Source organism: Oncorhynchus mykiss, chromosome 17, assembly GCF_057628025.1.
Source record: "Oncorhynchus mykiss isolate SJ-2025 chromosome 17, ASM5762802v1, whole genome shotgun sequence".
Classification (NCBI taxonomy): domain Eukaryota; kingdom Metazoa; phylum Chordata; class Actinopteri; order Salmoniformes; family Salmonidae; genus Oncorhynchus; species Oncorhynchus mykiss.
In genome coordinates this window covers 10,432,786-10,490,703 of record NC_143038.1, presented here as the reverse complement: position 1 = coordinate 10,490,703, position 57,918 = coordinate 10,432,786, and the positions used below count along the sequence as shown (strand labels likewise).

The 57,918-nt window shown below is 43.4% G+C and overlaps 5 protein-coding genes across 5 annotated transcripts; 4 read left to right on the top strand and 1 right to left on the bottom strand.

Moving 5' to 3' along the window:
* Positions 1-9,803: 9,803 nt before the first annotated feature.
* Positions 9,804-25,344, top strand: LOC110493653 (protein disulfide-isomerase). Its single transcript, XM_036949648.2, has 11 exons — positions 9,804-10,360; positions 12,341-12,547; positions 14,409-14,542; positions 14,854-14,991; positions 16,488-16,592; positions 16,875-17,000; positions 17,264-17,464; positions 18,164-18,284; positions 19,099-19,280; positions 20,961-21,077; positions 23,708-25,344. Exons 1-11 carry the CDS (start codon positions 10,222-10,224, stop codon positions 23,774-23,776), a joined length of 1,539 nt encoding a protein of 512 aa, XP_036805543.2. The 5' UTR covers positions 9,804-10,221; the 3' UTR covers positions 23,777-25,344.
* Positions 24,054-28,529, top strand: LOC110493656 (uncharacterized). Its single transcript, XM_021568055.3, has 3 exons — positions 24,054-26,643; positions 26,934-27,084; positions 27,583-28,529. The coding sequence occupies exons 1-3, from the start codon at positions 26,412-26,414 to the stop codon at positions 27,722-27,724; spliced, it is 525 nt and encodes a 174-aa protein (XP_021423730.2). The 5' UTR covers positions 24,054-26,411; the 3' UTR covers positions 27,725-28,529.
* Positions 28,530-29,558: 1,029 nt separating this feature from the next.
* LOC110493657 (anaphase-promoting complex subunit 11) lies at positions 29,559-32,990 on the bottom strand. The gene is made up of 4 exons (XM_021568056.3): positions 32,895-32,990; positions 31,882-31,976; positions 31,556-31,675; positions 29,559-29,899 (listed from the first exon to the last, which is right to left on the bottom strand). Exons 3-4 carry the CDS (start codon positions 31,662-31,664, stop codon positions 29,754-29,756), a joined length of 255 nt encoding a protein of 84 aa, XP_021423731.1. The 5' UTR covers positions 31,665-31,675; positions 31,882-31,976; positions 32,895-32,990; the 3' UTR covers positions 29,559-29,753.
* On the top strand, positions 32,390-35,330 carry LOC110493654 (THO complex subunit 4). Its single transcript, XM_021568052.3, is given in 7 exon segments — positions 32,390-32,792; positions 33,965-34,123; positions 34,240-34,387; positions 34,494-34,563; positions 34,675-34,715; positions 34,718-34,870; positions 35,036-35,330. Coding segments are annotated over 6 exon segments (723 nt in total). The 5' UTR covers positions 32,390-32,558; the 3' UTR covers positions 34,789-34,870; positions 35,036-35,330.
* Positions 35,331-36,265: 935 nt separating this feature from the next.
* Positions 36,266-51,611, top strand: LOC110493655 (rho GDP-dissociation inhibitor 1). Its single transcript, XM_021568054.3, has 6 exons — positions 36,266-36,382; positions 44,540-44,731; positions 45,390-45,473; positions 46,316-46,392; positions 47,332-47,395; positions 48,748-51,611. Exons 2-6 carry the CDS (start codon positions 44,542-44,544, stop codon positions 48,945-48,947), a joined length of 615 nt encoding a protein of 204 aa, XP_021423729.2. The 5' UTR covers positions 36,266-36,382; positions 44,540-44,541; the 3' UTR covers positions 48,948-51,611.
* The last annotated feature ends 6,307 nt before the right edge of the window (positions 51,612-57,918 follow it).

Genomic DNA, 57,918 nt, shown 5'->3' with positions numbered 1-57,918 from the left:
CAAACCCAGCAATGCCGTAATCAATATAATAATATAATGTAGCGCTAAAAATAACATAAGGTAGAACAAAAACACAAAAATAGGAAATAAGAACACAAGAAAGTAAGAAGCTATACAGGGTCAATTCTATATTCATATTCTGTCCATATTGTCTATACACACCAATATACATATACTGTTTATTTATATTCTGGTCTCTGACATTGTTCGTTCTGATATTTCTTCATTTAAGAAAAATGTTTTGTTTTTTTGGTTTATTACTAGGTATTACTGTACCGTTGGAGCTAAAAACACAAGCATTTCGCTGCACCTGCTTTACCATCTGCAAATCTGTGTAGACAACAAATAAACATTGATTTGAAGTATCAAACATTGACAGTATCAAACATTGTGTAAAAGGTTTTATGCTAGCTTACTGTAAATGTAAACAACATAATACTATATTATTTACCTAATTTTATATTGTACTGTATAACATCAAATGTCAGGGTTACTGAATGGAAACACCAATAATGAATTTAAAAAATGTTCATTGTTATTTTCAATTCATGAAATTGACTTATATTAATTCCCTAAACTGACAGTGTTGAGTTGAATTTAATTAATTACAACATTGCTGGCCATAATAACAACCTGGTATGAGTAAGTGTTGTGTGACGTGTTCAGGAAGTACTGTACAAAGTCTGCGATGGTTAGGTCACAGGAGCTAGCTCATCCCACAGGAGCTAGCTCATCCCAAATAAGGAGCCATCAGCATCCATCATAATTATTTTGTCCAATTCAGGGTTATCACTATGCTGACGCTGCACTGAATACGTTGAATAACCAGTTGTCATGGCTATTTCCCAATAGACCTTTCCTCCATACAGAATATTTCTAGATCCTTGATATCCTTTGTCTCCGTGTATGGACTGTGATGAAGTCCAGACGGGCTTGATACTGATGTCTCTGAATGGAGAGAGACCTGGCACTCGGAATAAAAAATGTTCTAGACAAAACTTTTACTTGTATTGTATTTTTTATTATAGAATGGAATGGGGGGGATGAAACCCTGTTATTCTGCATCAGGATCAGGGAATTACTGATAGGGGGACACACTGCACAGGAAGGTATGACCTCTCTGATATGTTTGCCAAAGTAGCCCCATTACCACCAGGCAAAATGCCAACAGGCACATTGTCTGTATTGGCTGGGAATGACAATGAAAGGTGAAAGGTGCACATTGTTATATTATCAGAACACAGCTTCTATGGTATTATGTAAAGGAGGTGTCAAGCTCATTCCATGGCGGGCCAAGTGTCTGCGGGTTTTCGCTCCACCCTTGTACTTGACTGAGGAACTCCCCTCACCTGGTTGTCAAAGTCTTTTAAAAAACTAAAACCCGCAGACACTGCCCTCCGTGGAATGTGTTTGACACCCCAGATGTAAAAGGTTGTCTATTTTACATGGACCTGATACTATGTTTGAAAGTTATCAAAACACTTAGTTTAGAATATCTACATAAATTCAGTAATTGCATTCTCATATTACTCTGTAAGCTACTGACCTATTCAAAGCCTCTTCTGGCATCTCACCATACATCTGCATGTAGTTAGTTATTGAATTCAACCTGAAGGAGGTTTGTTTGTGACTGAGTGGGGGAAAACACCTGCGGGCAAGGTTCTGACAGATGGGTGTGTCTTGGTGGTACCAAGGACACACCCATGAAACACCCACATCAAACCACACCCCCAATCCAACTCATGTTTGGCTTCTGTCATGGCTAGGGATGTTGTTGTAAAATTTATTCTGATCAATTCTAAATAAATGATATTTAATTACCATAAATATTCCGCAGTAGAATGACAAACTAAATACATATGTAGGCAAAAGCAGCCTCTAGGTAGGTAAATGGTGGTTTCTTCCTTGTTTTCTCTCTCTGGTGGTGGCGCGAATGATGAATAACTGTAGAGTGTGCAGAGGTCGGAGGCTTGGTCACTTTGAGCTGGCCAAATCCAACGTAATAAGAACAGCCACAGACATAAAAATATACCAGGGGTTGCTAGAATGGCTGTCCTCAAAACAGTTTATGGACTTAGGGCACATGTACCATGCACTTTAACCCTACTGTCAGAGTGCTATAGAAACAAACTGATACACTGCATGAACCTTATCACACCAGCAAGATCTAGGATCCAAATTCACCGCGTGTGGGCCTCCCGAGTGTCCCAGGCTGTGTCACAGCCAGCCGTGACCAGGAGAACCATGAGGCAGTGCACATTTGGTCCAGGGTAGGGGAGGGTTTGGCCAGCCGGGATTTCCTTTTCCTATCGCGCTCTAGCGACTCCTTGTGGCGGGCCGGGCGCCTGCAAGCTGACTTCGGTCGCTAGCTGTACGGTGTTTCCTCCAACACATTGGTGCGGCTGACTTCCAGGCTAAGCGAGCAGTGTGTCAAGAAGCAGTGCGGCTTAGCAGGGACGTGTTTTGGAGGATGCATGACTCTCACATGGCGCTCTCCCGAGTCCATAGGGGAGTTGCAGTGAAGGGACAAGACTGTAACTACCAATTGGATATCACAAAATTGGGGCGAATTTTTTTTTAAAGTACAACAACAAAAATATAAGAAAATAAAATCCCTGCATGTTTGCCTTGATGTTCATAGTACTCCATGGACCCATAGCCTCGGAAAGTAGTTTGGGGGTGCTATGTCATCACTGTAGATGGCTATATCAGTCTGCTAATATAGGAATATTGAAGGCCCAGTGCACAACTTTTGTGAAAAATTAAATTAAAATGTAAATATATATATTTTTTGTTTCAGGGGGTGCTACAGCACCCTCAGCGCCCCTACTTCCCGCGGCATTGCATGGACCCCTCTTGCCAGTGGAACCCAGAACAGTACAGTATGTGACCACTTGATTAGGGTGCTGTCCTTTCAGTGCCGCAATTCGAAGGGCTCTCATACGCTTTAAATAACCCTCATCGAGATCTGTCTGTTGCCTACTTCTAATATTCTACTCATCACTTATTATTATTATTATTATTGTTATAATTATGATTAGAAATAGATTCACATCTCACAATAGTGCTCATTTAGTAATTTAATTGATTTTATTTAACCTTTATTTAACTAGGCAAGTCAGTTCAGAACAAATTCTTATTTACAATGACGGCCTACCAAAAGGCAAAAGGTCTCCTGTGGGAAATAAAAATAAATACAATATAAATATAGGACAAAACACACATCACAACGAAAGACAGCACTACACAAAGAGAGAGCTAAGACGACAACATAGCAAAGCATCACCACATGACAACAACATGGTAGCAACACAACATGGTACAAATATTGTTGGGCACAGACAACAGCACAAAGGGCAAGACGGTAGAGACAACAATACATAGAGGAAGCCACAACTGTCAGTAAGAGGGTCCATGATTGAGTCTTTGAATGAAGAGATTGAGATAAAACTGTCCAGTTTGAGTGTTTGTTGCAGCTCATTCCAGTCGCTAGCTGCAGCAAACTGAAAAGAGGAGCGAGCGACCCATGGATGTGTGTGCTTTGGGGACATTTAACAGAATGTGACTAGCAGAACGGGTGTTGTATGTGGAGGATGAGGGCTGCAGTAGATATCTCAGATAGGGGGGAGTGAGGCCTAAGAGGGTAAAGTTAGATCAAAGCTGAATCAATGTCTCACAAGATCACATAATGATTCATAAGTATTTGACATAACAGAACTGAATATAATATCATATACTGTAATATAGTAGGCCTATCTGGGGCGGCAGGTAGCCTAGTAGTTAGAGCGTTGGGCCAGTAACCGGAAGGTTTCTGGATCGAATCCCCAAACTGACAAGGTAAAAACCTGAACAAGGCAGTTCTGTTCCTAGGACGTCGTTGTAAATAAGAATTTGTTCCTAACTAACTTTCCTAGTTAAATAAAGGTTAAATAAAAAATATGTTACACCAAAAAATTTCAGTCATTTCTTGTCTGAAGCTAAATAGTCATGTTTTTCCTCATTGTGGCCAAAACTCAACAGCACACACTACTATGCAGGAAAAATGCTTTGACAATAGGCCTACAAGAAAGGCTTATACAATGCTCAAAAAAATTAAGGGAACACTAAAATAACACATCCTAGATCTGAATGAATGAAATATTCGTATTAAATATTTTTTTCTTTACATAGTTGAATGTGTTGACAACAAAATCACACAAAAAATATCAATGGAAATCAAATGTATCAACCCATGGAGGTCTGGATTTGGAGTCACACTCAAAATTAAAGTGGAAAACCACACTACAGGCTGATCCAACTTTGATGTAATGTCCGTAAAACAAGTCAAAATTAGGCGCAGTAGTGTGTGTGGCCTCCACGTACCTGTATGACCTCCCTACAACGCCTGGGCATGCTCCTGATGAGGTGACGGATGGTCTTCTGAGGGATCTCCTCCCAGACCTGGACTAAAGCATCCGCCAACTCCTGGACAGTCTGTGGTGCAACATGGCGTTGGTGGATGGAGCGAGACATGATGTCCCAGATGTGCTCAATTGGATTCAGGTCTGGGGAACGGGCGGGCCAGTCCATAGCATCAATGCCTTCCTCTTGCAGGAACTGCTGACACACTCCAGCCACATGAGGTCTAGCATTGTCTTGCATTAGGAGGAACCCAGGGCCAACCGCACCAGCATATGGTCTCACAAGGGGTCTGAGGATCTCATCTCGGTACCTAATGGCAGTCAGGCTACCTCTGGCGAGCACATGGAGGGCTGTGCGGCCCCCCAAAGAAATGCCACCCCACACCATGACTGACCCACCGTCAAACCGGTCATGCTGGAGGATGTTGCAGGCAGCAGAACGTTCTCCACGGCGTCTCCAGACTGTCACGTCTGTCACATGTGCTCAGTGTGAACCTGCTTTCATCTGTGAAGAGCACAAGGCGCCAGTGGCGAATTTGCCAATCTTGGTGTTCTCTGGCAAATGCCAAACGTCCTGCACGGTGTTGGGCTGTAAGCACAACCCCCACCTGTGGACGTCGGGCCCTCATACCACCCTCATGGAGTCTGTTTCTGACCGTTTGAGCAGACACATGCACATTTGTGGCCTGCTGGAGGTCATTTTGCAGGGCTCTGGCAGTGCTCCTCCTGCTCCTCCTTGCACAAAGGCGGAGGTAGCGGTCCTGCTGCTGGGTTGTTGCCCTCCTACGGCCTCCTCCACGTCTCCTGATGTACTGGCCTGTCTCCTGGTAGCGCCTCCATGCTCTGGACACTATGCTGACAGACACAGCAAACATTCTTGCCACAGCTCGCATTGATGTGCCATCCTGGATGAGCTGCACTACCTGAGCCACTTGTGTGGGTTGTAGACTCTGTCTCATGCTACCACTAGAGTGAAAGCACCGCCAGCATTCAAAAGTGACCAAAACATCAGCCAGGAAGCATAGGAACTGAGAAGTGGTATGTGGTTATCACCTGCAGAACCACTCCTTTATTGGGGGTGTCTTGCTAATTTCCTATAATTTCCAACTGTTGTCTATTCCATTTGCACAACAGCATGTGAAATGTATTGTCAATCAGTGTTGCTTCCTAAGTGGACAGTTTGATTTCACAGAAGTGTGACTGACTTGGAGTTACATTGTGTTGTTTAAGTGTTCCCTTTATTTTTTTGAGCAGTGTAGTTCAACACTATCTGCTTTAATTTGGTCACAAAACAGTAATTCAAGAAGATCTAAATGCATATTCCCATGAAACTGATTGAGATGAAATTATTGGCATGAAGTTTGGACATTTTCAACCAGTAAAACGGGAAGAATTGTTCTTCACGATTGACAGTGATGACCTATTTTGAAATGAGGTACAGTGGGAAGACAAAGTATGTGAACCCTTTAGAATTACCTGGATTTCTGCATAAATTGGTCATAAAATGTTATCTGATCTTCATCTAAGCCACAACAATAGACAAACAGTCTGCTTAAACTAATAACACAATTACTTTTCATGTCTTTATTGAACACACGGTGTAAACATTCACAGTGCAGGGTGGGAAAAGTATGTGAACCCTTGGATTTAATAACCGGTTGACCCTCCTTGGCAGCAATAACCTCAACCAAACGTTTTCTGTAGTTGCGGATCAGACCTGCACAACAGTCAGGAGGAATTTTGGACAATTCCTCTTTACAAAACTGTTTCAGTTCCACAATATTATTGGGATGTCTGGTGTGAACCACTCTCTTGAGGTCATGCCACAGCATCTCAATCGGGTTGAGGTTACTTTTGTAACCCTTTCCAGCTTTATGGAAGACAACAATTCTTAATCTTAGGTCTTCTGAGATATCTTTTGTTCAAGGCATGGTTCACATCAGGCAATGCTTCTTGTGAATAGCCAACTCAAATTTTGTGAGTTTTTTTATGGGGCAGGGCAGCTCAAACCAAAATCTCCAATCTCGTGTCATTGATTTGACTCCTGACTCCAATTAGCTTTTGGATAAGTCAGTAGTCTAGGGGTTCACATACTTTTTCCAACCTACACTGTGAATGTTTAAATGATGTATTCAATAAGACAATAAAAATACAATCATTTGTGTGTTATTAGTTTAAGCACACTGAGTTTGTATGTTGTTGTGACTTAGATGAAGATCAAATTTATGCAGAAATGCAGGTAATTTCAAAGGGTTCACATACTTTTTCTTGCCACTGTGTGCATAACTTGGTGTTTGAGGGTATTAAAAACGGAACATTTTCTTGAGATAATAGGCCTTTGTGGGCGTAGGCAGACATTGCAATTGGAGGATGCATTTTATGCCTATTCTACAATGATATTCAATAGGCCACATCTGCCGATACAGACTTTCAGAAATGATGAGGTCATTAAAAAAAATAGTGCTCTCATTTAGGCTCCCGAGTGGCGTAGTGGTCTAAGGCACTGCATCTCAGTACTAGATGCGTGCGTCACTGCAGACACCCTGGTTCGATTCCGGGCTGTATCGTAACTGGCCGTGATTGGGAGTCCCAAAGGGCGGCGCACAACTGGCCCAGCATCGTCCGGGTTTGGCCGGTGTAGGCAGTCATTGTAAATAAGAATTTGTTCTTAAACTGATTTGACTAGTTAAGGTTACATTGTTTAATTGCACTACACCACTGGTCATGGCCGCCAGGATTTCTTGAGGAGCAAGCCAAAAAACAGGGCCAAATCAGCATGTGCAGTTCCCCTTCAACAAGGGCCCCAGGACCAGTGGAAGAAAAAAATCCCCATAACATCAAAGATCCACCACCATATTTTACAGTAGGTATGAGGTAATCACTGGCGCGTGTAACCAAAGAGCTCTATTTTCTGTCATCAGACCATAGCACCGGCTGGAGTATGCTAAACGGCATTGGCACTTGAATTGGAACTGGTGCTATGGTCAGACAAGTACCTCCTACCTACTGTAAAATATAGTGTGGATCTTTGATATTTTGGAGCTATTTAGCTTCCTCTGGTCCTGGAGCCCTTGTTAAGGTCAACGGCATCATGAACTTTGCCAAGTACCAGGACATTTTAGCCAAAAACCTGGTTGCCTCTGCCAGGAGGCTGAAACTTGGCCGGAAGTGGATCTTCCAACAAGAAAATAATCCCAAGCACGCATCAACATCCACAAATATATGGTAAATTGACCACAAAATAAACATTTTGCAATGGCCATCTAAGTCTCCGGACTTGAACCTCATTGAAATCTTGTGGTTTGAATTGAAGCGCAGATGAAGGATATCAAGGATATGGAAAGATTATGTATGGAGGAATGGCCTAAGGGTGTTTCTACACTTGGTCCCTTTCAGCCATTTTCTGTGTACTCTGTGCAATTTGCATAATGCATAAGGGTTTACCGACAAACCAGTTATCGGCAGTCCTGTGGGCGAAAACAGTTTGATGTGGGAGGTCGAAGGAGAATGGCAATTAATGAGTAAGCTAACAGGCAGGTCACAAACAGACAAATAACAGTGCAGTACAACAGTGGTTTGGCATCTCAGAACGCACAACTCATTGATCCTTGTCACGGATGGGCTATTGCAGCAGACGACCACACCGGGTTCCACTCCTGTCCAGCTAAAAACAAGAAGCGGCTCCAGTGGGCACACGCTCACCAACACCGGACAATTGAGGAGTGGAAAAACGTAGACTGGAACATGACAGCGAGTTCAGTTTACTTGAGTGGCCTGCACAGTTCCCAGACCTTAACCTAATAGAGCATATTTGGGATGAGATGAAATGGGCTGTTCACAGAATTAATGTTCTGCTGTCCAATCTGCAGCAACTGTGTGATGCCATCGCGTCAGCATGGACCAACATCCCTGTGGAACGTTTCCGACACCTTGTAGAATCCCCTGAAATAATTCAGGCTGTTCTAGTGGCAAATGGGGGGTCAGACCCAGTACTAGATGGGTGTACCTAATAAACTGGCGACTATGTTAAATGTGTATAATATTGGAAAGGGGATACCTAGTCAGTTGTACAACTGAATGCATTCAACTGAAATGTGTCTTCCGTATTTAACCCAACCTCTCTGAATCAGAGAGTATTTTCAGTTAGATTTCAGAACCATCTGGACATAAAAGTAGATCTGTATGTGACTTAGTAACCAAAGTGGTAATCTGAAAAAAATATTTCCAATAGGACCAAGGGCAGGAATATTTATTTTAAGTGTACCATTGATAAGAAAGGTCAAGGAACCCACCGCACTTGTCTGTAGACTTGTAGCTCATATAGATAGGAAGGTACTGAAAATTAGACCTCACAGGAAATATTCATGTGAAATCAGTTAGATAAAAAATGTGCAATTCTAATGGAGGTACTATGGAGGAGGGAGGTCAGTGACCTAACATCAAGTGGTTCGATGTATATGTCATATGGATTGGAATCTTTACATGAATTAATAACCACAGCTGTAATATGATAAATATTTATCGAAAATCAAAGGGGAGGAACTTTGGGAAAAAATAGAAGGTGCCAAGGAACCCACCACACGTGTCTAGAGCTATAGCTCATATGGACAGTGAGCAATTGAAATTTAGACCTATCACAAGGAATATTCATGTAAAATTATTTAAAAATCTAATTGTTGTGGGGGAAAAACTAAGTCTGTTTAAGATCTCTAGATCATTTGATACAATTAAGTGTTTCTGTAAACACCAAGTTTGGCTGATTGCAGTTTTAAGACGGCTCTTTAAAGGCGATCCATGCTCAACCTGACATCTGCATTATTAAGGGGATACAGCCTCTGTCGAGTTCAGGGAATTCTTAAAGCCAATTTATGCTTGATCTGAAAAAATGTGGTTGGAGGCTCCATGTGAGACGCAATTCGGAGCCTACAAAGGCAAGCAGAAGCCAAATTGAGCTACAAATTACGCCTCTCAAATGTTTCAACAATGCCAAGGGAGCCAAACAGCTCTGCATTGACATGATTGGTTGACTGTAGGTGGGGGCGGAAGGTCCTGTATAAAAACAAAATCACTTCCTTGAGTACTTCCTTCACAACAGCTCCATGCTGCTCTGCAAAGCGCAAGAAGTATGAATGTCCTGACGTTTGCAGAGGCCGTATCACCGTAAATGCTGCATGGCGAATGCAGCTGACGAATTGACCATATAGCGCCCTTAATATTCCCCCATTTAAGAAATAAAGTCTGTATCTTGCTATATATCACCCTAATTATCATAGGACCTTATGTTGATGAGGTATTGTCGAGCAAACCCCCGAATATCAAAACAATATGCAAACTGAAAACACATTTACTGCAGTCTTGAATAATAAGGTATAATTCGCCATTCCATCTGCCATCTCCTCCCAGAATATTATACTGTTTCAACACCTTTTCTGCATAAAACCTTAAGCCTTCATTCATAGGCATTTTAGTTATTTTTTTCAACAAATCTGAAATATCAGCAAGAATCTGACCGCAAAGAATTTCAATCGATTTCAATACACATCCATTGACAAATTGGATTCACTTCCAGGTACCTTCAGCTGTGGTCCAGTCACAATTCAACACGAGCAGCTTTCAAGCTCATAAATGCGCCTGCGCACTACGGCTGACCCTTCTGGTTCCTGCGCGTAATGCCACGACGTTAGTAGCGGTAGACACAACATACAAGCTACAGTTCTAACTGTAAAACGAGCAAATACATAAATAGACCACTTTCAGTCGTTAGCTCATTCACTTGTAGCACGAACACATTTTCTGTTAGCAACCGCAGTCCACAGCAACTATGTTGAAGTTGTTCCTACTATGCACACTGGCAGTTTTAAGCCGGGCTGATATCGGCGAAGAAGATGATGTTCTGGTGCTGAAGAAAAGTAATTTCGAGGAGGCTTTGAAAGCTCACCCAAACATCCTAGTTGAATTCTGTAAGTAAACTACCTGATCATATAAAGGCTGAGACAACTTAAATTGTTTGCTTGCCTGCTAATTTGTTCACGCATCTATGCTAGCGGAGTTCGCTTGTCGTGTTGTGTTATCAGCTTCACTTCAGCTACCGCAAAGGTGGAATGGCATTCCAACGTCAGCTAGCTAGCTTTCCTGATTGGTTTTCTGGGCAAACGTTAGCTAGTTCGCGACCAATTTCACTAACGTTAGACCTGTGTCATACATTAACTGTTGATTGCACTGCTGGCCATTGTATTTCAAGTAGTAACTTTATATATATTTTGACGGAATCTAAGGCAATGTCATTCCCAGCTAGCTAACGTTAACTAGTTACTGCACATTTGATTACCCTTACTAGTACGGGACTTTGTTGCATTTAGCTAACTATCTAGGCAGTATACCTTGCACAGGCAAATTGAGCATTAAGTGAATCCCGATCTAGCAGTCACAGGACTGAGGTAAAAAACTGAAGTCACATTCGTCTGTGACCTCTTGTTTGTGAAAGTGCCGGTTACTTTACCAGCCTTGGTTGCTTCATAGATCTAGAAGTTTATAAACGTGACTACAGCTTATTGTTTGTTTAGCTTACAAGGGATGGCTTGTGCTTCTGTGTACCCTTGAGAGAATACTTAATGCACGATTTAGAATACTCCAGCTATGTGCAACACTGCCGGCAAAGCATCTCTTGAGTGATGATAACACCATTCAGTCGTGTGAATGCATCAAGCAGACTCCATTAGTTGCAAGAGTGACGTGTATGGTTTGATTCATTCACCACTTGAGTTTCGATTGCTCGATATCGTTTCCTGGTCATGCACACTTTCTACTCCGGGATCAGTTAGAAGCTGTTTTGATTTAGGTTTACTGACATTCACATAAGTTGCTGCAGTGGTTTTGCGACACATTTGTTAAATGCTTATTAACTTGTGAACTTGGTTGTTTCCACTTTTTCTTAAGTACAATGGGTTTCTTTAATAAATAGTTTTGACGTTACCAGCAGGCAGGTTCTGCTACAACTGTCAAACTCTGAGGTATTCGGAACTTTTAGCTGACAAGCCTGCAGACCAATCGGAGGACTCCACGACTCGGACATTCCAATGAGCGACGTGGGGGAGGGCTGAACTCTTTGCTCACGTATCTCACGGACTGGCTGGACCTGAAGGGTTGCATGAGATGCTCAGTTGACGTGTACTTCAAAGTTCAATCATCTGTTCAACTTTAGTTTAACTCTCCTGGCTGATGGAACTTGGGGGTTTTCTCCACTGTAACTAAAACACTGCAATGAAAACGCACCAACTCATTTTTTTATTGAAGTTTTGAAACGATAAATATATTTAGTTAAAATAATTGCTGTAGGACTGTTTTATAATTTGAGGAAGTATCGTTTGGACTTTGAACTTACAACCAAGCTTAATGGACTTGTCAAGATATCACCATAAGCTTGACATCTCAAGGCCCATTAATCACACCATCACAGGCAGTCAATAGGTTAAGTTTGTTCAAACATTCATGGGTTTTTTCATAGGTTTCATGCATTCAGAACCTTTACAAGCCATTCTATGTCCTCCATAAGAAGTCAGAATAGAAATCCACCTCTCTTCTCAGGCAACTTTTTCACTAGTTTAGTTATAGCCCAAGACTAGTCTTTTCAGTGAGCTCATTGAAAACGAACTTTCCCACGCCCTCTAAATAGCTTACTGTATGTAAATGTTTTTCTCACTTAACTGGAAATTCTAAATACGCACGTCTCCCTCCATACAAACATTGTACCAATATTGGTGTTTGTTTAGTAATTAGAAAGCATCCCTTTGGTCCAAACATGTAGCAACACTCAAATGTTAAGGTAGTATATCAACAGTCACTACAGTATTTGCATCTACTTCACCTGTCGGTGTGAATCTCTCAACTCTGAAGCTGTGTGGTCTAATTTTTCTATTTCTACGATTTCTTTCTTGCTCCAGATGCCCCGTGGTGCGGCCACTGCAAGGCCCTGGTCCCGGAGTATGCCAAAGCTGCCAGCATGCTGAAGGCAGAGGGCTCAGAGATCCGCCTGGCCAAGGTGGACGCCACAGAGGAGGCAGACCTGGCCCAGGAGTACGGTGTCCGGGGGTACCCTACCATCAAGTTCTTCAAGGGGGGAGACAAGGAGTCGCCCAAAGAGTACTCTGGTGTGTAGTGGAGAGATGTATGTTACAGCGTGGGCTGGCACGATTGTCGTATAACCGTCAATAACTGTGAACTAAAGAAATACCAATCAGAATCGTCGTACCCTGTTAATTTCAGGAGAAGGGAGGGGGGTGTTGAACTTCATATTTAAGGAGATGCAGTTCACCCAATAGGAGTTCATTTTTACATGAAGTGTTTAAAGTTTCATCATTTTATGAGCAGAATGTCACATGCGAGTTGAGAAGCTTTATTTCCAAAAGTTCCAAGTGGTCAAAACCACCAGTTTTTCAGACTGGGGGGGGGGTTCTCCAAAGCTGTGTTTTCATTAGGTATGTTGTAACTAATTTTCCTATAATGCATTGGTCTATAAGCTACACTTATTTTTTTTACAAAAATGTTAATTATGATAACCGTGTCTTTGCATGAAAATCGTAACCTTAAATTCCATAATCGTCACAGCCCTAGATACAGCATATAATGTGCTTGACATGATCCATAGGCAGAACTGGGCTGTTTCTGTGTACTTGGATAGCCGTTACAAATTTTGCCCCGTTTTTCACTTTCACAAGTCAGTTGGACAAGGATCTACCCTAAATTTCTTTCTGTTTTCAAATATCCAATTATATCAAATAAGATTATCAACTGCCAAATTATTCTGTTGTAAATTATTGTGATCTCAATGACTAAATCTGGAGCAACCTAATTACTCAATGTCTAAGTACCTCAGTGACTGGGACAACTATTACCAACAAAGTGATAAGCTGTGTCATGTTGTCTGGTTATGATCATCTGCCATAGATCATTTGTATGATCAGGTAATTATTTTCTGAAGGATGGCTCAGACACAAAGTACTGCCTTTTCTTATGCTGGTTATGTGATCTTATCAGCTGTGTGTGTGTTAGCCAATGGCACATTCACTGTTCCCCATATAACTATGACTAAATGAAGGGGCCCCTCCCTCCTCCACACATTCTATCCATGCTCTCTCTCCCGCCCATCCCCCCAGCCAGGCAATGTGCAGTTCCTCACGTTTGCTCACTGACTGGCTGTGTTTTCTTTTTTAAAGGGGGGGAGGGAGAGGACAGCCCTAACTTCCAGTACTTGCTCTCTCTGGACTAAAAGCGGAGCACTCAAGGCCACAGGCAGCAGTATCCCTTCTCCAGTTGTCTGTCTGTCTGTCTGTCTGGCCTGGATGCAGCGTCGCTCAGCGGTGTTGCTCCGCTGTTGCGTCATTGGCTCTTTTTGTAATAACATGCAGGTTAATCATGAGTCAGTCCACTTAATTGGGACACGTTGGTTCTTAGAGAGCTTAAGTCTTCTCTGGTGGGGCAAACGAATCGCAGAGGAATGTTGCTACCTTTTTCCTTTGTCTGCCAGTAACAGTGCTGGTGTGACCAAATAAGATAAGAAATACTTTGTTAAATGAGAGATCTTAAACTGTCCTTTGTCCGTCATAAGTAGAATAATGGCAGCAATACTTGGAGCTGTGTTTACTCAAGTACGCCACAGTCGTGGCAGAGTAAATTAGCTTTTCTGCCTGAAGCTTTGTTTGATCTGTCCGTGTCGGCCCGTACCATTAGTCTCTATTCAGCCAGCCCTGGTCATGTGACCTGGGCCCTGTTCCAATATTAAAAATGAATCCTTGCGTCCGCCCTTGCCGTCATCTCTGATCTGTACATGATTAGAAAACATGAAGGTAGGCTTGCCATTCTCTTGTATTGTTTACCATGGCCAACCTTGTCTGCTCAGTGAATACATTACAGTACAACAAACAAAGGGGAAGTAGGGAATCAATCTCATACATTATTCATGTTTGAATGCTGCCATAGTGACTTACTAGAACTGTTGTTCCCTCCCTGCAGCTGGCAGACAGGCTGATGACATCGTCAACTGGCTGAAGAAGCGCACTGGACCAGCAGCCACCACCCTGGGGGAGGTCGCCGAGGTGGAGTCCATGATTGCCGACAACGAGGTAGCAGTCATCGGCTTCTTCAAGGTGAGACGATGACTTCTGACCTGCTACTCTGGCCTAGCTGCGCACGGTTACTGTGCTACTACAAGGTCAACCTCTAGGGATTCTTTGAAGGAAAGTTTAGTGCCAACTAAGTCCCATTTCCCACTAGACAGCTAGTTTCTTACTTTTTCAGTACTGATCAAATGGTTGGCTTATTATCAAAAAAAATACATACAAATCATTTTCACAGTTCAAATGAGTCATCAAGGCATAGATGGGCATGTGTTAATCATTAATGAGTCTTACGGTTCATGTATGACTGCATCTAAGCTAAGCGTCTCTTTGTCCTCCAGGATGTCGAGTCTGAGGGAGCCAAGGCTTTCCTGAATGCTGCAGAGGCCGTCGATGATGTTCCGTTTGGCATCACCTCCAACGACGCCGTCTACTCTAAGTTCGAGGTGTCCAAGGATGGCGTAGTCCTCTTCAAGAAGGTACGGAGCGAATACTTAGATTCAGTTTGACGTAATCACGCAAATTGTTTCATCTCTTTCAAACAAAATTACTACCCTGATCATGGTGTAACCATGATCATTGAGCTAGACACGCCTAGATGATCACTGATGGGTTACTGGCAGCGACTGTATTAGGTCATAGGGTTCCCCTGCTAGTCTCATTGGCTGGTCTCTAAAGTAAAGTGCAGTGCTTTACAGTTCAAAAGAAGGGGAAAGTGATCTTTGATATAGCCCCCCTGAGATTCTTCCTTCATACTCAAGTCTCTGTCTGAGGAATTCACTCATTTCAACAAGCATTTCCCCAGTAATAGCAAGATGAGGGATTCCTCTTCATTGAGATTTTACAGGGAAGGTTAACTGGTCATTAAATTTGGCTCCGACATGTAATGGTCTTACCCTCTCCCCTCCCTCAAATGACAATGATACTTAAAAGGACCAGATGTGGTAATTGGATATCCTTATTTCGAAGCCAAATCTTATCAGATTAAACAGACTTGCCCTGAACTAGGTCACAGTCCACATGGACTTTCCATTAGTTGTTATGCGACATGTTATGGCCGCATTCCTGCCTTTTCATAGAGAATCAGACATTATGTCAAATGCAGTCTTCCTTTCACCTGATAAGTCATCACTGGGTCAACAAGGAAAGAAGCCAGCCGCTAGTGGGGGTTTGGGTTGAGTAGTTGTAAACATGGTCTGAAAGTCTTCCCGGTATGAGGCATATGGCTGAATATCAAACTTGAGAAATAAGGCACTGATGATGTCTATGGGAGGAAATGTGTGTTAGATCTCAAGTTAGGATTTGGCTCCTATTCAGCAGAAGTAAGATTCCCATCTGACATTTAAAAACAGATGTCACCCATAAGCCTTTGGATATTCATGGCTGGACAAGACTAGACCAGACCACACTTGTAAACCTGTTTCCATCTCTCTATCGGCTGAGAATCTTTTTTTATCCTACTTTTATATCATTGCCCTTTAGTGGTCAGGGAGGGCCAGCTTAACGGCAGGCCGTTCGTTACATGTCACAATTCATTAGATTTCTGCCTGTCATTTTAAAGGCTTAACCCTCCACCTCTAATGAGACATGGATGGGATCCCTCCATCTTATCGCCCGGTAAGCCCCCTACTCATCAGTCATCATATTACCCCACTATTGTCTGCTTTCTCTCTCTCTGTGTGTGTGTGTGATTCAACCTTGACACAGACACTCCTGTGGTCTCCCAACTTTTTGTGTACCAGTAAGGGCTGACAGGCACTGTACTGCTATTCTTAACACTCAATAAAACCCCATTTAGCCTGATGTTGACTTCTTCAGCTGGGGTTACCAAAGGGATTTAAATGAGCTTGTTTGGTAAATCTGTGTTGTGGGGAGTTCACAGGCAGAATATAATAAAATAGGACTAAACTGGGAAGTTGGTGACGTATTAACAGGTTTGGCTTCTAACTAATGTTTCCATCTGTCTTCTCTACAGTTCGATGAGGGTCGTAACACCTTTGATGGAGAGCTGAGCAAGGCTGACCTGCTGGCCTTCATCAAGGCCAACCAGCTGCCCCTGGTCATCGAGTTTACCGAACAGGTAATGGCCGTGCTTTTTACCGCTGAAACTGAAACCGATGTGCTCTCAAATATCCACTGACTCACGCACTCAGAAAATACACATTTTTCCAGATGAACGCTCTCTCCTCTGTCACACTAAGCTACAGATTCTATTGACAGCCTCATCCCCACCAAGGCCCTATGACGGCTGTCACGAGAACCTTCAGTGCCGTTCCCACAACTATAATACAAGCGTTTATATCCCGAGCTTTGTTCCCCGTGTCTGACATTCGTGCTTCATGACATTGTGTTTTCTCTGCAGACCGCCCCCAAGATCTTCGGAGGAGAAATCAAGTCTCACATCCTCATGTTCGTGCCCAAGGCTGCCTCCGACTTCGACGAAAAAATGGTCGAGTTCAAGAAGGCATCAGAGGGATTCAAGGGCAAGGTGGGTGGACCAGACTGAAAGTGACGACCTTCATTCATTGTACCCGATCTCCAGTAAAGGCAGTTTGCTCGTTATTCCTGATCTATTTATTATGAGAAAGGGAGAGTTATTTTTCATCCAGTGCCTTTAAAGTAATTTACTGCATGCGCAGCACTGTCGGTATGTACCATTGAGACTGTACTGGAGTGAATATAGAATACCTACCTAGACTAAAAGCTAGATACATACGCCTTGTATTTCATCCTCTTCCTTGCCTCCCCCAGATCCTGTTCATCTTCATCGACAGTGAGGTGGACGACAACCAGCGCATCCTGGAGTTCTTTGGGCTGAAGAAAGAAGAGTGTCCTGCCATCCGCCTCATCACGCTGGAGGACGAGATGACCAAGTACAGGCCCGAGAGCGAGGCCATCACCGCCGACAACATCGTCGCCTTCTGCACACTCTTCACAGAGGGAAAACTCAAGGTGTGGGTTGGCCTAACAATGACTACAGACTTTCCAAGTGTACATGCTCCGTGTGTGTGTTTTTAGGACATAGTGTTACTCAGATTACAGGGTTAGGCTGTTACTGGGGTTTCTAGATCATTGGGGTGCCCTTGACTGCTAAGTACAGTACAGTAGGCCACAGCCCAGCCTAGACGGTGAGAACAGCTGTGCCCTACTGTAGACATTGATGAACCAGTCACTGTTAGGTCACTGCAGTGCAGTCATCATACCTCGATGGCTGGGCGTCAATGGCAGTGGCTTGAAGGTGCAGATGTAGGCTGACATGCTGTGCCAGAAAGTGTTACAAATGACAGATTATAGGGTTATAGATTAATGACAGATTGACAAATGACAGATTATAGGGTTTAGTGCCAGTTTTAGGACTTTTAGGGAGACAACCAATTGTGGGCCTGCATCACAAACCTGAACTAGGAAGTATTGGTTAGACTCCATATTTATTTTAGTGGTTTGAGTGTCTGCGCTGTGCAGGTTTTGCATCATTCCCATTCTATTTCCTCATGACTTGGGAATCATGTTTCTGTACCATTCAGCAGAGGAATGACCCATAATTCTAGTGTTGCTTGGTTTGGAACTAACATAATTCTGCTCATTCTTAGTTTTGCAAAAGTCATGTAATCCATCGTATATCTCTCCTCTTCGTGTCTCCTCCCCCCACAGCCCCACCTCATGAGCCAGGACATCCCTGAAGACTGGGACAAGAACCCTGTCAGAGTCCTGGTCGGCAAGAACTTTGAGGAGGTCGTCTTCGACCCCAAAAAGAACGTCTTCGTTGAGTTTTGTAAGTACTACCCCCTCTCATCAATACCATATGTAAGCCCCAGGGGTCGATGGCCCTGATATATTTTGAGGTGCGCTCTTTTGATTACACCGCCCACGTGGAGGTGGGAAGCTATCCTGAGTCTGAAACAGGAGTCTTTCTCCTAGCCCTGGCGATGCCCCCTGCACCTTTGTGCTAAGCCCCAGCAGATGTACAAGAGACCGGGACCTAAGATCATTCCATCAGCCCTCCACACGAATCGACGTGTAACCCAAGACTGAATAAGGAAACATTGGGATAAATGTAGTCTCGAGAGGAGATTTTTATAGCTCACAACTACTAAACTTTCCTCCACTGTTGTGGTGAGCCAGAGTGAGGAATTTTCCATCCCTGGGCTTTAATGTAAAGTCGCTTACGGTCACTGACGGGGGGGGGGGGGGGGGGGGGGGGGGTCAGGTTCTCATACGACTGTGGAGGGTATTTCCTAGTCGGTTGAGGGGAGCGAGGGCGATTAGCTGGGGGCGCACGTGCTATGCTCTCTCTGCATGTGAAGTGTCCCAGTGTTTGGGTTGCTGGGGCAGGATGGCATTGTAGAGAGGCACAGCTGTCGTAAACCTAACTGCCAACCTCGGCAACTACAGCCCACAGGCTTGAATTAATGGGCCCTTGGCAAGCCATTCCCCTATTCCAGTCACTTTCCATTGTATAAATGGAGGGCAAAGTAACATCATGCAATACAATAACCAGCCTAAGCATTCAGGTGATGATCAATGAGCTTGTATGGGACATGAAAATGTTCTTGTCCCTGACTGCTCCTCTGCTCTCCCCACTGCAGATGCACCCTGGTGCGGCCACTGCAAACAGCTTGACCCCATCTGGACCAAACTGGGCGAGAAGTACCAGGACAGCGCCGATATCGTGGTGGCCAAGATGGACTCCACAGCCAACGAGATGGAGACAGTCAAAGTACACAGCTTCCCCACACTCAAGTTCTTCCCTGCAGGCGACGAGCACAAGGTCAGTCTACTGAAACGAGCTGGAATGTCTGTCAGTGTTAGCAGCCATTTGTAACTGTTGCAGTTGACTCCCAAATGTATATCTTGACATTTTCATTGACATGGGTCAGTTCCTCTGTCCCACACTAGGGGATGGAGTTTGAGGTGAGACGGAGGGGCTCTGCTATATACCCAAATGTGATTATTGCATCACTACAACCCCATTTTGGAATGGCCAAGGTCTAATTCCACTTTTGGATAACATGACAACATATTTTTTTTAATTGGCTCATTTCCCCAACATAGCCAGTGTTAAATTGCCTGGCATTTGAGCACGCGTCTCACACTTGAAAACCAAGCCCTCGCAAGAAATATTGAATCCCCTGTCGGTTAGTAACACGACCCATTCTGGGCTTTGACTCTTTCGGTAAACATCTCAGAAGCATGGCTTTTGGCCACCCACCATCCATCCACCCTACTGAAATATCATCTTTCATTTCACAGCATTATAGGTGGGTGTGCGGTTATTATGGTCAGGTTAAGTAGCTGTCGCACTCACTAGGAGGGTTGATTTAGCAGCGCCAGCCACACATGCAGAAACCCAAGCCTGCTGGCCCTCTGAGTGACCCGGCCATTGTGGTGGTGTTTACCACTTCTACCAAACCCAACCCCTCTTTTTATGGCAGCCCGATAATGCCCTCACCCTCTTGGGATACTCTTGAGACCCTCACCCCAGCTCTTAAAGAGCAGGTTGGCATTTATTGTCATGAGTCTTGTCTTAGAGGCAGAGCTGAGCATTTCCCCTTAGATAGCCAATTGACATTTCAGCTGGCCTATATTAAAAAATATATTTTTAATTTCAGGTTAGGCAATAGGTTTAGCAGTGTGGTTAGGATTTTACCACTTCAGAACAAGATTCAAGATGACTAAATGCACATCTGCTCTTAAAGACCACCCTGGCACTCAACCCCCCCCCCCCCCCCCCCAGAGGCATGCCAACCACCCTGCTGAACTATAGCCCATAGTGGTCAACTACAGAAAGCCTCCTGGAAGAGGTTGGCAGCCTTAATTGGGAGCTTTGTGTTGGGATTCCCCTTGCGAAGAGCCCTGGGGTTTACCCTGACCCTGAGCCATTCCTCCTTGTGACAGAGCCAGAGATGGCTAGGGAAGTAGGCAGCTGCACGAGTAGCCCCAGGCTCCGCCTCTGTTGGCTCGCTATGCTCTGTATTAACGGACTGGCTAAGACTACATGGGTCTGGAGGCAGAGCTCTGCGACTGTCCTCAAGACCGATCTCAAGGGCAGTCCTATAGTAACTGAGAAGGGCCATAAACAACACACCTTTGGCCTTCTCTCATCCATCAATAGTTGTGTATCTCCTCTTGACTGCTCATTGGCACAGATCTGAAGATGTCTGGAGGCATCAAAGGTTTTTGGCTCCAGATTCAAATTAGCACATGTTGTTGAGGGACCCCACAGGCTGATTTGAAAAATTAGACATTTGGATAAGATTTCAGTAGTTATTTGACAAATGGACCACTGGAGTTTCTTGGGGTTTTCTAGCTCCAATTTTGCCCCATTTGATAGTTGGTGGTGCATGCAGTCTGGCTTGGTTAGAGCATTTTCTTCTCATGGAAAAGCAATGGAAATATATCGATTTGAATCGCTATAGAAATTTGATGCATGTGATTTTCTTCCATGCAGGTGGTCGACTACAATGGTGAGAGGACACTGGAGGGCTTCACCAAGTTCCTGGAGAGCGGAGGCAAGGATGGCGGAGCACCGGCTGGAGAGGAAGGGGAGGAGGATGAGGGGATTGATGTAAGTACACCCCTTGGATTGGTATGAAAAACGGTTTGTCTTCATGCTTAAGCAGACACTACAATTATGTTTGCATGACAGATTTGCATTAAACCGCAAGGCATTGCTATACGGTCAAAATGAAATCGTGCAAACTCTTTCAAAGCCCACTCGTTTTACATGCAGTTTTGATCTAAAAACAGCCACCTTTTTCACAATGACTTGTTTTTTACGCGGTCATATGCTGAGTACACACTGAAATGTGAATGTTGCTCAAGGCCGCTTTCAAACGGTCAAAAAATGATGCGTTTGAGTTACAGCCAAACCTTATCCAGTAAGAGTAATGCATTGGTGGACAGGAGAATACAACAATGTTGGAGAAGGTGTAACTTTTGGTGCAACGCATCCTGATCAATTGAATTCTCCCCAGAAACTGGCCCAAGATTTGTGCATGTGCAAGCAAGGTGTCTTTTTTGGGGGGATAGTCAGTATCCTGTAGGTCACCCAGAATAGACCCACAGGACCACCTCTCCTGAAGATTTGGGTCACATGCCTACATACCTTTTTTTAAGTCGATTTAAAAGTCAGGTAGCCTAGTGGTTAGAGTTTTGGGCCAGTAACAAAGGTTGCTAGATCGAATCCCCGAGCTGACAAGGATCTGTTCTGCTCCTGGACAAGGCAGTTAACCCACTGTTCCTAGGCTGTCATTGTAAATAAGAATTTGTTGTTAACTGAGATGCCTAGTTAAATAAAATAAATAGAAGTGAAGCCTACTCTTTGCTTCAGGACAATGCAGAAACCGTTGTAATGGGTATTTGCATGGTTATTTATTTGTCAGTGTTGAAGTCTGGTGTCTTTCCCCATCTCACTTTCCAATCCAACCTGGAGGAAACGGGCTCTAGTGGAGATGTAGGTCAAGCTGACGAAGACTTCCATGAACTCAGTCTTCAAGCACAGCAAGCAGCCAGACAGACACGCTCAATACATGACCCATTAAGGCATAGACAGTCATTAGTCCAGCAGCCCATGTCTGTCATCAATGAAGGAGATGACAAACCTTACCCACTCAAAATCCTGACCTAAGATTGTAATAATTCTGACTAATAGAATTTATACCAGGATATTCCCTAATGCCCAGGTGTATGGGGTAATGCACGAAATGGAGTAAGACATTTTGAGAAATTGAATCATGTCGTCATCCAAGACTTCTTGCACATCTCTCTAATGCTTCTATAAAAAAAAAGCCTGGTGGCTTTTTGAGATGCGGGTGGGGTTTCGCTCCTTCCCTGGCACCGAACTGGGTGCTAAGACCAGGGCCTGTATCCAAAACCCACTGGAGATCCAGCTCAAACTAGTTGAAGGCCCTCATCCCACTACCACACACCCCACCTACCACACTCCCTTCTCAGAAGTCTAATTGCAGACCATTCCCCGACTGCGGTCGCTAATGCCAACTACAGCTGTCGCTGCTGTTTACCAGGCTGTCCCTTGGGACCAGACCTCCTGTCCGAACGTGCAAGTCAATATCCTCAACCCCAACTTCCTCACCCCCACATCCTTCAGTCAAGTGTCCCTCCCCCCGGCAGCTGTGACTGAATGGCCTCTTTGCAAGACCGTCATTTCACATTTCTTTGGTTTGCATACACATATTTAACAGATGTTATAGCGAATGTAGTAAAATGCTTGTTCCTAGCTCCAACAGTGCAGTAAAATCTAACAATACATGCATCTAAAAGGTGAAATAATGTATTTAAGGGATCTATAAATATTAGGACGTGCAATGTCTGAGTCCGAAGTGTTTGATGTTTAGACAACGTGGATAGAATGTGCAGTGCATTCGGAAAGAATTCAGACCCCTTGACTTTTCCACATTTTATGTCACTGCCATATTCTAAAATAGATTACATAATTCCCCCCCTCCCCCCATAATGACAAAGCAAAAAAACAGGTTTCATTAAAAAAATAAACTGAAATCCCATTTATGCAAGTATTCAGACCCTTTACTCAGTTCTTTGTTGAAAAAAAACTAACAATTTAATCCTTTTTAGAATAAGGCTAATGTAACAATCGAGTTAAATGGGTTTGAATACTTTCTGAATGCACTGTGTGTAGATGGATGGATATGTGAAGAATAGTATATGTACAGCACTAGTTAAATAGGATATGCCTTGTCTACAATGCAGTACATACATACGAAGTTAGTAAAACAGTGTGTTATTCATTATTAATGACATACTGTTTGGGTTACCATGCTGTATTTGTTCATGCAGGCTTACAAAAGTGATGAATGGGCATGGAGGGCCTTTCAGTTAAACCTCAGTGCCCCGCACGTCTTGTCCTTACGTTGTTTTCTTATGTACATATGTTTCGCCATAGATGGACATGGGTTTCTCCAGGTCACGTTTTTTTCAACAACCTTTCAAGCATGTCATGTTGCCCATTTTTAAATCAAATAAAAACATTTGAACATATATGGTTTAATGTGTCAGGACAGCCACACAAAATGAGCCGCGTAGTATCCTCCCACCACAACGTTCCGTATAGCATCCAAGCTTTCTACTCCCAAGAACTGCATGCACAGTCAGGGCAGACTCAGAGAGCAGCTTCCTCCAGGCAGGTGTTAAAGACCATCTCCTCTCTCCTCCTCCTAGGATATGGAGGACCTGGACGAACAGGACAGTGATTCTGACACCGACGGTGGCGACCACGACGAGTTATAAGACCCGGCGAAGGAGAGAGGAGAGACGAACCCCCACCCCTTTTACCAACCAACCACCATCACTTCCACCCCTGTTCTGTGAACACTAATACTTCTCCTTTAACTGCTCCTCAGTCAGTCTGTCAGCAGATGTGGCAGGACCCTCGGCCAGCCCCCCTCCTGAAGCCACCTCGACAACCTCTATCCCCTTTCTCCCTCCCGCTGGACCAGATGGACTCGTCTGTCCCCTTGTCGTGGGAACTCAACAGAGCAGAACGGCACCTCGTGGTCTTAACGGCTTTTTTCATTACCAACGTTCCTCATCAGTCAAATGATGGAGTTGTATTGCCAAAATGTTAAATGGCATTAAGATACTGTGCTTGACATATCCAGTTGGAATCACAAATTGGGTTATGTACCTGTCAGTTCTTGTCAAATTACTTTTCCCCCAGTCTGCTTCAGTGTGAGGATGGTACAGTTTTGTGGTGTAGCTGGTTTTTAGGGGTGGGGTGATGGGGGCTGCTTATGTCCTTGTTCCTCTGCTAGGCTTTCTGAGGGCCAGAGGTGTTATATGGTGGGATGTATGGACTCTCAGGGGACTTGGGGCCATCCTATTGTCTTTTTGTAAAGAGTAACAGAATAAAGAAGAAACGTGTTCCGTGTAGCAGAGGCCCCTGGAAAGCAATATATGCATCTGTAGCTGAGACCAATCTTGAGGGTTGCTGTATTCCTCTCTCTCTCTCTCTCTCTCTCTGCCTTCATTCCCTCTAAGTCTGCAAATTATGTTTTTCAGTTCAGTTTCCCTCATTTCAGCATGGCTACTGACTTACTTTTTTTAAAGAAAGAAAAAAGATACTTTGGCATTAGCTTGTTTTATTTAATTGTATTTTCATTCAATATATTTTTTTTAAAACCTGTCATTAAATAATGTGTGTATACCAGTAATGCCCAGCTAAAGTTTTAAGCTGGGGTAGAGTTGGCCCTCTGACTCTGTTTGACCTGGGATTTGTGGGGAGGCCCAGGACGGTTTCTGTTTGTATCACTGTGTTCATAGCCTGGACCCAGATCTGTTTGTGCAGTCTCGCCAACTCCTATAGTCTTGACCAGATGACACACACAGATCTGAGACCAGGCTACTGTGTTTATGCCGTCAGATTCCACATGGTTACTGTATGAGGGGTTGGATACTTAAAAGGAACTGTGTTTTGCGACTCTTTAGCACGGTCTCTGTCCTGGTTGTCTTTGGGGAGGTGGGGAACAGTGCAACAGCCCCACCGTACCTGTACTGCCCCCATCCCTCTGGCTTCGGCTCTAACTGACGCTATTGTCCCCATGGAGATGTTGGTGTACCTGGTGGTGTGTGATTGACTGCATCTGCTTTTTTTCTTCTAAGTCCAGGGACAAGGTTGTGAATGTTTTTGATGTTTGGCTGGGATGGGAGGGTTGAGTAGGGCAGACCGGGGTGAGGTTCAACAGCAGCTGTTCAAGGGGGTGGGGGAAATGACTTGGAAACAAACGCATTCCATCACATTGAATTTGATGTGGAAAAGTGAAAACTGGTGGCCAAATAAATAAAAATATGAAAAAGTAGCTTTTTTTTTTCTTGCACTTTTTAGCACATTGTTTCAATATATCAATACTGTGGAGTTTTAAAGGGAGACTATCCAAACTGGATTGCCTACCATGATAACATACGTATGCCAGTAAATAGTACTTATGCTATTAAGATGGCGCTGACAGACAGGGCAGCGGTGCTTCTAGCTCCCACATCTATTTCGCTACACCCGCAATAACGTATAACCAATAAAAATGGATTTGAAATGGGCTGTAACTAGGGCCCAATGCTTCTAATGGTTATAACACATGGACAGTCAGTACTCTTGTCTGGAACTATGATTCAATGAACAAAGTGCCAATTTTTAAGTCATGCTTACTGGATTAGTCTCTTGCAGTAAATTTCCCACGACAACCAAACTAAAGCCATATTGACTGATTTACACTTCTGTAACGTTAAAGGTATGCATAGTATATGACTGACAGATTAATTTGCTGAAGTCTAATTGAAACGCTTTATCAACATTGCTATTTTCAACAGCCCAGTCATTACACTTGACCCCCCCCCACCCCTTCCATGTCCTGTTTACGAGAAGGTTCTTCCCCTTCAGTGGTGCGTGACCAGTGGCTGTCATGCATCTTGAATGGTGAGCATCTGGGAGCTGGAGGGGTTAAGTTCAAAAGTGTGGGGGGGTGGGTGAAAACAGAAGCTGTGGTTACTGCTACTGTCATGGCTGGCATTATGAGCTGCGTCCAGTGCTTGTGACAGGATGGTAGGAGGGTCCCGCCTCTTAGGGTCACTCATCCAATTCTAGAACTTGACCTGTCAGGTGACTGAATCAAAAATAGCCCTGCAGAGTATATAGCGGTCTATACGCAGGCCCTGGATTTCAGAACAGGACTTGCCCCGCTGTCTGAAACATACAGGACACTCACTGCACCACGAGAGCCGTTGACAAGAGGAAAGGCCTTTTTTGAAGGACATATCTTAATTCAATCATTTCACTGCCTTTTGCTTTATAATTTTACCATTGAAAAAGGCTTGAAGATTTTCAACAGATTTTTTTATTTTTTTCTTTGAGCAAGACTGAACTTTTATAAGGATGAAGTACTACCAGGACCCAGTCTGCCAGTCCATGGGCATCCAGGCTTATGGCCCCAAGGAGTCCAGCAGCTCCTCTTGCGCCCACTCTTCTCCACAGATCAAACCAGTCCGCAGCGTCCACTTCCCCAACGACATTGTGTTCCAGGACTACGTCCGGCAGGGCGAGCTGGACAGGATCGGACTCTTCATCAGAAAGAGGAGGGTCAGCCTGGAAACCATCTACCACTCTGGTGAGTCACCATGAAATCAGAACAACATGAAAACCATTTTAATCCATTCAAGAGTTTGAAGCATCAGAAGTGTCTTCAGACTCTGGTTAGATTTCAACTGGGCTTAACAGTTCCAAAAACTTGATAATTTATAATCCCTCTGGTATTGATGCAATGACTTGTCTCTGTGGCACGTGCAGTACTGGAATAATACCTCAGTATAAACTGATCATTGAGTGTTCCTTTCAATGTCCCTAAAATGAACCTGTACAGATGCTATTTGCCGTCCATTCCTATCGACCGCTCTGCAGGTATGGCAGCGATCCATGAGGCTGTCCTCTCTGGGAACCTGGAATGTGTGAAGCTGCTGGTGAAGCACGGAGCAGACGTCCACCAGAGAGACGAGGAGGGCTGGACACCTCTCCACATGGCCTGCAGTGACGGATTCCCTGACATTGCCAAGTGAGTCAACGCACCTAGCATACCCACAACATCTACAGTCACTAGCTTTTAGTTTTTTATCCACACACATTAAGATAGGTCAGTGGTCTCTCGCACAAGTGGGACTTGAGCCGATGTACTGTTAACATCAACTTGAAGCCTTGACTGCTGACTAACTCGTATTTATGCTGCTGTCCATACCATGTCAATGCAGCATCCCTGAAGTTCAGGAATTCAATGCACTTCAGGATAGAGGAAGATTCCGATTTTGAATGTCACTAAGCTGCAGCTCACACTGCCGGTTTACAGTGTCAAGTGCTTGCAAGGAAGATGAACCAAAACACGCTCTGGCTGAATTTTGAGTAGCACTCATACGCCAATAGCAGTAAGCTACACTGAGGATCCGCCACATTCCTCTAACCCTCTGTAGAATCTCACGGTTCACTATCTCTGCGCGGAACATACCATTTGGATACTTTCTTTGACTGAATGCTTTTTTCCCCCTGCTTCTCCCACTAGGTACCTGCTTTCTATTGGCGCAGACCCTCAGGCGGAGAACGAGTGTGGGGAGACACCTGCCGATCTCATCGACCCAGAGTGCACCGGGGTTCGTGAGCTGCAGGGGCTGCTTGGGGTGGAGGATGACGGAGCTCTCATCTAACCTTAAAACGTCACTGAAACTTCAGTCACCTTCCTCGCCCAGGCCTCCCGGTTGACCCTCCCCAATGGAATGAAATGGGCAGATCAGCAGAACATCGTCATTCTGTGCCCTCATTGTAGACGTCCTGGAGACATATCTGGTCTGGTGGGAGGAAGGCTGCCAGCCAACAGTAGATGGTTGCCTTTGAGAGTGAACTGAACTGTTGCTGGAAAGGGGCTCCTCCCAGGCAATCTCAGCAGGCATCGCTTTGTAATGCTGTTTGCAGGTGAAGAAGTTTGAGCTTTTGTACTTTTTTTTTTATAGAGGGTGAACAGCACAGGAATGAATTAGATAACAGTATGGTAATGAGCTTTTCTAATTACTTTATAGTTGATGTGTGAAAGCTTTTTTGGAAGTTGTGAAACATGGATCTGTGGTTGTCCTCTGACTCGTAGGGCCACTCTAAATTGGGGCACTTACTGCCCACCGCAGTAAACCAATGTGATAGGTCAACTCTACCTACTGACAGCATTTATAGTTCAAGATTTGTCATTTACACCCTACAGCTTTTCAATTTGAAACAAAGACCCTGCATACTGTATGTACTCTAAAATGTACCACATGAATGTTGTTAGTCTAACGCTTTACCTCTATACTTTTTTTTTATTCTATACTTTTGCAAACACCACTGGAATGGCTAATTGTGTGTTTACAATTGCTTTTACAATCATTTGTAACAAACTGTGTGCAATCAATTGTGGTTACACCGCTTTGTAAATAATTGCCTTTTTATACATTTTTTCATTAAAATAGTTTCATACAAAAACAACTTAGTGGTGATCTATTTGGTCTTCATCAACTTGACAAAACTGTTTGAAGGGAAAGAAAATAAATTATTTTGACTTTAATTTCAAACTACAGTAACCAATCTTGGTTCCAATTAACCTTGGTGGACTGAGAAGCATTTCCAACATTGAAGCAAGGTTCAGTTCCCGGTAGGCTTTCCAAGTAAGATGGCTCTGGCCGGGGATCAACTTAATGCTTGTTAATTGGACCAGCTCTCTGCAGGAAGGTGATTATACATGCCTCTGTACAGTATTGGCTGAGGTGCTGGTTTCTGATGGATTAAGAGAGACGAGTTTGGAAAAGGGCGGCTGAGGAAATCTAAAGCCAAGTTAGGGTTGTGCTTTAGCCACAAGAAAATACCCATCAGTATTAAGAGTGGAAGTTTCCCCGTACACCACGTCTAGCATCAAACCCCTAACATATTAGTGGGCTGTATGTAGCTGATACTGTTGTGTCAAGTACTATGTACTTTGGGTGGGGCTCCACTTTTGGTTTGTTCTGTGTGGTCCTGACTGTCAAAACATTAGGAACACCTTATTAATATTGAGTTTGCCCTCAAATGCTTAAATTTGTCAGGCATGGACTCCACAGGGATGCTGGCCTACATTGACTCCCACAGTTGTCAAGTTGGCTGGATGTCCTATGAGAGGTGGACCATTCTTGATACACACGGGAAACTACTGAGCGTAAACTCAGCAGCACTGCAGTTGACACGCTTAGACATCCTTTAACCTGTTCTCCTCCCCTTCATCTACTCTGATTGAAGTGGATTTAACAAGTGACATCAGTGAGGGATCAAAGCTTTCACCTGGTCAGTCTGTCATGGAAGGAGCAGGTGTTCCTAATGTTTTGTACACTGTAAATCTCAGGGGTTATTGATACCAATTCAATGAATTTGCATTGATGAATCATTGGTTAGCTTGTTAAAGAGGAGAGTTACTCTCATTCAATGTAAATCCTGAGTTTGAGAAAACCACTATATGAAATGTAAATCGGTAGCAGCTCAAGCTTAAATCCTAATCACATATTTATTCACATTCATTGTTATTCACACACCCCTCCACAGAATACAAACTTTGACAGCCTCAGAAAAGTAGCTGGAAATGTACAACAAGAAACAGAAGCATATGTATTCCGAAACACTACAATCCTCTGTGACACGTCAGTCTTTGAAAGGCATTCAAGTGACGTTCTCCGGATGAGCTCATTCTTTGAACTTCCACTCCTGGCGACACATGGGGCACTGCTGCTGGACCTGCTGGGAGTTGAGCCATTTGAGGATGCAGTGCATGTGGAAGCAGTGGGAGCACTGACCCCAGACCAATGGGCAGTCATCTCCAGGAACCTTACCTGGAAAGTAGACATTGTTGCTGAAAGGTCTCCCCTCAATGGAGGATAAGTGTCCACGCTGTCACAATGTTGAACACGTCATGATATCAAAGGACAATTTATGCATAACCGTTAAGATATGAAGGAATCGATAGACATACAGTGCATTCGGAAAGTATTCAGACCCCTTGACTACACACAAAACCACATAATGACAAAGCAAAAACAGCTTATGCATTTTTGCTAATTTATTTAAAAAATTTAAACGGAAATATCACATTGACATAAGTATTCAGACACTTTACTCAGTACTTTGTTGAAGCACCTTTGGCGGCAATTACAGCCCCGAGTCTTCTTGGGTTTGATGCTACAAGCTTGGCACACCTTTATTTGGGGAGTTTCTCCATTCTTCTCTGCAGATCGTCTCAAGCTCTGTCAGGTTGGATGGGGAGCATTGCTGCACAGCTATTTTCAGGTCTCTCCAGAGATGTTCAAGTCCGGGTTCTGGCTGGGCCACTCAAGGACACTCAAGAGATTTGTCCCACTCCTGTTGGAAGGTGAACCTTCGCCCCGGTCTGAGGTCCTGAGCACTCTGGAGCAGGTTTTCATCACGGATCTCTCTGTACTTTGCTACATTCATATTTGCCTCGATCCTGACTAGTCTCCCAGTCCCTGCCGCTGAAAAACATCCCCACCGCATGATGCTGCCACCACCATGCTTCACAGTATGGATGGTGCCAGGTTTCCTCCAGACGTGGCGCTTGGCATTCAGGCTAAAGAGCTCAATCTTTGTTTCATCTGACCAGAGAATCTGGTTCCCCACAGTCAGAGTCCTTTAGGTGCCTTTTGGCAAATTCCAAGCGTGCTGTCATGTGCCTTTTACTGAGGAGTGGCTCCAGTCTGGCCACTACCATAAAGGCCTGATTGGTGGAATGCTGCAGAAATGGTTGTCCTGTCTCCATAGAAGAACTCTAGAACTCTGTCAGAGTGACTATCGGGTTCTTGGTCACCTCCCTGACCAAGGCCCCTCTCCCCTGATTGCTCAGTTTGGCCGGGCGGCCAGCTCTAGGAAGAGTCTTGGTGGTTCCAAACTTTTTCCATTCAAGAATGATGGAGTCCACTGTGTTGTTGGGGACGTTCAATGCTGCAGACAATTTTTGGTACCCTTCCCCAGATCTGTGCCTCGACACAATCCTGTCTCGGAGCTATACGGACAATTCCTTCGACCTCATGGCTTGGTTTTTGCTCTGACATGCACTGTCAACTGTGGGACCTTATATGGACAGGCGTGTGCCTTTCCAAACCATGTACAATCAATTGAATTTAGCACAGGTGGACACCTGAGCTAAATTTCGAGTCTCATAGCAAAGGGTCTGAATACTTATGTAAATAAGGCATTCGTTTTTTTATACCTGTTTTCACTTTGTCATTATGGGGTATTGTGTGTAGATTGGTGAGGATCTTTTTTGACATGTTTTTATCAATTTTAGAATAAGGCTGTAATTTACCAAAATATGGAAAAAGTCAACGGGTCTGGAAACTTCACGAATGCAATGTACATGCACTAAGAAGCATATTGAGTTTGTGCATACATTCATTTCATGGAGTTGGTCAAATGATGAGACATGTCGAATAACTCAGTTGTTAGTTAGTAAGCAGCTTTTTATATAAACTCACAATCTGGGCAGCAGCCATTAAAAGACATTCTGCAGATCCCACAGTTCTCATCATTGGCCATCCACAGCCAGGATGCCACGCCGTTCCACTGCTTGATTTTAACCTTCATCTCCCGTGTACCTGATAGGCACACGTTGTATGAATGTTCAAGGTGGCTAACTACTAACGTTAGCTTAGTAGCTAGCTAGCGAGCAATACACAGTAGTTAACGTAATCTTTGCTCGTCTAGAAAGCTGGTGCACCACATGATGTTACTTCGCTGTTGACATTTGTAATAACTAGCTAGTAAGTAACATGGCAAATGTATTGCAATTCTAAAATCCTACCTTGGATTTTAAAATGAAGACACAAAACATTTCCTGAGAGTTCCGACACATTTAACGTCACATCCTCGAATCGGGGAAAATATCGCCACCCATGCCTGTGGAGGATAAAAATAGGTATTTCAAAAGAGATACAATACTGCCATCCAGAGAGGTGTGTATTTGTTAATTGAACCTTTATTTAACTAGTCAAATCAGTTAAGAACAAATTATTATGTACAATGACAGCCTAACCCGGACGACGCTGGGCTAATTGTGCGCCGCCCTATGGGACTCCCAATCACGGCCGGTTGTGATACAGCCTGGAATCGAACCAGGGTATGTAGTGACGCCTCTAGCACTGATGTGCAGTTCCTTAGACACCTGCGCCACTCGGGAGCCTGTCTCGTATTTCCTTTGGTTTATTTGCAACGGTACCTTTGTGATTGCAATGCTGGATAGAGGCACTAGACAGCAGCAGAGAGGACGTTGGTGGTGAAAGAAGCGCAAAATCCAACGGAAATGGTTGTAAGAATACACTCACGTCACTTACTACAATTATTTTTAAGCCCACTCACGTTACTCAAGCTATTCGCCATTGATCAGCACCGAGGAAAGCGGCTAGATTTTGCTACCAAAAGCGTCATTCTTAAAGTAAATTTTCCATTTATTTGTTGATCTTTAATACGACAAGTGCCACCATGGCTGATAAGATGGATATGTCTTTGGATGACATTATCCAACAAAGTAAGAAAGGCGGAGGTGGCCGCGGAAATCGAGGAGGCCGCAGCCGAGGATCATCGGGTCGAGGTGGGAGTGGAGGCCGACCCGGTGGAGCTGCCTCTGGAGGCCGGACCGGCGGATCCGGGCCCATGAGGAGTCGACAGAACTTCAGTGGAGACAGAAGCGACAGCAGACCCACGCCATACAGCAGGGTAGGAACACGGAGGATCACAGAAAAAGGAGGAATGGCAGAGGCGACGACGACGAATGTTAAATAGTTTAGCTGATCTTGTTAAATGTGCTGCGACACGTACCAGGTAGTTCACAAAGTTGCTGATGGACGTGGATTTATCAATGGGAAGTGCGCTATAGGGCACAACTCAAAGAAGAAACCACTGTTCGGAAACGTGTATTCCTTTAATGACGTACAACGTCGTGTTTGTGGGCCCATGGTCTACATTGCATTTCCCCGCTTCAGGTCAAACAGTTACTAGCTAGCACTATTGAATTTTACTGGTCATGTCCCACGTTTCTGGGAGTGAACGTTAACTAGCTAGCTAACATGTTCACCCTCGTGGGCCGCTTCAAAACGGAGCTGATCCGCATTCATAAACTAGCTAGTTAACACTTGTTTGTGTAGTGTGAATGTGAGCTGCTCCAGATATTCACATTTGGTCTGTAAAACATGTACCTCGTGGGTTTTTTAGTAGTCCACAAATTCTTAATTTGTCGACTGGCGCATCGTTGGCCCTAAATTAAGTTCCAGATTAGTCTAATTATCAAAAATTTGACTGTTTTTATGCAACGAAGCTAACAAAATGGCGACACTCAAAATGGATGTTCAGTCAACTGAGTTTTTTTTTTTCTTTGTTTCATATTTTGATCCAGACTGCAAAGCACCCCAAAGAACTTTATTGAACTTTCCATGGTCGGTTAAGGGAGCATGTCGAAATGACTTTCACAACTTTTGAATTAAGGATTTTTCTTTGGATGGACTTTTTCTACACTTGGAGTTGAAGCAGAATCTGGATGCTGTCCTTGCCATCGAGCTCAAGTCAGTTTTTTTCCCCTGCACTGCCATTCTAATTACCTACACATTCTTCAAACCACCTGTAGGGCAGGAGCCATTTTGAGTTGGAAGTCCTGCCATCTGTCCTACTAGCTTAGTTTTGGTTCTTTCCTATATTAATATAATTGTTTTTATTAAATCATGTGTGCTGTTACACTGACCATGAATCCACCATAGACCAATGTGTCTAATGGTAGTAATGAAGCAAGATTCCCCTGCCTGCCTAAGCAACTGACTCAAATGTGCTCAGTCTGATCAGCAGGAGCAGGGGAACCAGAAGTCAGCAGCTGCATTTTTCTCATTGTACCTTTACAGCCCAGAGAGCTGCCGGACAAATGGCAACACGACATGTTCGAAGGTGGCTTCGGCAGTAATGCTGGCGGTGGTGGGGGAGCAGGAGGTGGCGGTGTGGAGACTGGTGGCAAGCTTCTTGTCTCAAACCTTGACTTCGGTGTGTCTGACGCTGATATCCAGGTAATTTCTACAGTCAATTGCTACAAAGATGTCGGGCCTTTTCGCCAAACTGTTTTGACGTTATACATGAATTGTACCGGTCATGTTTCTTAATGCCTTTGTAATGTTTTTTCCAGGAGTTGTTTGCGGAATTCGGTACGTTGAAGAAAGCGGCTGTGCACTATGACCGGTCTGGCCGCAGCCAGGGAACTGCTGACGTCCACTTTGAGAGGAGGGCTGATGCACTCAAAGCCATGAAACAGTACAACAATGTACCACTTGATGGTGAGCTTTAATTTGAATTAGTTGATTGCTATTATTTTGAAGCTTGTAGTAATTGAGTAACTCTTCTGAACAAAGATGCCTAATCTTGTTTTCCTTTTGCTCACAGGCCGCGCCATGAGCATTCAGCACGTCACGTCACAAATTCGAGACGATAACCAGAGACGACCATCACAGAGGTATGTGGTTCTATAAGCTTTCTTTATTTTGTCATGTATGATATGTGATATATATTTAAATCTAGTTAATCCCAGTTGTAGCTCATTGATTGTCTTTGAATCTGTTTGCAGTTCAAACGGAGGCAGTGGTGGATTCAACAGAGACAGAATTGGACGCCCCAATTTCTCAGACAGACGGGGAGGTGGAGACAGGCGGGCCGGCAGAGGCTCCAGGGGGAGGGGTAGAGGCGGACGTGGTGGTGGAGGCAAACCGCAGCAGTTGTCTGCTGAAGAGCTGGATGCCCAGTTGGATGCTTACAATGCTAAGGTACGTCTTTTTTAAATGTTATTTAACTAGGCAAGTCAGTTAAGGACAAATTCTTATTTACATTGACAAAGGCAGGAAAGTATAGAAATATAAATTCTTCAATGTAAGTGGCTTGAGCTTTGTAGCTGGAATACAGTCCTAATTTTCACTTGCTTTTTATTGCAGATGGAGACCAGTTAGAATTCCCAGAAGCACTCATTTGAATCCCTCATCTTCATCCTGTCGGATCTGAAGCTTGATATTGTGGACTTGGACCTGAAATGGACCAGATCTTTTACACTTACTGTTATTTGGCATCATTTTAATGTGTGGCTGGATCTTGCTTTACTCCCTTTTTAATATTATGAACACTTTTTGTACCGTTTTGGGACAATTGTAGGTTTTTGAGGGGGAGATTTTTTTTTGGCCCTTTGCCTCCCCTTCTCCTTGTGCATAGTTGTAATAAACCTACAAAACAAAATGTTCCAGTTCATCTGCCTCTTGTTGAAGGTCTGTACAACACTATGGGCTGGTTTCCCACACATTAAGTTTAGTCATGGGCTAAAACTATTTTGGTGTATGTTCTCCAAAGAGCTTATGTTAGTCCTGGACTATGCTTTATGTGTCCAGGAAACCGGTCCTAAAAGCCTATGGTCAATATGACGTCTGCATTGGCCGTGCATCATTTATGGTGATACAGCCTCTGCAGAAGTTGGGGCATTCATACTACTTGTGCTTTGTGGCGCAGACCACTTGTGAAGTGAGTTTATTTTTTTTTACAGGACCTTCCGCCCTCAACCAATCATGTCAAATAGGAGTTGTATGGAGCCCTCCGCATTTTTACTCAATTTGAGGAGGATGGTGATGTGGTGTGGAGCTCAATTTGGCCTCCGCGTGCCTCTGGAGGCTCCAATTATGTCACACCATCCACATGGTGCCTCAGACCACATTTTCACCTCAAGCATTAATTGGCTTTTAGACCTCAAGGGGTATTGTGGAAATGATTGAATTTCCAATGGTAGTTTACTACTGCTATATCAAATGCTTGTAAAAAGCTAAAGCCATTTATAACATGTGCAACACTTGTGAGATTGTCAAACACAATGTGTAATAACTTTTCATACTATTGTGGTTACTAAAATGTAAGGTATTATATTAATTTTCAAACTAACATCACTGACCTGTTCGATTATTATTTGAAATGGTCAAAGAACTAGACGGACCAGTTGATTAGTCTTCTGTTAGCAATGAAGGATGGGGACCTAATAATATATAATTTTAACTATTAAAATGAAGTGTTAAATACACTAGCACTACTTGTTAAAGACTTCAAACTAGCCCCACCTAAAATCAATTCAGTGCGCGCGGCACCAGCAATTGCACGCCACCTGCATTGAGCGTGCGCGCCGCGGCATAGTTCCCGGAAACGAGTTGTATGGGGCGGCGCCGTTCCTTGTTCGCCATACTTGCACAGAGCAGAGCGACAGAAGCACTTATTCTTCAAGCGCCTGGGGAAAAAGCAGCAGGAAAACGGTAAAGACATGCTTTCACAACCTATACAGTAGTTACCAATCAAGCATATGACGGTTCATTATGTTTTAGTCTTACTTTGTATCTGGTGTCATTTCCTCCCAACTTTGCTAGCAATTTGCTGAGTTGTGCTAGCATGTCAACCACGGTAACGTTAGCCTGCCAACGTATCTACATACTTCACACCCTGGCTGCAGCAGTGCCCATTTGTCGCCAGGGAAACGTGAAATAAACGTTGGTCTACTGTTAAGTTCCACTGCAGCAGAGCAAAATATTATGTAAAAGCGTAGTTTAGTTTAATTGGGTGGCAGGTAGCTAGGGAGTCCAACACCCATGTTGCTAATTAGCCAGCTAGCAATCCTCGTGCAGCTTGATGACTTGCGGCAGTGTCTAGCCGGTCAGAGACAGTTAACACATTAGCTAGCTGGCTGTCTTTGACGTTTGGTTACTTTGTCGCCCAAAACAGTGCTAAATTCGACGATTAGGCAACCTTTGTTCTTAGCTAGTTTAACACATGTTTAGCTTATTATTTAGCTATTCGTTGGGATACTCCCAAGTCGGCACCTGTCCCTGTCAGTAACTACAGTAACCGGGCAATCTTTCTTTGCAGCAAGCTAACGCTAAAGCTCAAGCTATTTAGCCACCTACAGACAACAAAAGAATGGAAATGAGATTTCTTTGTTAGCTGTTTATCTTCCAGGAAGTAACACAGGTGCATAACGCGATGTTGATAAGATAACAATTGTATTTACGTACTATATTGATATGTAGTGCACACTGCATACCCAGTTTCATTGCAGCACAAATTATAATTTTACAGCTGGTGGCTGTGTATAGTATTGTCAGTGATTGCACAGGGGAAGGAGACTGTTCTGCACCTGTGCAGAGTACAATACATTTTGTTCGCAAGTTTGAATGAATTATTATTCATTATTTCAATTATAATCAATTTCATCCATTGATGTTTATTGGTGCAAATTCTAGTTGGTGAATGTGAGAAAGGAAATTCTTTAATGTAGTTAGATTTGAGTTTCTTCTGTCAACCTGAATTTTAAGTACCACATTCTGTCTGCTAGAAAGATTTGACATCTTCATCTCAGACTGGGCGGGGTGTTGTGGACCCTTCAGACTGGAAGCCAGGATAACATTGATTGAGCCCTGTACAGTGGAACATCACGGCTCATTAAATAGAGCATCCATAAAGTTAGCATTTACTTGGAAATTGCTTTAAATTCTCATTATTTGTCAATGAATAAACACTGCTGTTCAACAGTTTGCGGTCACTTAGAAATGTCCTTGTTTTTGAAATATATATTTTTTTGTCCATTTAAAATAGCATCAAATTGACCAGAAATACAATGTAGACATTGTAATGTTAGAAATGACTATTGTAGCTGGAAATGGCAGATTTGTAATGAAATATCTACATAGGCATACAGAGTCCCATTATCAGCAACCATAACTCCTATGTTCCAATGGCACGTTGTACTAGCTAATCCAAGGTTATCATTTTAAAAGGCGAATTGATCATTAGAAAACCCCAATTGCAATTATATTAGCACATCTGAAAACTGTTGTCCTGATTTAAAGAAACAATAAAACTGGCCTTTAGACTAGTTGAGTATCTGGAGCATCAGCATTTGTGGGTTTGATTTACAGGCTCAAAATGGCCAGAAACAAATAACTTTCTTCTGAAACTCGTCTGTCTATTCTTGTTCTGAGAAATTAAGGCTATTGCCAAGAAGATGCTGTGTACTACTCTCTTCACAGAACAGCGCAAACTGTCTCTAACCAGAATAGAAAAGGGGATTGGGAGGCCCCGGTGCACAACTGAGCGACTCCGGAATGCTGGCCTTCTAGACAGAGTTCCTCTGTCCAGTGTCTGTGTTCTTTTGCCCATCTTAATCTTTTCTTTTTATTGGCGGTAAGTATCTGGTATCTGGTGTGACCACCATTTGTTTCATGCAGTTCGACACATCTCCTTCGCTTAGAGTTGATCAGGCTGTTTGTTGATTGTTGCCCCGCTCCTCTTCAATGGCTGTGTGAAGTTGCTGGTTATTGGCAGGAGCTGGACACGCTGTCGTAAATGCCGATCCAGAGCATCCCAAACATGCTCAATGGGTGACATGTCTGGTAAATATACAGGCATGTCTGGTAAATATGAATGGCACGACAATGGGCCTCAGGATCTCGTCACGGTATTTCTGTGCATTCAAATTGCCATCGATAAAATACAATTGTGTTCGTTGTCCGTGGCTTATGCCTGCCCACCATGGGGCACTCTGTTCACAACATTTACATCAGTAAACTGCTCGCCCACACAACGCCATCTGCCCGGTACAGTTGAAATCGGGATTCATCCTTGAAGAGCACACTTCGATGGCCACTGGCACGCTAGAGAAGTTGAGCGTTTTCCCACTGAAGCCGGTCACAACGCCGTATTGCAGTCCGGTCAAGCCCCTGGTGAGGACGACGAGCACGCAGATGAGCTTTCCTGAGACGGTTTCTGACAGTTAATGCAGACATTCTTCACTTGTGCAAACCCACAGTTTCATTAGCTGTCCGGGTGGCTCGTCTCGGACCATCCCGCAGGCGAAGAAGCCGTAAGTGGAGGTCCTGGGCTGGCGTGGGTACACGTGGTCTGCGTTTGTGAGGCCGGTTGGACGTACTGCCAAACAACGTTGGGGGCGGCTTATGATAATTGAATGTCTATTTCTCTTATCTGGCAACAGCTCTGTTGGACAATCCTGCAGTCAGCATGCCAATTGCACGCTCCCTCAACTTGAGACATCTGTGTTGTGACAACACTGCACATTTTAGGTGCCTTTTATTGCCCCTAGCACAATGAGAGATGTTTTGTGAGCAGTTGTTTCCAAGGCAAACTAGCCTTTTGTGAAATAGGCTACAGTTTTCATGTTACAAACTCTCACAGTAATCTAACATCAAATAGATTGTTAATATAGATGCGTCGAAGGGCTTTTTTTTAAATACAAAAGTAGAATGCATTCGTCCAATTAGTTGGAGTGTTTGCCGTCAAGGTTCCAAGTTGTCGTCACGATGAGATGACACGCCTTTCATATTAGGCCGGAATCATACTTGCAGATTCGGGCGGTTTGCCTCGCCGTCGTACCGGCCCTTTAGCCTCTTCTAACAGCTTGTTGTTTTGCTCTTGTATATGGGCGGTGGTAAAGTACTGGCATTAGGTCAATGGTGGAACTATGACGCTGTCACACAGAGGGTGGGCTTCTGTGAAACTCTTGAGGCCAGCTCACATAAACACATTAGAAACAACTCTAAATTCAGTACACGGTTTCCGTTAGGAAAGTGTATTTTGATTTACTGGACCCATATGCATCGGATGCGTAACCTAATTAGCGCGTCCACCCACATAACTCAGTAAGACACAAATCCCGTTTAGGTTATGGTAATTCATTTGAACAGAAAATGTCAATGAACCTTTTTGACCGATAAGCGTGACCAGTAAAATGTATTTAAATTGACTGGTATTTCCATCAATGAATAGGCTAAAAAGCATTATTTCGCAATGGGATTTTATTTCCTCCTTCTGGGCAATTGGCCAGTGCCAATTGTATTCATTGGCTTTTCAAAGAAAACATGTATTTCCCAAAAGCTGGAAACCCTGACGCAGCAGTACTTATTTTTTTCCCATTTTTCTTTTGTTTTATGGTGTATTTTTTGTCCTTATCTTTGTTCCCCTGTAGATTGGCTTTAGTGAGGGATTAGTTTCCTAATACTTGTACTATGCACTGTACACCATACAAAACTCCAAAACGAACTGCATCATTCTTTCTCCCTGCTCCATTTTCCTCCAAATCAAAGTCCCACACCAGGCTGCTAGTCAGATTTTTAAGTCTTACACTCTTTGATTAACAAGGATACAGGTGTGTATTTAACTCTTAAAACTAAACGCCAACATTGAAATACTTTCCCTCTCCCAAGCCCCAGCAAAGAATGATAGGTCACCAACATCAAGTGGAAAATAACTTTATTAGCCTAAAACACATGGTCGTTGATGGAACTGAAGCTCCATTCCGAGCACTGGCTCTGCAGTAGTAGTGGCAGACACAGACAGAGGATTCATGATTAAGCTATTGTGGGAGAGAACGCCTTATTGGGAATGTTGGACTCTTCTTGGCATAAACACAACTCTTCCTGCTTTTGTGAGCCCCTCCAGTTGTCGTGACTCGAGTATTTTGAGGAGAGGCCTCTCATTCCAATTATAACCCCTGGATAGCAATGACGCATCTGGAGTGTGTTTTATTGGCCATCTTGTTTGTTGTGAATGCCATTAGGCTTGCTGTCAAACAGTTTTTAGTTGGCATCAAATGAAGTCGGCATGAGTTCAAAGGACAGAGGTGGACAGGTTGAGTTTTGAGAAGCAATTTCAAGAACCGTTTCATTCAGATTTTACTTGAGGAAAGCCCCACAAATTAAGCCTGGAAGTTGTCCCAGATCCAAACATAAGTTTTGTCATTACAACCACCTTAGGAGTTGGCCATTACAGATCTGGGGCAAACAGGCAACAACAACATCTAAGGACCTTGTTCATTGATTGCATTGATCTAAAGAATGTAGCCTACATGTGGTCTATTTTAGGAGCATGTGAATTCTGTATGTCAACATCGTTTTGACCACATCTGTCAGCGTAGTTGAACTCACTTGATACAGTGACGTCTTGCTTTCATTATTTAACATATGACAGTCGGTGTAAGTAGATTGGTGTGAGCTTGTTTTGATAAGTCAGGCTAAGAGGCCCCTGGAGACTAGAGGTCGACAGATTAATCGGAATGGCCGATTTAATTAGGGCCGAGTTCAAGTTTTCATAACAATCGAAAATCGGTATTTTTGGGCGCCGATTTGACGTTTTTATTTATTTATTATACCTTTATTTAACTAGGCAAGTCAGTTAAGAACATATTCTTATTTTCAATGACGGCCTAGGAACGGTGAGTTAACTGCCTCGTTCAGGGCAGAATGACAGATTTTCACCTTGTCAGCTCGGGGGATCCAATCTTGCAACCTTACAGTTAACTAGTCCAACGCTATAACGACCTGCCTCTCTCTCGTTGCACCCCACACGGAGACTGCCTGTTACGTGAATGCAGTAAGCCAAGGTAAGTTGCTAGCTAGCATTAAACTTATCTTATAAAAAACAATCAATCATAATCACTAGTTAACTACACATGGTTGATGATATTACTAGATATTATCTAGCGTGTCCTGCGTTGCATATAATCTGACTGAGCAAGCATACAAGTATCTAAGTATCTGACTGAGCGATGGTAGGAAGAAGCAGGCGCGTAAACATTAATTCAAACAGCACTTTCGTGTGTTTTGCCAGCAGCTCTTCGTTGTGTGTCAAGCATTGCGCTGTTTATGACTTCAAGCCTACCAACTCCCGAGATGAGGCTGGTGTAACCGAAGTGAAATGGCTAGCTAGTTAGCGCACGCTAATAGCGTTTCAAACGGCACTCGTTCTGAGCCTTCTAGTAGTTGTTCCCCTTGCTCTGCATGGGTAACGCTGATTCGATGGTGGCTGTTGTCGTTGTGTTGCTGGTTCGAGCCCAGGGAGGAGAGGGACGGAAGCTATACTGTTACACTGGCAATACTAAAGTGCCTATAAGAACATCCAATAGTCAAAGGTTAGTGAAATACAAATGGTATAGAGGGAAATAGTCCTATAATTCCTATAATAACTACAACCTAAAACTTCTTACCTGGGAATATTGAAAACTCATGTTAAAAGGAACCACCAGCTTTCATTTGTTCTCATGTTCTGGGCAAGGAACTGAAACATTAGCTTTCTTACATGGCACATATTGCACTTTTACTTTCTTCTCCAACACTTTGTTTTTGCATTATTTAAACCAAATTGAACATTCATTATTTACTTGAGGCTAAATTGATTTTATTGATCTATTATATAAAGTTAAAATAATTCAGTATTGTTGTAATTGTCATTATTAGAAAAGAAGAAAAAAAATAGTCCGATCAATCGGTATCGGCTTTTTTGGTCCTCCAATAATCGGTATCGGCGTTGAAAAATCATAATCGGTCGACCTCTACTGGAGACCAATGGTTCTGAGAAACTGACTGTGTTTGATTGGTCTGTATTTAGAACAACCCCTCTGGTGGTTCCCTTAACCTTTCTGATCTCCCCATCCCGGATCCGGGTTCGTGAATACAGACTCAAGCTCATTACCATAACGCAACGTTAACTATTCATGAAAATCGCAAATGAAATGAAATAAATATGCTAGCTCTCAAGCTTAGCCTTTTGTTAACAACACTGTCATCTCAGATTTTCAAAATATGCTTCTCAACCATTGCAAAACAAGCATTTGTGTAACAGTATTGATGGCTAACGTAGCATTTAGCATTAGCATTCAGCTGGCAACATTTACACAAAAAAACAGAAAAGCATTCAAAAAAATCATTTACCTTTGAAGAACTTCAGATGTTTTCAATGAGGAGACTCTCAGATAGCAAATGTTCAGTTTTTCCTGAAAGATTATTTGTTTAGGACAAATCGCTCCGTTTTCTGCGTCACGTTTAGCTATGAAAAAACCCCTGTATCCAGGATTGTGTAAATCTATCAGCAAGCTCATTAGCATAACACAACGTTAACTATTTATGAAAATCGCAAATGAAATGAAATAAATATGCCATCTCTCAAGCTTAGCCTTTTGTAAACAACACTGTCATCTCAGATTTTCAAAATATGCTTCTCAACCATAGGAAAACAATAATTTGTGTAAAAGTAGCTAGCTAGAGTTAGCATTTCGCGTTAGCATTTAGCGTTAGCATTAGCGTTAGCATCCAGCACGCAACATTAACGAAAACATAAAAGCCTTCAAATAAAATCATTTACCTTTGAAGAACTTCTGATGTTTTCAATGAGGATACTCTCAGTTAGATAGCAGATGCTCAGTTTTTCCAAAAAGATTCCTTGTGTATTAGAAATAGCTCCGTTTTATACATCACATTTGGCTACCAAAAAAAATCCATAAATTCAGTCCTCAAAACGCAAACTTTTTTCCAAATTAACTCCATAATATCGACTGAAAACATGGCAAACGTTGTTTAGAATCAATCCTCAAGGTGTTTTTCACATATCTCTTCATTGATACATCGTTCTTGGAAACATGCTTTCTCTCCTGAATCCCAGGAGAAAATGCCTGCACCTGAAGATTACGCACAAATTTAGACAAAGGACACCGGGCGGACCTCTGGAAAATGTAGTCTCTTATGGCCAATCTTCCAATGATATGCCTACAAATACGTCACAATGCTGCTAAGACCTTGGGCGAACGACAGAAAGTGTAGGCTCATTCCTTGCGCAATCACAGCCATATAAGGAGAGAATGGAAAACAGAGCTTCAGAAATTCTGCTAATTCCTGGGTGATGCATCATCTTGGTTTCGCCTGTAGAATGAGTTCTGGGGCACTTACAGACAAAATCTTTGCAGATTCTGAAACTTCAGAGTGTTTTCTTTCCAAAACTGTCAAGAATATGCATAGTCGAGCATCTTTTCGTGACAAAATATCGCGCTTAAAACGGGAACGTTTTTTATCCAAAAATGAAATAGCGCCCCTAGAGCTCTAAGAGGTTTTAATGCTAAGGAACACAGCCCCTGCTCCTCTGACTTCAATCGTGTGTGTGTTAGGGGCCCGTGTCATGCGACTTTTCACACATGACCTCATTCGATGGTGATGGTCTCCCACCAGTGCTGACGCTGTTTCAGTGTGCCCAGATTTTTCACATTTGTCCCAGGATTAAGTCATTGGTAGTAAAAGTGGACTTCTCACTCAATGATCAACACTTTATTTTAAAAAAAATTAAAGGTTTTTTTTTTTTTTTTAGTTCTGCACCTTTTTTGGTTCTTCCGATCAGGGAACCTTTCTTGCATTTTAGTTCATTGTTTGTTGCCTTGTGTGATGTCATAGCAGCATTTCATAGTAATTGATGAGATGCTGTCATCCTTTTATTTGAGTAGAATATACTACATCTGAGAAGAAACCACATGCGAGGAGTAGCGATTTAATGGAACTATTTATTTGCCAACAATATTGGTCGTACCATTCCTCCTCTCTCTCCCTCTCTTCTTCCTCTTCCCCTCGCTCTCACTCTCGCCACAGACATGGCTGAGGATGATTTGACTCCGGAGCAGCTTGCAGCCATCGCTGCGGAAAATGACGTGGGCGAGACGGTCAACTACAAGCCCCCGGCCCAGAAGACCCTGCAGGAGATCCAGGAGCTGGACCAGGATGACGAGAGCCTCCGGAAGTACAAGGAGGTTCTGCTAGGAGCCGGCGCTGCTGCTGTCGCTGGTGAGTGTGTGTCATTTCTCTCTCAATACTTGTGTTTGTGTTTGAATGCGTGTCTGCCTGGCGCCTGCTTAGTATCTTTACGGGTCAATAAGACACTGCTTAGATCTGGGAAAAGGCTATAGCTAATGCCCAGAGACTGTTTATCTCAGAATAAACTAATGCTTCTTTAATGTTTGGGGCCCTTCCAAATAATGGATAGCTGTCATGATTTCAGCTCTCATCTGGGTGAGACCGTTGGACAGCTGGTTATTACTGATAGTATACATGCAGTCCTCGTTCCTCAATGTTGCCTCTAAGAAAAGGGCCTCTAAGAAGTCTTGGTCTGTACAATCGATTAAAAGTTGTAATGTTTAAATGGAAGCCTAGGTAAGGGCCAGAAGTTCACATATATCAACACTTGGATGTATTCAGTTCAGTTGTCATTCAGACACAAATGCAGAATTATATAAAAATACATTTAAGTGATGTCTTTGTGCTAAATGTTATAAAATATGTTTGTATTTTCACACTGAATGGCCTATTAAGTTTAAAGGTCTGAAACCAACCATTTACAAACATTACATATCATACAAACCTATGGTTAAGTAAGTAGGGTGTGAGGTTGCTGTGGGCCAGTTACGTGATCCTTATGGATGTTCTTTGTCTGGTCTTGTTACAGATCCCAGCGTTCCCAACGTCCAGGTGACACGGTTGACACTGATGTGTGAGACTGCCCCGAACCCACTGACCCTGGACCTCCAAGGTGAGCCATAATACTGTAGTACTTTGTTTACTGTAATCCCCAGAAATTGACATCTTATCGTACGAGTGTCTCCAAAACATGGGGGAAATGGTTCCGAGTGTGTAACTAACTGGAGCTGACAAACTGATATGTTAGCCCGTGTTCTAAGAAAAGACCTGCTACTGTCACCTGACTCTCTTGAGGTGAGCAGGAGACCTTGTGCTGCTGAACAGAATGACCTGAGTTATCCTGAATGACGCAGGCCAGTGCCAGTAAAAGAATGCGTGCATCATACTCGTATGTACTTGTAGTGATTATTGGTCGGTCATAAACTAACACAGAAAGGGTTCCTGAGGAACAGTATAACACAGACACTCGTGTCAGCGGTAACATGCACTAAACAGTGAATGAATAGGAATAAATTGGGTGTCTTTTGAACATTTCAAAGCCTTACCTCATGGTCTTTCCATGTACAGCACGTATGGCAAATTCTGGGGTAAAAACTGGTTCGACCCATTCCTCGTGGGGGGAATAATGTGGAGAATGCTGTATTGCTTCTGTTTCCCCAGTCCAGTTTGTTACACTGCTAGATGTTGAGGGATTGTGCTGCAGCACAGCTAGAAGGCAGTATTAAAACCCCTGATTAAGTGTGCTAATGAGGCAGTGCCACCGCTGAGCTGAGATAATGACCCTCGCTGAGTTGTCAGAGCTGCCTAGGACTCTACATGACTGTTAAAGACATCCTGCTTTCACACTCCACACTGGGGCCTTGTGGATGGCAGTCCCCTGCTGCATGCCCTAGTTAGTTAGTGTGTGTGTTGGAGAAACCTTACTGTTTTTTTCCCTCGTTGTCTTTCTAACAGGAGATCTGGAGGCCTTTAAGAAGCAGTCCTTTATCCTGAAGGAGGGAGTGGAGTACAGAATAAAGATCAGCTTCAAAGTGAGAGCACAGCCAAAATAAAGGAAGCACCAACATAAAGTGCCTTAATATGGCGTTGGGCCACCACGAGGCAGAACAGCTTCAATGCACCTTTGCATAGATTCTACAAATGTCTGGAACTCGGTTGGAGGGATGTGACACCAATCTTCCATGATAAATTCCATAATTTTATGTTTTGTTGATGGTGAAGGAAAACGCTGTCTCAGGCGCCGCTCCTGAATCTCCCATAAGTTTTCTTTTGGTTTGAGATCTGGTGACTGAGACAGCCATGGCATATAGTTTACATTGTTTTCATGCTCATCAAAACCATTCAGTGACCACTCGTGGCCTGTGGATGGGGGGGCATTGTTATCCTATAGGGCATAGCCATGGTAGCCAAAATAATCGCCACCCAGCATTTTTATGCAAGACTCGAAGCATGATGGGATGTTTATTTCTTATTGAAACCAGGAGCCACACCTGTGTGTAAGCACCTGCTTTCAATATACTTTGTATCCCTCATTTACTGAAGTGTTTCCATTATTTTGGCAGTTACCTGTACAATATGTAAGATATTGCACAAAACAATTAAATGGAACTACATTGATTCTCTCAAAAGAGAATCAATGTAGTTAAATTTACTAGAATAGAAAGCTTTTTGTATGAAGACCCCATCAGTTAATAAATGCAGAAGATGCATTTCAGTTGAATGCATTGTTGTTCAACTGGCCAGGTATCCTCCTTTCACTTTCCCCATAAAAAGGTGGTGGCTATACTTTTCTCCCCCACTAGAAATCAAACACTCAGATTGTGCTGTTAATGAACTTGGCTTAGCTGTAGGTATTGTATTTTTCAGATTTCATGGTTCAATAGTTCTTTAAATGGCCTATTTCTGTCAGATGCGCTTGCGATAAGCTAGATTGATTTTCCATGCCACTAACAATTTCTTGTTCTCTGCAGGTGAACAAGGAGATTGTTTCGGGACTCAAGTATGTCCAGCAGACCCACAGGAAAGGAGTGAGAAGTGAGTGCTTGCTGCTTCCTATCCCTCTTGTTTGTTCCCTCCTGACCTCCATCTCAACCTCACAGGCCTTCCTCCCATACTAAATGTGGGAAATTATGCCCTAGACTCAAGCGAATGTTGACATCAACGTTGAAGTTTCCCACCGCCATCAGTTTCTACAGATTTCTCTGTTATGGGAATGTACTAGGTGATACATTGTCATGGTTTCCAAATGTTGGTCCTAACAGAATTGAAGAGATAAGTGGCATAATGCCACATCAATGCCTTTTCTTTAGACAATAAGGGAATCAGTTTAAATGAATTAGTTCAATGAAGAGCTGTAAACACTTATGGCCTGTGGAGACTACCATTGTTTAATGACGTTGACAGACGGCCCCGGCCCACACACTGCCTTCCCTTTTTAATCTGCCAAGAGAAACCGGCAGAAGGGCCAGGGACTGAAATTGAGATATTGTTTCAAACCGGATGCACAAGTCAAGGCTGAAAAACAGACTCAACACTGTCAATAAGGATATTATTGAGAGATTGTTTAGATTTTTCCTGAGCAGAAAAGGGCAGGTTTGTTTGAAACTGGATGCAAGTTGAGGCACAAAACAGCCTGTTGTGTCAATTGCTTTATTAGTGAGTCGTGTTTGAGAGGCTTATTGAGAAATCGACAGATTAAAAATAAATTAGAGCAGGCCTCCTGAGTGGCGCAGCGGTCTACGGCACTGCTATGCAGTGCTTGAGGCGTCACTACAGACGCCTTCAATCCAAGGCTATGTCACAGCCGGCCGTGACCGGGAGACCCATGAGGCGGCGCGAAATTGGCCCGGTGTTGTTAGGGAAGGGTTTGGCCGACTGGGATTCCATTATCCCATTGCGCTCTAGTGACTCCTTCTGGTGGGCTGGGCACCTGCAAGCTGACTTTAGTCCCCAGCTGGACAGTGTGTCCTCCGACACATTGGTGCGGCTGGCTTCCGGGTTAAGCGAGCTGTGTCAAGAAGCAGTGCGGCTTGGCAGGGTCGTGTTTCGGAGGATGCATGGCTCTCGACCTTCACCTCTCCCGAGTCCGTAGGGGAGTTACAGCGATGGGGCAAGACTGTAACTACCAATTGGATATCATGAAATTGGGGAGAAAAAGGGGTAAAAGTACCAAAAAAATCAATAAGTTGTCGCAAAATAGTCATTAGTCATTTTTTTCATTAGTCTTGTTTATTGATAACTTTCTTTCCAGAGAGCTAGTATAGTAGTTACTAGTTACTCCTTGTTTCATTCAGTTTTCTGTTTAGTGCCTAATGAACACCACCCTGTATTTTTTTTGTCCTCCCTGGTGATTCAAACAGCCCTTCTTTTCTCTCTTGTCTCTGTAGTTGACAAGTCAGACTACATGGTGGGGAGCTATGGGCCGAGGCCAAATGAGTACGACTTCCTGACCCCGCTGGAGGAGGCTCCTAAAGGCATGCTGGCCCGCGGCACCTACAACATCAAGTCCAAGTTCACCGACGACGATAAGCACGACCACCTTTCCTGGGAGTGGAACCTCAACATCAAGAAAGACTGGAAAGACTAAGAAAGAGGCCTTCAAAACCAAACCCCACAACCATGTCCCCATTTCTCCATGAGTTTATTTTCTTCTACTTCATCCCATCCTCGTGTCTTCAATCTTCATTCCGACCCTTCCATCCCTCTCTCGTCTCTCCCACGTTTCTCCCCATTTATCCGTCTGCATTAGTAGCAGCAGCAGAAGCAACGGCCCCCTCTGTCCGTCCATCCCCCCCCTCTGCTTTCATTGGTTGCACAAAGTCCACCATAATTGATTCACTGTCCTCAACCTGCCAGTGCAGTCAGTAATGTGATTTTGCCGTGTTTTGTATATACATATATATCCACACTATGAGTTTGGAGTAATATTGTGAAAATTATGATAATGCCCTTTCAGTGTTGGAGCTGTTTGAAAAGACTGCCTTGGTGGGATGGAGTTTTGGCCCCCTGGTGACTTCACCAGTCAGTAAATTAGTTAATAGACCAATAAAGAATAGTTCCAAACCTCTCTGCCAATAACAGCTAGTTTTGCCTTCCCCACTGAGGCCACTCCCAGACAGCCCTAGCCAAATTCTTGCTTGAGAAATTGCTCTTTGCTAAGAAGCTATTTTTGGTTTTTTTGGCCATTGTTTTCAATTAAAATCACAGTAAGGTACTTAATTGTTACCCAGAAATGAATAGATATATAAAAACGGCTGAATTGGACCTTTTTAAGTCTCTCATAGCTGTACTGCCCAGGATCTGTCCTCCAACCCCCCACCCCTCATGGTTTGTCCTGCTTGAAGAGATTAAACCCCCCTTTGCTCCCTAAATGGTCTTCCTGTCAGTAAGAAGTACACGTGGAAAAGCAAGTGTACAATCAACTTTTCATTTTGCCTTTTTTATATATATATATATATATATGAATACTAGTATACTGTGGCTTTGTTCATGTCACTGTTGATATTAATCAGCTTTTATGGTCATTCCTTCCCCGCCATCTTGTTCTGCCCCCTTTTAGCATTCCTTTGCTTGCCTCCTTGCTAGTTGTTTTTTTTATATATTTTACCACGACCTGCCTTGTTAAAGATATTCTCCTGAACTTTTGTATTATTTTTTTGCCAGTGGTTCTGAAAGTAGCACCCATGAGCCAAAAGTAGTCCCCAAAATTGCATGTGTCACAAATGTGCAGATATGTGCACCACGTCATTGCTCTCTCGCTCTATTGTGTGTGCGTCTTGCTAGCCGTCACTGGTGAGGGGCTGAAGCTCATTGGCTGAAACTTGAATTACTAAGGAGCTTGCCCAAGTGGGGGTGAATATAGGGTGAAAAGTTCTGGAGCATGTCTTTTAAACATACAGTGAATTAATAATGAGCTACTTTACTTCAGCTCCTCCCACCCCCCTTAAATGTATTAACCCTTTCCTCTTACATGGGGATTTGGGCCACGGTCACCTAATGTAGCAGGTGTAAAAAAAAAACATCTGAAACTAGATCTCCTACATAAGGGGTATTCAACTCTTACCCTACGAGGTCCGCAGCCTTGTTAATGTCCAAAAGCGGAAGTCCATTTACCCTGAAAACAGGAACTTCCAGTTGTTGGGGACTCGGCAGAGGCTAGGGCCAAGGAAGTGAAAGATATCATAACATTGGATGAAAAAAAAGGGCGTAAGCCCTAGTGCTGCCTTATACCGAAATATCAAAATAATCAGTTTAACTCACCAATAATCAGTTTACTACTCTTGCGCAGTTATCATGGTGGTGCACTAACAGATGGTGCATGACTTGGGTTGTATATTTCATGTGGTGCTTGCCATCAGGTAGACTCACTCAAGGGCATATTGTACTATCAACTGTTCACCATCTTAATCTCTTTGCTAGTTGTGATTCTCCCTGTAAAGTTTACACACATGCTGCTCCTGGCCTGTTTTGTCTAAACTCAACCTCCGCTAAACACAAGTAAACATGGTAGTTAGAATGAGAATAGAATACACCACCTAGAATTTACCAATGTGTTTTTTTCCTTGCCCACCCCAGCAGGCCACGTCATCATTATTGATAACACACTTGTGTTCCTTAGCCATGAGGCCTTATCGTCGACTTTGATCGCGTGAAAAAGAAAGACCACGATTTTGTATTTTTTTTTGCCTTAATGTACATCAATCCCAAATCCAATTTCCCTCCTCCCCCCTCACTCACATTTTGTTACGACCCTTAGAGCCTGCTGTCGGAGGTCAAATGAGATGACAAGTACCAGAGAAAGCACAGGAGTAGAGAATGACTCACCGTCTGCTGCTGGAGACATTGACGGTGTTTCAACTCTCATTAGGAACAGGAGCTGGTAGGGTTAAGATGTACACCTCCACAGTCAGGCCCCTGCCTTTGCCCAATGACATATTGACGGAAAGAGACGTTGATGGAAAAATTGTAGCGTTTGCACAGAGTAGGATGTGCTAGCAGAAAATGCGTGATACTGTTTGAGTATGTTAAGAGGGAGGGATTTTGGATCAGAAAGTGGAATTGACATGTACTGTACCCTAAGCATATGGATGTAAAAGTGTTTCAGATATTGTGAATGATCTTATGCTTTCCCATACATTCCTTCACACATTGTACAGTTTCAATGAAGATGCTGGCATGCTGGTGGGGTTGTATAAATATTTGATCATTTGTGATTGCTCTTCTTGGACAATAAAGATGTTGCTCAACTTGGCCTGTTGTGTACAGAGTGTCTCTGGTTTTCAAAGTAGCAAAGTTTATTTGTGGGTAAAATAAGTGAAACCATTATTTCCAGTACTGATCTATTCAGCAATCACATTTGACAACTTCTCAAAATATTTTTACTAGTTGCTAGTTGCTAATCTTCAAAAACAGGCTTACATTTTTTAGAGAACGCTACCTGAGGTATAACAAAGCACAACCATGTTTTTCCATGTCTCTTAAGTTCTCCCATATATGGATGGTTATATACAATAATCCTATTGCGAAAGTGGTTAAATTGAAAGATATGGTGACACACAACCTTAACTCAAACAGTGCAGAATAATGCCTGGCTGGAGGGGGAGTGAGCTACCTAAGCTCATGTAACCCAAAATTGCAAGCTCTGATATTGCTATAATTTGGTATACAAGTAATCAATGGTCTGCTCTACATAGACACATCAAGGGCATTAGGATATCTTAAAGCATGTAAGGTATGTAAGCACACAGATACAATAGGGCGACATGTCAATCATTAATATTTATGCTGATTAAACTTCACTTTTTTGGTAGCTAGAATTTATTTCCAGTCAAAGGTCCCTCTGTGAATTTCACATGTTTAGCCACTACTCTTGCAATTACGTTAGGGGGGTCCCCCTAGATTTGACTCCAAATCCAATATGGCTGCCACATTACCATTAAATGGTGGTTTTATTACAATTATATGTACATGTATTACATAATTTTTTTGTGCTGTGCTTATGACCTGTACTCAAGACAATTTTTAAAGGGAACACTAAAATAACACATCCTAGATCTGAATGAATGAAATATTCTTATGAAATACTTTTTTCTTTACATAGTTGAATGTGCTGACAACAAAATCACACAAAAATGATAAATGGAAATCAAATTTATCCACCCATGGAAGTCTGGATTTGGAGTCACACTCAAAATTGAAGTGGAAAACCACACTACAGGCTGATTCAACTTTGATGTAATGTCCTTAAAACAAGTCAAAATGAGGCTCAGTAGTGTGTGTGGCCTCCACGTGCCTGTATGACCTCCCTACAACAACTGGGCATGCTCCTGATGAGGTGGCGGATGGTCTCCTGAGGGATCTCCTCCCAGACCTGGACTAAAGCATCCGCCAACTCCTGGACAGTCTGTGGTGCAACGTGGAGTTGGTGGATGGAGCGAGACATGATGTCCCAGATGTGCTCAATTGGATTCAGGTCTGGGGAACGGGCAGGCCAGTCCATAGCATCAATGCCTTCCTCTTGCAGGAACTGCTGACACACTCCAGCTACATGAGGTCTAGCATTGTCTTGCATTAGGAGGAATCCAGGGCCAACCGCACCAGCATATGGTCTCACAAGGGGTCTGAGGACCTCATCTCGGTATCTAATGGCAGTCAGGCTACCTCTGGCGAGCACATGGAGGGCTGTGCGGCCCCCCAAAGAAATGCCACACCATGACTGACCCACCGCAAAACTGGTCAAGCTGGAGGATGTTGCAGGAAGCAGAACGTTCTCCACGGCGTCTCCAGACTCTTGTCACATCTGTCATGTGCTCAGTGTGAACCTGCTTTCATCTGTGAAGAGCACAGGGCGCCAGTGGCGAATTTGCCAATCTTGGTGTTCTCTGGCAAATGCCAAACGTCCTGCACGGTGCTGGGCTGTAAGCACAACCCCCAACTGTGGACGTCGGGCCCTCATACCACCCTCATGGAGTCTGTTTCTGACCGTTTGAGCAGACACATGCACATTTGTGGCCTGCTGGAGGTCATTTTGCAGGGCTCTGGCAGTGCTCCTCCTGCTCCTCCTGCTCCTCCTTGCACAAAGGCAGAGGTAGCGGTCCTGCTGCTGGGTTGTTGCCCTCCTACGGCCTCCTCCACGTCTCCTGATGTACTGGCCTGTCTCCTGGTAGCGCCTCCATGCTCTGGACACTACGCTGTCAGACACAGCAAACCTTCTTGCCACAGCTCACATTGATGTGCCATCCTGGATGAGCTGCACTACCTGAGCCACTTGTGTGGGTTGTAGACTCTGTCTCATGCTACCACTAGAGTGAAAGCACCGCCAGCATTCAAAAGTGACCAAAACATCAGCCAGGAAGCATAGGAACTGAGAAGTGGTCTGTGGTCACCACCTGCAGAACCACTCCTTTATTGGGGGTGTCTTACTAATTGCCTATAATTTCCACCTGTTGTCTATTCCATTTGCACAACAGCATGTGAAATTTATTGTCAATCAGTGTTGCTTCCTAAGTGGACAGTTTGATTTCACAGAAGTGTGATTGACTTGGAGTTACATTGTGTTCTTTAAGTGTTCCCTTTATTTTTTTGAGCAGTGTATATATATTTTTTAAAGGCAGCAGACTGCTTGTCATGGCACCTCAAAGTATTCCAAGTCATGAGCCTCTTTGGGGATCAATGAGGCATTTGGGAGGCTCAAACTAAAGGAAAGAGAATCCTGGACTCTAACAACCTCTCTCTATCCCTACAACTTTCCCCCACTGTGGTATAACTTGCCCCTCCAGGATTGAGCTCTTAAGTCACCTCTTTACAGACCCGGTGCCAGGTTTGTTTCTTTGGGGGTGGTTAGTAATGAATATAGGCTACAAGATAGATAGGGAGATTCACCTATTATAAATCGCCTATGTGACTGGAGCCAAAAAAAGGTAGGGAGTGTCGTGTCTTTGGCATCATTAAACTGATTAATCATGTAACTGTAATTAACTAGGAAGTCGGGGCACCAAGGAAAATATTCAGATTAAAGTTCTAATTTTTCTAATATAACTTTTCAGATATTTTCATATCTGATCAATAGTCTGATTAATGAATTCTTCTTTACCTCACGTTAGTCTCATTCCAAACGTCGCAAATTGTTGGTTATCTGCACAAACCCAGTCTTCATTCACTAGGAGTCATCCATACATCAATTGTCTAAAATCATTTATTTACTAACTAAGTAATTCACAGAAATGCATAAACAAACAGTAGATAGTTACAGTCGTATGAAAAAGTTTGGGCACCCCTGACAATTTATAAATAATTGGGTGTTTGGATCATTCATTTCATTTTGATCTATCAAATAACTGATGGACACAGTAATATTTCAGTAGTGAAAATAGGTTTATTGGATTAACAGAAAATGTGCAATATGCATCAAAACAAAATTAGACAGGTGCATACATTTGGGCACCCCAATAGAAAAATCACATCAATATTTAGTAGAGCCTCCTTTTGCTAAAATAACAGCCTCTAGAAGCTTCCCATAGCCTCTAATGAGTGTCTGGATTCTGGATGAAGGTATTTTGGACCATTCCTCCTTACAAAACATCTCCAGTTCAGTTAGGTTTGATGGTTGCCAGGCATGGACAGCCCGCTTCAAATCATCCCACAGATTCTCAATGATATTCAGGTCTGGGGACTGGGATGGCCATTCCAGAACATTGTACTTGTTCCTCTGCATAAATGCCCGGGTAGATTTTGAGCAGTGTTTTGGGTCGTTGTCTTGTTGAAATATCCAGCCCCGGCGTAACTTCAACTTTGTGACTGATTCTTCAACAATATTCCCAAGAATCTGCTGATATTGAGTGGAATCCATGTGACCCTCAACTTTAACAAGATTCCCAGTACTGGCACTGGCCACACAGCATGATGGAACCCCCACCACATTTTACTGTGGGTAGCAAGTGTTTTTCTTGGAACACTGTTCTTTTGCCGCCATGCATAACGTCCCTTGTAATGACCAAATAACTCAATCTTTGTTTCATCAGTCCACAGCATTCCAAAATGAAGCTGGCTTGTCCAAATGTGCGTTTGCATACCTCAAGCGACTCTGTTTGTGGCGTGTGTGCAGAAAAGGCTTCTTCCGCATCACTCTCCCATACAGCTTCTCCTTGTGCAAAGTGCGCTGAATTATTGAATGATGCACAGTGACACCATCTGCAGCAAGATGATTTTGTAGGTCTTTGGAGGTGGTCTGTGAGCTGTTTTTGACCGTTGTCACCATCCTTCGCCTTTGCCTCGCCGATATTTTACTTGGCCTGCCACTTCTGGCCTTAACAAGAACTGTGCCTGTGGTCTTCCATTTCCTCACTATGTTCCTCACAGTGGACACTGACAGCTTAAAATCTCTGCGATAGCTTTTTGTAGCCTTCCTCTAAACCATAATGTTGAACAATCTTTGTTTTCAGGTCATTTGAGAGTTGTTTTGAGGCCCCCATGTTGCCACTCTTCAGAGGAGAGTCAAAGAGAACAACAACTTGCAATTGGCCACCTTAAATACCTTTTCTCATGATTGGATGCACTTGTCTATGAATTTCAAGGCTTAATGCGCTCACCAAACCAATTGTGTGTTCCAATTAATCAGTGCTAAGTAGTTACAGGTATTCAAATCAACAGAATGACAAGGGTGCCCACATTTTTGCATAGCTTATTTTTCACATCTGATTTAATTTCATACAACTTAATATTGCTACACTAAAAATCTTTGTCTGGACAATACCCCAGTACTCAGCTTTTATTAGAAAATGAATGGCATGCCACTGTGATAATTTTTTGTGACGACAGAGTAAATTATTATGCAGCCTCAGATGGGTGCCCAAACTTTTTCATACGACTGTACAAGGAAATGATAACGGAGTTTCCCTAGTAGGATAAACCGGTATCGCGGCTTGGTGTACAAATGGGAAGTGGGGGTCGACTGAGATAAGACAACACACAATTGATAAGTATAACAATTGAAATGCTAATCCTTCGCACATGAACGCTCACTCTTTCGCGAATAATTGCAATCAATATATATATTTACGCTCAGTGTGTCGTCGGGATCCCTGTTGAAAAGTTTGTTTCTGTTGGAGAGTCTGTCTGTCCTCTCTCTCTGTCGTGGTTAGAATGGGTACTTCAGAGTGACATTCATTCATGTTGTTATAGAATAGCGGTTTCGGCGGTTGTCGGTCTTCGCGTTCAATGATACCGAATTCCTAGCTGCAGACTAGTAATTAATATCAAAGACTTGTTCTTATTCTGTCAGTATCGATAGTTCAGCAATCGTCTCAAACCTTGGCCCTCTCGTTATCGAGGTAAGCTGGTCTGCAACCTTTGTCCTCTCGTAATTGAGAGAAACATGGTCTGTTGAGAAATTCTCAAGGTGGGGGTTTTATTCTGAAGAGCAGAAAAAGGCTGTCTCATGAAGCCAGGTCCTGGCTGTGTTCATGGGGGCGTGCCAGTGACTTAAGTGAAATTTTACACAGAAATACAATTCTCTCACATTACATCATTACATAGCATCCCATCATTTCACAAATAGTGTAATCTTTCCTCATTCATCCTGTACAGCAATTAGATGCAAGCCTCATAACTGAGGCTATTCTATAAACAGCGTTATGGTAATGTGGCCATATTGCCTCTCATGAGTTTCACAAAATTGTACCAAACGGACCAGTTCGTAGCTGGATTCTTCACCGATCTTTTATACCTTCTCCAGAACATAAATGTTGTTCAACCTCAAGTTCTGTGAGGTGGAAGAAATTCCTTTGTTCTCTCTATGAAAACTTCACTCTCTCTCTATACTGTGGCCATGAGGAGATAATCTCCTCCAGGAATTTACGACCTGGGCACGCAGCAGCCTGAGTGTAGGAGACAGAGAGAGGGGGATGAGCTTGCTGTACCCAAAGAGGGCAACGTCATGACAGGAGTATCAGTATCTGTGTGACCACACATCTCCTTCGCATAGAGTTGATCAGGCTGTTGCTTGTAAGCATGTGGAATGTTGTGGAATGATGGCTGATTCAATGGCTTTGTGAAGTTAATTGGATATTGTCGGGAACTGGTACACGCTGTCGTACACGTCAATCCAGAGCACTCCAAAACATGTTCAATGGGTGACATGTCTGGTGAGTATGCAGGTAATTTCAGCTCCCAGGAATTGTGTACAGATCCTTGCGACATGGCTCTGCGTTATCATGCTGAAACATGAGGTGATGGTGGAGGATGAATGGCACGACAGTGGACCTCAGGATCTTGTCACGGTATCTCTGTGCATTCAAATTTCCATCAATAAAATGCAATTGTTTTCTCTGTTCGTAGCTTATGCCTGCCTATTCCATAACCCCACCGCCACGTTGACATGAGCAAACTACTAGCCTAGACAATGCCCTACACGCTGACTGCCATCTGCCCGGTACATTTAAAGCCAGGATTCAACCATGAAGAGTATACTTCTCCAGCGTGCGGCCATCGAAGCTGAGCATTGGCCCACAAGTCGGTTACGACGCCGAACCGCAGTCATATCAAGACCCTGGTGAGGACGA

Bases quoted from the DNA above. Each gene is read 5' to 3' on its own strand.
- LOC110493655 (XM_021568054.3), top strand. From the start codon at position 44,542: ATGGCTGAGGATGATTTGACTCCGGAGCAGCTTGCAGCCATCGCTGCG. The intron at 44,732-45,389 runs GTGAGTGTGTGT...GTCTTGTTACAG, and splicing joins CGGCGCTGCTGCTGTCGCTG to ATCCCAGCGTTCCCAACGTC. The intron at 45,474-46,315 runs GTGAGCCATAAT...TCTTTCTAACAG, and splicing joins ACTGACCCTGGACCTCCAAG to GAGATCTGGAGGCCTTTAAG.
- LOC110493657 (XM_021568056.3), bottom strand. From the start codon at position 31,664: ATGAAGGTTAAAATCAAGCAGTGGAACGGCGTGGCATCCTGGCTGTGG. The intron at 29,900-31,555 runs GTGAGTTTATAT...TCTACTTTCCAG, and splicing joins TAATGGCTGCTGCCCAGATT to GTAAGGTTCCTGGAGATGAC.
- LOC110493656 (XM_021568055.3), top strand. From the start codon at position 26,412: ATGAAGTACTACCAGGACCCAGTCTGCCAGTCCATGGGCATCCAGGCT. The intron at 26,644-26,933 runs GTGAGTCACCAT...ACCGCTCTGCAG, and splicing joins GGAAACCATCTACCACTCTG to GTATGGCAGCGATCCATGAG. The intron at 27,085-27,582 runs GTGAGTCAACGC...TTCTCCCACTAG, and splicing joins GGATTCCCTGACATTGCCAA to GTACCTGCTTTCTATTGGCG.
- LOC110493653 (XM_036949648.2), top strand. From the start codon at position 10,222: ATGTTGAAGTTGTTCCTACTATGCACACTGGCAGTTTTAAGCCGGGCT. The intron at 10,361-12,340 runs GTAAGTAAACTA...TTCTTGCTCCAG, and splicing joins AAACATCCTAGTTGAATTCT to ATGCCCCGTGGTGCGGCCAC. The intron at 14,992-16,487 runs GTACGGAGCGAA...TCTTCTCTACAG, and splicing joins GCGTAGTCCTCTTCAAGAAG to TTCGATGAGGGTCGTAACAC.